This window comes from Lagopus leucura, unplaced genomic scaffold, assembly GCF_019238085.1.
Source record: "Lagopus leucura isolate 7727_CA_CO unplaced genomic scaffold, USGS_WTPT01 Super-Scaffold_100014, whole genome shotgun sequence".
NCBI lineage: Eukaryota > Metazoa > Chordata > Aves > Galliformes > Phasianidae > Lagopus > Lagopus leucura.
The window spans coordinates 13,344,301-13,405,067 of record NW_024962268.1 but is presented as its reverse complement, the minus strand read 5'-3'; the positions used below and the strand labels follow the sequence as shown (position 1 = coordinate 13,405,067).

General features: G+C 42.4%; 3 protein-coding genes and 1 long non-coding RNA gene across 16 annotated transcripts in view; 2 read left to right on the top strand and 2 right to left on the bottom strand.

The window, feature by feature from the left end:
* Positions 1–2,036, bottom strand: part of LOC122182200 — a 3,591-nt gene extending 1,555 nt beyond the window's left edge. The window contains exons 1-2 of the long non-coding RNA XR_006179749.1: positions 1,934–2,036; positions 725–935 (exon numbers count right to left, since the gene is read on the bottom strand). This is a non-coding gene — a long non-coding RNA (uncharacterized LOC122182200). The remainder of the gene's footprint in view (positions 1–724; positions 936–1,933) is intronic.
* Positions 2,037–6,068: 4,032 nt separating this feature from the next.
* On the top strand, positions 6,069–21,540 carry ZNF131 (zinc finger protein 131). Of its 6 annotated transcripts, none has more exons than XM_042875430.1 (9): positions 6,086–6,171; positions 8,781–8,790; positions 8,862–8,970; positions 9,625–9,763; positions 12,337–12,438; positions 13,232–13,376; positions 15,516–16,204; positions 19,323–19,453; positions 20,477–21,540. In XM_042875430.1, the coding sequence occupies exons 4-9, from the start codon at positions 9,640–9,642 to the stop codon at positions 21,146–21,148; spliced, it is 1,863 nt and encodes a 620-aa protein (XP_042731364.1). In that variant the 5' UTR covers positions 6,086–6,171; positions 8,781–8,790; positions 8,862–8,970; positions 9,625–9,639; the 3' UTR covers positions 21,149–21,540. The 6 variants fall into 6 exon arrangements, with proteins under 6 accessions (XP_042731365.1, XP_042731364.1, XP_042731363.1 ...); XM_042875433.1 differs by having other exon boundaries at positions 6,087–6,171; positions 8,781–8,970; positions 15,516–15,879; positions 15,982–16,204; XM_042875432.1 differs by having other exon boundaries at positions 6,087–6,171; positions 8,781–8,970; positions 15,516–15,882; positions 15,982–16,204.
* A 19,216-nt stretch (positions 21,541–40,756) lies between these two features.
* On the top strand, positions 40,757–49,974 carry NIM1K (NIM1 serine/threonine protein kinase). Of its 5 annotated transcripts, XM_042875479.1 has the most exons (5): positions 41,817–41,903; positions 43,722–43,821; positions 45,878–45,962; positions 46,721–46,989; positions 48,989–49,974. In XM_042875479.1, the coding sequence occupies exons 3-5, from the start codon at positions 45,893–45,895 to the stop codon at positions 49,736–49,738; spliced, it is 1,089 nt and encodes a 362-aa protein (XP_042731413.1). In that variant the 5' UTR covers positions 41,817–41,903; positions 43,722–43,821; positions 45,878–45,892; the 3' UTR covers positions 49,739–49,974. The 5 variants fall into 5 exon arrangements, with proteins under 5 accessions (XP_042731411.1, XP_042731410.1, XP_042731412.1 ...); XM_042875477.1 differs by lacking the exons at positions 43,722–43,821; positions 45,878–45,962 and adding an exon at positions 40,757–41,109 and having other exon boundaries at positions 41,341–41,903; XM_042875476.1 differs by lacking the exons at positions 43,722–43,821; positions 45,878–45,962 and adding an exon at positions 40,757–41,153 and having other exon boundaries at positions 41,341–41,903.
* HMGCS1 (3-hydroxy-3-methylglutaryl-CoA synthase 1) lies at positions 49,972–60,499 on the bottom strand. 4 transcript variants are annotated; one of them, XM_042875473.1, is made up of 11 exons: positions 59,107–59,172; positions 57,585–58,042; positions 57,111–57,236; positions 56,433–56,597; positions 55,614–55,782; positions 55,304–55,474; positions 54,506–54,612; positions 54,050–54,175; positions 53,564–53,727; positions 53,014–53,137; positions 49,972–51,320 (listed from the first exon to the last, which is right to left on the bottom strand). In XM_042875473.1, the coding sequence occupies exons 1-10, from the start codon at positions 59,145–59,147 to the stop codon at positions 53,045–53,047; spliced, it is 1,620 nt and encodes a 539-aa protein (XP_042731407.1). In that variant the 5' UTR covers positions 59,148–59,172; the 3' UTR covers positions 49,972–51,320; positions 53,014–53,044. The 4 variants fall into 4 exon arrangements, with proteins under 4 accessions (XP_042731407.1, XP_042731408.1, XP_042731409.1 ...); XM_042875474.1 differs by having other exon boundaries at positions 53,031–53,137; XM_042875475.1 differs by lacking the exon at positions 59,107–59,172 and adding an exon at positions 60,395–60,499 and having other exon boundaries at positions 51,073–53,137.
* Positions 60,500–60,767: the final 268 nt, after the last annotated feature.

Here is a 60,767-nt window from a genome sequence, read left to right as displayed (position 1 = left end):
CTTTTCTTTTCTTTTCTTTTCTTTTCTTTTCTTTTCTTTTCTTTTCTTTTCTTTTTTGTCTGTCTGTCTCCTGGCATCAAGAATGGTTCAAGAATACTACTCATATACCCTTAATATTATGTTCTAATTATTACTTATCATATCAGACATTTATCAGACTCATTTGTTATCTTATAGGGTCTGGAGTTAGGAAGGTGACATTATCCCCAGCAGAGTCCTGAGCCAGTGACTCGTGATGGAACAGCTAAACAGCTCCCATACCCATCTTTGACCAACAGAGTTCTATCCAGACATCTAAATTGTAAACTACATTCCTCCGAACTTTTGCTTGTCAGCAAAAAAAAAAGAAGAAAACAAATTTGTGCTGATCTTGCATGAGTCTTTGCCAGATTTCCTGTACAAACTCACAAAGAGGAAGCAAAATCTGAAAGTGAGATGAGAAAAAGCTTGGAGCCTTCTAAAATTCATGGCCAAAAAGCTGAAGAATGTTCTCTCCACTACTGCTACCAGGCATTCAGAAAGACAGGCGAACCAGAAAGCTAAATGCCTGAGTGATCCCATGACTGCAATAATAGTAATAATTAACAATAAGTAATTGCCAATTGTATTGCCCTTTTCATTGCAGAGTTTGTGATGACTTGCTTGTAAATGTTTTGAGTTAATGATAACATTTCTATTGACTGTTTAACACAGACATGTGCTTGAGTTAAGAGAAAAGACTTACAGAATTTGTAACTAAAAGATCCTGCAGGATTTCAGACATCTAGTTCCCTAGAAATCTCATGCTGGGATTCAATCTCCATCTTTCAGGCAAGTCGTTGATCTCTTGACAGCTCAGGCACCTGTCTGAGGCTTGCAGTGTGGATCACACATGAGGAGAGGCTGGGTGCTCTTTCAGCAGCACATGTGCTTTGGTGAAGGCTCCATCTACGTGTCTGCAAAGGGAGTAGTACTTAAACCACTGTAATCAACACAGTTAAAGTGTGCTATGTGTTGCAATGGTCTTGCATGCACGGATGGAAGGCTGTGCCAGGAAAAAAAACAGTTATTGAAGGAAGAAACATTCCCTAAATGCTGAGAATAATTATGTCCAGGTTGTCTGCTTTCTCACTTTATAGTGATCTCGGTGTTACTTGTATTACATGTGGGATGTTTCCCCCAGATTTTTCCAGATTTTGAACTGTATTTTCATCTATGGTTAACATTTTATGAACATATTGGTCAGATGTTCTCTCTCTTCAGCAGTAATATATTCCATAATTGTGCAGTTTTATAGGAAGATTACATGGTCTTAAAGTAGAAGTAATCTCAAATTATATGAATTGATAGTGAAATAGGTAAATACTCCCACCACTTTAGCTTCTATGCTTTCCAGACTGTATATTTCCAGGAATTATGAAAAAGACTAGAAAAATCATCAGGTTTCATGTTTTAATGCACAAGGTTCATTGTGGCTTACTAAAAGAAAAAAAAAATTGCAAATCAGATTATAGAAGCTTTTTTGTGAAAATCTTTATATCTGAAGATGTAATATATATACAATATATATGACAAATGTGTGCATTTTATTTCTACTCATGATGCACATTGCATACCCATATAAAAATTAGAGGTTTTCCAGCCAAATACTGGCCTAACCAGTGTCTGCTGTATTTTTATGCTGTGATAACAGCAAAAAATGTGATGTTGACTGTTACTTAAACACTAAGACACTATGCAGTCTTGTAAGGAGTGATTCTCATAATTCTCCAGAACTCAAGTCACTGTGGTTTTTAAAGCTGATAAACACACAGTTTCTTAAAACTTCTTCCCAAAATTCAAAATAATGTAAAAGAAAATATTTGGTTAAAAAAATTCAAAACCTCTTTCCTATGGGGTTCAAACTACAGTGATCTCCCTAACTTCACTAGTCAGCTGGTTTTTGCAAACTTACAAAAACATGAACTTGAACACAGTAGACCAGACTTGGCATGGAGGTTTTAAAGCAGCAGGGAGTACTGAGTGGACATAAATGCACATCCGATGCTGACAGCACACTTCCTCTGAAAACAAGAAGATAACAAAGGAACAAGATGATATATTCATGTCACAGTTGTATAGTCCAAGGATTTTTAGTATCAGTTTACGATTTATCATGTTACAGTTTTTAAGTATTGTATTACATATTTATTGCTATCATTGTAACTTCAGTTAACTCCTTACATTTTCCCTTCTTTCTCGAGATTGTAATGGAGTGAAGAGAACCAAGAGAAGAGCTCTTTATCGTGCTATCGGAGGCAAAGCCCATATTTATCTTCCTTTACAAAATATAAAGCCACAGGTTTTATTTCATTATGCATACCTGTCAAAGGTATCTACAGAAATGTTATTCTCTTGCATAACAGTATACGTCTGGCTTGCTGTAGGCAGGACAGCAGAGCCTTTTCATGCACGGACTAACTCACTGTACAATGGACACACACTAAAGCAAAGATTTCTTCCAGATGATTGCTATTGTTACAGGAATAAGCAGTTATTTCATAAGACTTTTGTATATGTGAGGCCAGAAAAAAGCCACACCACAGCTCTCTCTCCCCAGGTGAATCACTCGTCCATGATTTCAGACTATGTGGTGGGATATCAGTGTGTACGAGTACACTACACAGCTTTCAAAACCACCTGGGGAGAAAGATATGTGGGGGATAGCTTTAAACTACAGGATTTGATGGTGCCTTTTGGCTTGCATTTATAATCTGATTAACCTCCTTCAAAAATAATTATTTACTGAATCGTGCCATCAGCACATATTCTGAATCTGCAGTTTATTAATTCCTTCATTTCTTCAGACAAGGGAGTTTTTTAGTTAAACAAAGGAACTCTATGATTTGCACTTTTCCCTTAAAGAAAGAAAAAAAATGATTCAAATTTTCCCATAATTAATTTAGTGTCCATTTTTCTCTGTTTGATGCTTTACAGGTCTCCCTAGGGAAAGCTGCCAACGCTCCTGAATTGGCTGAATGTTCTCTGCCTTCTTCAGCACTGCAATAAAAAGCACAGAGCAGGAGGGTCGGAACCATTCCTAAACTCAGCCAAATATTGTGAAGAAGGCTGATCAGGTCATCTTAATGAACACAGATCTTTCCTGAGTGTCACTGAGGTGCTTCTAGAAAAAAATTAAAAAAAAAAAAGCACAGAGAATTTTTACATGTAGAAATGGCTAATATGGATTGAATAGAGATAGGGATAAAGATCACTTTCATGTTTGCTTGACATGTTTTTCCTCATCTAAGTAAAATATACTCTAAATGAGATTATTTTGTGTTTAAATCTTGTCTTGTCACCCAGCACCAGAGGACAGGCAGGCTCTTGGCAGAATGAGAACTGGCCACACGGTTGTGGTTAGAAACAGAGATTTGCTATTAAGTAAGAATTAACAATGTCTGCAGTTTATTATCTACATTTTTTGCACTTACTGTTTATGGTTGCATAGGATTTCTAGAATTCTCATTACAACGGCATTTTGGTCACCTGGCTAAACCCTCTGCAGATCAGGTTAAATTTTTACCAGTCATAACTTAGACTGAGGCTCCACGTAAAAGAACACAAGTCACTCATTCAGTCCTGAGAGGAAGAAGATCGTGGAGATGTCACTGGCAACAGGAGTTACCATCCAACAGCTTTTCCATTCTAAGTCCCCCTTAGGTATTGTTGCTGCCTGATTAACAGACAGCTAACAGCAGCACCCTGTGCTGTTGAGCTTCCTTATTGCAGGACAGGTGTCATCATCCACTGGAATCTCAGCACCTGGGCAGGGGGTACATTTACACCCACTCACACATTAAGGATATTCACCCCATTGTTGGTTAGGGCACCCACACTGACAGAGGTCAGGAGCAGGGGGCACTGGTCACAAAGCTAAATTATATTGGTCTGTAGCATAACACTCCAAAATCCTAAAGGATTATCTGCAATGAAAGAGGAGAACCCGAACAGTTACAGCTCAGTAAGTCCAGTTTTATATTTTAACAGGTATTAGTACAAATTACAAACTGTTCTTTTAACATAAACAGGAAAAAGAAAGAAGAAAAAAAACAGATTAATGAAAAATAAGAAAAGTGCAAACCACGTCCTTGTTAGGATAAGTAGAATGTATTTGTTCTGGAAAGAAAAAAAAAAAAAATCATAGTATTTTGGTCCTACACTGGTAACTTCAGTAATATTTCTATTTCAACCACAAGCTGCTGGAGGTACAGTACTGCCACCAAAAATAGGTTTAAAATGCTTTAAAGTGAAAATCTGAATGCAGGAGATATATCTGATATAATCACAGAATCACAGAATCACTCAGGTTGGAAAAGACCTTAAATATCAATGAGTTCAATGACAGCCTAACCATACTGCTTTAACAACCCTCTGCTAAATCATGTCCCTGAGCACCACATCCAAACGGTTTTTAAACACATCCAGGGATGGTGACTCAACCACCTCTCTGAGGAGTCTATACCAGTGCTTAACAACCCTTTCTGTAAAGAAGTGTTTCCTGACATCCAACCTAAACTTACCCTGGTGCAACTTGAGGCCATTTCCCCTCGTCAGCTGTCACCAGTAATAGACCAACCCCGCTCTCGCTGTAAGTTCCTTTCAGGTATTTGAAGAGAGCAATAAGGTCTCCCCTCAGCTTCCTTTTCCCCAGACTGAACAGCCCCAGTTCCTTCAGTCTCTCCTCGTAGGGCATGTTCTCCAAGCCCTTCACAAGCCTTGTTGCTCTTCTTTGGACCTGCTCCAGCACCTCCATGTCCTTCCTGTACTGAGCTGCCCCAAACTGAACACAGTACTTGAGGTGAGGCCTCACCAATGCCGAGTACAAGGGCAAGATGACTTCCCTAGTCCTGCTCACCACACCATTCCTGATACAAGCCAGGATGCCATTGGCCTTCTTGGCCATGTGGGCACACTGCTGGCTCATATTCCGCCGAACACACCTGAAAAGACAAGCTGTGGCTTTCTGATATAATGAAATTTCTTCTAGATCTAGACAATGGTCTGAACAGGCCAACTGAGAATGTATATATAATGACATTTGCAAAGCTAGTAGTTATTAACGCAAGGAAATAAAAGGGGCATACATTCAACCTCAATGTTTTTTTACTTTACAAGCAATCCATATTGATAAAGCTGACACAGTGCAGATGCCTGGGACTTCACATACTAAAAAAGGCTGTCTTGAACTAGTTGGCTGCTGCTGACGCTTTATTTGAGAGCAGCATTTCTATGCTGAGTGCTGCGGTAACTTCTGGTGGAGGACAAATACTTTAAAGCAAATCATGTAGATTTGGCACTAGGGAGAAGTGCTGGAGACGTCAGTAAAACAAGTCTGTCCTGTGGGCAAGCTTGTCCGAGCACGCAGCTACCGCAGCTCTGACAGACCCAAATGCAGTAGGAAGGCCGAACACTTGCATCTGCTCTGAGGAGCAACGTTGTTACGCTACTGCGCGCAGACGAACGCGCTGCCTGCGGCTCCGTGGCAGCAGAGCCAACCCCGCTGCTACTGCGTCCTGAGGAGCACGCCGGGCCCATTGCGGGACACCCGTGCGGTGGACCTCCCCCGGTGTCACAGTGACCGCCGGAGCTGGTCCGGGTGCGAAGCGGCAGGGCGGGCGGACGCCACAGCGGGTGGCACTTCGCCGGCGCCGTCATGTGCGGCGGCGGAGGTGAGGGTCAGCGGGATGCAAGGAAAGGCTCTTCGCCAGCAGCGTTTGGCACAGAACAGCCGCCCGGGGCAAGCAGTTTGTACAACACGCTCGGACCGGTTTCGGGCGGTGCCGTGTGGCACCGGGCGCGGACAGTGCCGGGTCCGTGCAGCTCGGACCGCCCGCGCCTCCGTCCCCGCCGTTCATACATGCGCGCGCGAGCGCGAGCCCTGGCGGCCAGGCCGCAGCACGCCGCGACGCCCCAGGACAGCACGGCACGGATCGCACTACAGCTCCCGGCACGCCCCAGGTCGCCCCGCTCCCACCGCCCCCACCCGCCGCCCGCGCCGCTGTGCGAAAGGTGACGCAGCTCTCACTTCCGCCGCGCGGGGTAGGCCGGGAATGCGAGTCGCGATTGGCCGGCGCCCGCCCCGCTTTGCAGCGTGCCGGGCAGCAGGAAGCGAGAACAGCGCGAGCGCGGTGAAGCGGAGGGCTCCTGGCGGTGAGTACCGGGAGGAACCTTCATCTCGTCCCGCGGGGCGCGCGCGGCGCCAGGCCGCGGCCCGTCCGCGATCCGAAAAAAGATCGATATTAATGCGCGCTTTGATGACGTAATAAGGACTAACGAGGCGGCGGCGCCGCCGGGCGCGCCGCTCGGCCCGACACTAGCTCGGGCCCCACCTTGGGCGCGCCCGCGGGACGCTCACGCGATTCGCGGCCGCCCGCGACGGTCCCGGGGCGCCCGTGCCCCGCGGGCCCTCGGCCCCGGCTAGGCCTTCCGGCTTCTCCCGCCCCGGGGACTAGGCGGGCGCTGATTGGCTCTCCCTTGAGAGGCGGGCCTTGCCGCCGCACTAATATTGGCGGAGAGTCGCGATGACTGGCAGCTGCTCCCGCCAATAGGAGGGCGTTGGATGTGGTCCCGGAGCGCGGGTTGCGGCCGGGGGGCGGTGTTGGCTGCTGCTGAGGGGCGGGCCGCGGCCTGCGGCGCATCCATGCTTGAGGCGGGGCGCGCGCTGCCCGGCGCCATTGTTGCTGCTGCCGAGGGTTTGGGCCGAGTGGGCTGAGGGCGGCGTGCCCACCGCGCCTAAGTAACGGCTTCGCTGAGGCAGATCTGTAGGGGCAGATCTGCGCGTTGTCACACCCCGTTCCACAAGCAGTTTCACAAACAAATAAGAAATACAGCGTGTGGCTGAGCTCCCCGGAAGAGCTAGGGATGAAAACAAGCGGTCGGGTTTCCAGCGCTGGAATGAGGGCCCATATGTAACCCCTGCGGTGCTTCTTGCCTTCCTGCTCTGGAGCAGTGATAGTATAAAGGCCTTTTTTTTTTTTTCTTTTTTTTTTTTTTTTCCCCTGCAATATTACTGAGCTTTGCACTGACACAGGGCTGTGAGTTACCCGTAAACTGTGCAGTCCTGTGAGCTCTCCTTTTTTTTTTTTTCTTTTTAAGTCTTCTGACAGAGACTGAAGCTTTGAAAAGAAAGTCCTCAGTCAGTTTGATAGGGAGCTGTTGATTATTATTTTGAGGTCAGTTTTAGGTGTTTCTTTTTTTTAACATACCCTTATGAACGTGCAATTTAATTCCAAATTACATTTGGGTGGATGGAAATTGTAGTATTTGAGAGCCAGAAGTTGGCTGGCTTTCCTTATAGGATACTGTTTTGTGTCCAGTTCTGGGCTCTGCTGCTCAAAAAAGAGATCTCATAGAAGGAGTCCAACGGAAGGCTGTGAAGATGATATAGGAGCTTGAGCATCTGTATGAGGAAAGGCTGAGTGACCTGGGTCTGTTCAGTCTGGGGAAGAGTAGGCTGAGAAGGGTTCTGATTAATGTTTGTAAATATCCACAGGGAGGTGGGACGCAAAGGATTGAGGCCGGTCCCTTCTCCATGCTATGTAGCTGTAGGACAAAGAGTAATGGCCTAAAACTTGAACACAGAAAGTCTCATACTAACGTGCAAAAGAACTTATCTGCGGTAAGGATGATGAAGCTCTGAAACAGGCTGCCCAGAGAGGTTGTAGAGTCTCCTATGAAAGTACTCAAGACCTGGCTGGACACCTACCGATGTGACATACTGTAGGGTACCTGCTTCAGCAGTGGGACTGGACTCAATGATTTCTTGAGGTCCCTTCCAACCCCTGTGACATTGTGATGTTTTTAACTTCACATCATCTATCAATGTATGATTTAAAAAAAAAAAAAAAAGCAGGAAGAATTAAGCAGTGAAGTAAACAGCTGACAACTTCCCACATGACACCTGATGTGGAAACCCAGATGACTGCAGCAGTCTGTCTGAAGCTCATTGGAATAGATGAATGAAGGCAGCAGCATCCATTCCTTTCCTCACTGCCTCCCACAGGCTGATCTCCTTCTCCCCTTTAAGAGTCTGATATGCATTTCAGAGCCTGCTCAGCAAAGCACTGGTAGCAGGCAGAACCGGACTTCTCTTAGCAATTGTTTTTGTCCCTTTTCCTCTTCCGCCTTCTCCAAGGGACAGTCTCTCTGAGATGCAAGGAAGAGCATATTTTGTGATTAAAATACAAATTTGACATTTTCCTTTCTTTGATATGTTAGTAGTAAGAAAATAGCTTTTGCTTTCATGGTTATTAGGTAATTCTTTTCTCTCTTTTTCTATCAACGCCCTTATACTGGTATGTGTGTTTGTTGAAAGCAAAACAGAACTTTTGTAGCCACACGAGGGAGCTGGAATGCATGCTGGCAGCAGCACAGGTGCAGTGAGTACACACAGGACAGTTTTTCACTCTGGGCTTTCCAGTTCCAATCACACACAAAAAAAAAAATCTGTACTGGGAGAGACAGAGCACCTCTCATATAGTTTCTTTTAGCATCCTGAAAGCAGCTGTTTCTTTGCTCACTAAAGAATTCCATTTCTATCTTTAGTAATACCTACTACTCTGCTTTCTTCCTTTGGTCTATACTGAGTGTAGCAGTATAGAAAAGGGTATTTCTTGAATTCCTTTGAGTCTCCTTCAAGCATACTCACTGTCTTCTCTCAAAAGCCACATGTTGTTCAAAGTGAGTTACACTGTGAAAACAAACTGAAGTTTCTGTGCTAATGTGACTTTGAAATGTCTTTTTTTTTTTTTTTTTTGAAGCATTCTCAACGTGAGGACCATATGAGTGTGGGCACTGAAGATGAATGCTGCTGCATAAATCTCAAATCATTTTTTCTGCAGTTTATGAAATGCTTTCTTTGCAGTGCTTGGACTCTCCGAAGTTTCTTTTGCATAAGCAACAGAGGTGCATCTGAGTGTCTCCACAGGCAGTTCTGCTAACCCTCCTCAGGTCTGGGAACCTTCCTTCCACCCCCAGATACAGTTATTGTGTCAGCAAGGGAGGAAGCACTATAGGATTACATCCTCTTTCAATAAGTTGGCAACAAATATTTCACGCAGCAGGGGAGAAGCTGTGCTAATGAGAGCCTTCTTGTTTCTTGAATGTAGCAACTCTTTAAATCCCTGGCAACTCGGACATTCTTAGAAGTTGAGAAGTGCAGTTTTAGCACTTTCATAAACAAAGTAAACATATTGTATTCACTAGATATAGAATGTACCTTAGGTAAGGAATTGTTAGCAACTGTTCTTACACCTAACAAATGGATAGAATTGCAAGAAATAAAGATCCTGTCACTGTAGTGCTGAGTTGTTGTTAAGTAGTTAGCTTTAGATGTGTTGTATCCCTACATTATTTGCTTTGAGAGAGATGAGTCCTCACTGAATTGGAGAATAAAGAAATGCAGTTTGACTTCTGTTTGATATATATAAATAAGACCTAAATTAATATTTCCTACCTGCTAGTTAAAATGTGTGAAACCTGTTGTCATGGCAGTTTGTTGTATCTCTTGGCTTTGGTCCCTGAAAAGTGCCACTTGGTTCATGTCTGTAAGCAGCACTGACTGAGTGGCAAGGTATTCTTACTCTGCTAATGTGTATTCCACAGGCTAGTCCTTCTGCCATGGAAGCTGAGGAAAAAATGGAATGCATCCAGGAATTTCCAGAACACTATAAAGTTATTTTGGATAGACTGAATGAACAACGTGAGCAGGACCAGTTCACAGACATCACTCTAATTGTGGATGGTATGTATGGGCATGTGGACCAGTTGGCATACAAAGAACTCTGATAGCTGCTGTGATGCTCTTGTGGTTTGTCATGGGTCAGCTGTCAAACTGGGCTGCTAAGAAATTCTTGCTGTTTGTAATGGGCTGCAAGTTGCTTGCAGATTTTCTTTTAAAGTCGTAGGGTGAACAGAGTCTCCAGCAGTCATTAGTAATTGTGCTTCTGCTTTTCCAAATGAGTGACTGAATATTTTTAGATAGAATCCCACTTTGTAACTGCTGTACTGTATTTAATGTTATTTAAGTGTTTTCTAAAATATCCTAAAAATATTTTTCTCTAGCTTAAGCTGAGTGTTTGCATGCAGAGAACTTGTACAAATACAGTTTAAAAACAGCTTGAAGTAAGATTGCTTCCTTGCTTCTATAGTATTTGCATACTGCTTTTAATATGTAGCTAAAATAAGGTAGAAGAACTCACTTTCCATTTTTTGTGTGTCCTAGAGACGTAAGTATTAGTCTAAAGAGAAGATGGAGATGTAAGTGCTTATTAGCCCATCAGAAATGGTGGTGTCTAATAGATAGCCTGAGATTCTTTTTACACTAAACATTTCTTATAATAGGTGAGCACTTCAAGGAAGAAAGCCAGTATCCACCAGGACAGCCTCAGCTAAAGAAATACTGCCTGATCCTTGGAAGGGTAGCCATAGCTCACTTGAAGGAAAAGGGTCATATAAAACCTGTCTTAGAAAATAAAAAGCAAATGAAGAGAAGATTACTCTTCTGCAGTTGCCACAGTTTCACTGCCAGCTCTTGAACAAAACTTAGCAAAAATGTTTGTGTGTGTCCTAGTATTATAAAAGTCCTGTATATTGGGCTCAAAACTGTTTTCTTATACATATGTACAGTTCTAATTTATAGTGGATTTCTTATCTCTATCCCATTAAGCATTATAAGTGTTTGTGCCTGTGCCATCGTGATACAGCGATGGGAAGTACACAGCCTGGAAAACAGAGCAGAACTCCTGTACTTCAGCTGTGCTGACACTAGTTGAAGTGGTGATAAAATTAGATCAGTGCGTAAGAGTGGTAAAAAAGCACAGCAAACTTGTATAAAGTCTGAGAGCTGAGCCCAAGACACACATGAAAAAAGTTTTCACAGGGGATTTGCCTTAAATATTTGAAAAGAGAAACTCTGGAGTAAAAAAGTACTCCAGATGATTGAATTGCAGAACTTTAGCAAAGCCAGCCCTGTGACATCAGCAAGCACGTGCATGAAATAAGAGAGGCCAACTGCAGTAGTATCCCATGTTACAAGGAGACACATTAAATCATAGAACCATAGAATCTTTTGAGTTGGAAGGGACCCTTAAAGGTCATCTAGCCCCACTCCCCTGCAATAAACAGGGTCATCCACAGCTAGATCAGGTTGCTCCGAGCCCCATGCAGGCTGACCCTGAATATCTCCAAGGACTTGGCTTCCACCTCTCTGGCAACATGTTCCAGTGCCTCGTCACCCTTATTGTAATAACATTCTTCCTCATATCCAATCTAAATCTCCCTTCTTTTTGTATCCATTATCTCTTGTCCTGTCACAGCAGACCTTGCTAATGGGTCTGCACCCTTCCTACATAATAGCCCCTCTTTAGATACTGAAAAGCCACTCTCAGGACTCCCTGGAGCCTTCTCTGCTCCAGGCTGAACAGCCCCAGCTCTCTCAGCCAATCCTCATGGCAGAGGTGTTTTATCTCTTGGATCATTTTTGTGGCCCTCCTCTGGATGCGCTCTCAGGTCCACATATCTCCTGTACTGAGAATTCTGCATCTGGACACAGCACTCCAGGTGAGGAATCATCAATGTAGAGCAGAGAGGCAGGATCACTGTCCTCAACCTGCTGACCACACTTCTTTTGATGCAGACCAGGATACGGTTGGCTTCTGGGCTGCAAGGGCGCATTGCTGGCTCATGTCCAACTTCCCATGTACTGGAACCCCAAGATCCTTTTTAGCAGGGCTGTGTTCCATTCCCCAGCTTGTACTTGTGGTGGAGGTTGCCATGACCCAGGTGCAAGACCTTGCACTTAGATTTACTGAACATCATGAGGCTCACTTAGGCACACTGCTCAGCCTGTCTAGGTCCCTCTGGATAGCATCCCGTTTGTCAGGCATATTACTGCACCCCGTAGCTTGGTGTCGTCAGCAAACTTACTGGGAATGTACTCAGTTTCCCTATTGACGAAGATATTTAAAAGCATCGGTCCCAATACTGACCTCTGAGGAGCACTACTTGTCACTGATCTCCATCCAGACATTGAGCCACTGACCAGCACTCTCTGGTAGTGCCAGCCATCTCTGCTGCAGCTAGTTCTTTGTTTATTGAACGCTCCACCCATCAAATCCATATCTTTGCAACTTCATGAGAAGAATGTTAAGGGTGACTATGTCAAAAACCTTCCCTTGTCTGCTGATGCAGATGGCTGTATGTTGCTAGGGCAGATTTGTAAAATAGGTTTTACACCTGCTTTCTTTTGTTCATCTGCACTTACTCTGCAGTATAAGTTAGGAAGGTGTTATCTTATATTTTTGTCTCTCTTGGCAGGCCACCATTTCAAAGCTCATAAGGCTGTTCTTGCTGCCTGTAGCCAGTTCTTCTACAGATTCTTCCAAGATTTCACTCAGGAGCCCTTGGTGGAGATTGAAGGTAACCTGATTCGTGTAGATAAAAGCTTTCAGCATTGTGTACTGGAGCTGGTAATTAATGTAGTATCCTTAATAAAGGTGACGTGCATGCCTGATGATATCACTTAATTTTTAACATCTCAGCTCATGAGTTATTCTGAAGTAGATGTTGCCACTGGAAGAAGCTTCCCTTGAAATACAATTATGAAAATAATGAACAGTCACAAATTAAATATTTTGGAAGGGAGAGTGAGAGATTATGAGTTGTTGAATTTTTTTTTTCCAATATGCACCTAATGAGATCTCAGTCCTTGTAATTTTTTAGGACTAGCAGTCTGACCTTTTCCTTGATAAAAGCCATTCTGTTCATGCAGAAAAGGCTCCCGATGATGGCTAGTGGCAGATGCCACAGCTGGTGTGCAAAAACAGGACAAACTTGGGGCAATACTTCCTTTTTAGATGGGGAGTGATTTCATGGAGCTGTCACTATATTTCTAGTAACTTGTTGATCGGAAGTCTTCTGAAATCGAGGTTATATTTTTCTATATAAGTGTATACATTTAATTGCTCTGTATAAAGAGCTCTTTGTTCACATCATTTTTCCTATACTCTTACCTTTGTCATGGCACTATTCTGTAGTTGTTTCAAATTTCCACGTTTCTGTACCAGACTTGTTATTCCAACATGAGCCTTTTAAGGGTGTCAGCTTAAGAAACTGACATCATAAATATTGTGAGCAAAATTCTGAGCAGGCAAGCATGCAAGATTCATGAGATAGAGGCTTTGGTAATTTGTTTTTCTTTTTTTCTCAACAGGTGTAAGCAACATGGCATTTCGTCACCTAATAGAATTCACCTATACAGCAAAACTAATGGTCCAAGGTGAGGAAGAAGCAAATGATGTTTGGAAAGCAGCTGAATATCTACAGATGTTAGAAGCAATCAAAGCTCTTGAAATCAGGTAAATATGTAAGCCTCTTTCTCTTACAAACACTGAAATGTAGTCTTAAGAATCTTCCTACTAGAGCCATCTGCTAGTATTTTGAAGTGCTGTTCCTTATGAGGGAACCTTCTAATCTTGTGTGGAGCCCCGCCCTCTTCTATTACAACAATTGGGTCAGAATTGTGTTGTATATCTAGCTTTGCTTAGTCTGCCCACGTCACTGCATGGTACCATGTATCATTCTCTCACAGATTTCTGGATAATTCTCAGGCTGGTGATTTCCTCACACAACCTGGCCACTTCCTCTGAAAGTTCATCGAGCTGGGCACACTTGCAGCCATGACATTTCCTTCCCTCAGGCTCTAGAAGGACTCTGGATTGTGGAGTTTGCCACAACTGGAAGTCTGTGCAGCTCTGTCTTTCCTTAGAGCTCTGTCTGGGTCCATGCGTCAGCCCAGAGAAGCTGTGGCCCTCCAGCCTGTGCTTCTGCCTGAGCTCAACCACTGTGGCAGGTGGTCACCACGTTTGTTTCAACGGAGCGCAGCTGCCTGCTGCTCTCAGAAGAGACAGAGAGCGGGCTGCCTGCTGGGCTGTGGCCACACTTCCTGCGTGAACTGCCATGCAAACTGCTTTGCCCTGTTTGTCAGGTCTGGTAGCCATGCTTCTTACTGCTTGTCCTTGGGTCTCCTCAATTTCAGGGTCCCCCTTCTCACACCATGATCCCCTGCTCTACTGCAGAGCACACCTGTACTGGAGCTGACTGCCTCAGAAAATGAAGTCCAGGATACATTTGGCCTTCTGGGCTGCAAGTGCACACTGCTGGGTCATGTCCAGCTTTTTGTCCACCAAGTCCTCCTCTGGAGGGCTGCTCGCTATGAGTTCTTGGTTCATGATCCTGGAGCTCCTGCAGTAATATGCAAAAAAAAACTTGTCTTCTCCTACCTAGGCTTCAGAAATCCATGATAGATTGTAAGTTTATGTGTTCTGTATTCCTTTATTCGAATATTACAGGTATAATTTGATAAGCTGTATCCTGCATTAAGTCATTAGCCATGTGTTTCTGACACATGACATGCAGAGATACTGGAGGAATCCTTATCTATTACTAGAAAAACTAAAAGCTATAGGGACTGAATTTCATGAAAGGATTCATCAGACTGCAAAGGAAGGTAAAAATGTTGGATTAATCTTATCAGTCTGATTTGAGATAATATCTGACTATTTTCAGATCTGAAAATCTGGAAGTAAAGCTTCTGTACCCTGGGTAATCTTCAAAGCCAGCCTTGGAAACAGTCTCACTCAGCTCTGCCTGAGGTTGGCATGGGATAGTGTCCCTGACGTCTTGGAGAAAGAATGCTGTGTGTGTGAGATGCAGGGACGAGGGGTACAGATCTGGGCGGTTTGTTTAAACCTAGAAAATTAAATAGAATATTCTTTCCGCATCTCCATTTTTTTCCCTCTTCTGTTACCTTGTGTTCTTTCCTGAAGTGCAAGATTTTACAGTAATCATTGTGTGGAGTCACAGTTTTAGTGTTTTCTAATTTTAAAGTGCCACAAGCAGTAGCATACTCTCCAGAGCTTTAAACATTGATAACACAGAAAGCACTTGAATCTTATTTCTGAGTAGAATAAAGTACAAGATTTGACAAGTTTCTCTGATAACTTATGCCATTATGCTAACTGGTCTTTCTTACTGATGTGTTTTGTAGCTTTCAAGCAGAGCTCTGTAAAACACTATAGTAACCTTATGTAAAAGGCTCCACAACACTAACCTTCTATTTTGCAGCTCTGAGGAATACAGAATAAGCAGAAAATTGTTATAGCTGTTATATGGTCATTCACCGTTCAGCTTCATTGAGAAGCACCTAGAAAGTGTTTAATGCAGAAGCTTGGTGTCAGGCAGGAACTTTTATGTAAGCGCTCATAGAATCACAAGGTTGGAAAGGACCTCCAAGATGATCCATTCCAACCATCTTCCCATTACCATGCTACCACAAGCACTCAACCATATCTCGCAGCTCCTCATTCAGGCACCACGTGAACACTGCCAGGGACGGTGACTCCACCACCTCCCTGGGCAGCCATTCCAGTGCCTGACCACTCTCTGAGAGAAAAAGTTTTGTGGATCTTAACCGTGTTTACACATCTGTTTTACAGAAACAAAGAAAATTCATCAGCCTTAGAATCAAATCAAACAGAAGGTAAAACTAAACCGAAAAAGAGGAAGATAGCTGAAACATCTAATGTTATCACAGAATCGCTGCCATCTGCAGAATCAGAGCCTGTTGAAATTGAAGTTGAGATTGCTGAGGGAGCAATTGAAGTGGAAGAAGACAGCATTGAGACACTTGAGGAAGTAGCTTCTGCAGAGCAGTCTATAAAGTACATACAGACAACGGGTACATCCGATGAATCTGCTTTGGCTCTTCTGGCAGATATCACTAGCAAGTATCGTCAGGGAGAGCGAAAATGCCAGATCCAAGAAAAAGTTGACAATGCAGCTGATCCTTCATGCAAACAGGTAGAAGGTATTGAAATTGTGGAACTTCAACTGTCACACATGAACAATTTATTCCACTGTGAGAAATGTAACCGTTCATTTAAATTGTTTTACCATTTTAAGGAACACATGAAAACACACTCTACTGAGAGTTACAAGTGTGACATATGCAATAAAAGGTACCTACGAGAGAATGCTCTGAAACAGCACCTCACCTGTTACCACCTTGATGAAGGTGGTGCCCCCAAGAAGCAAAGACCTGGCAAAAAAATACACATATGCCAGTACTGTGATAAACAGTTTGACCACTTTGGGCATTTTAAAGAGCACCTCCGGAAACACACAGGTAAGAGCATGTACTTGTGGCTTCAGCTGTGGCACTTTGGGTTTTTGCATATTTTGAGGAAGCAGAGAATATGATGAAGAGAGCATGTGAGTGCTAGAAATACTGGGCTTCTAGGTAACACTAATCGAAGAATTGTAGAATTTATGATTCTGTGCTGATGGTTTTTTCCCACTGATATAAACTGAGAAATTGAGATTTTTTTTATTATTAAAAATACACACCTAAAGCAGAAAGACTTAATGAAGCTCCTCAAGTGCATTAAAAACTGTTATTCATGATTTTGTGAGGCATGTTTTCTTCTTTAGAAGTACTAAACTGAGTAGCTATTTCTATTTTTACAATTCTACTGATATGTTCTGCTCAAACAGTATATGAGCTTTGAGCGTATCAGTGAAATATCCTCCCATTGCAGTATTGTCCTCACTCTTGTCATCTGCAAGTAGATTTTATTTGTTAATTAACAGCAAAACATTTCTACTGACTGCGGTAGACTTCTGCTATTGTAAAGTCTGTCTTTTGGAAATCTGAATAGTGTTTTCTCCCTGCAGGATGACTCATGCTTCTTTCTTCCCTATACCGTGAGAGATTAACATGCTCCATCTTCATCCCATTGAACTATCTGTCTGAATGGATATTAAGCATTATGTAGATAACTTTTTGAGTGTGAGCTATCTGACCTTCCAGATGATTTTGTTTAATATGTCAGTAAGAATTTGATGGAGGGCAGCAGCTCTATTTCCTCACAGTTTGTTGTTATAGCCTTTTAATTGGAATTTCTTTGAATTTGTGTATGGGACACCTGAATCTTATCTATGACACTATATTTAGTCTATTCTATTCCCTTCTATTCCCCTCTATTTCTATTTGAAATTTGCTTTTGTAGAAAGTCCTTGGAAAATCCTTATTATCTATAAAGTAGGGAGTGTTTCTTCACTATGACTGAACTTACTGCAGGCTGTATGACAGGTATTTTCAGACAAAAGTTTGTGGCAGATTAACAGTAAGTTAGGTATCTCTTTCATGTGGTAGCTGATGTGGCAGGATTTTGGGACAAAGCAATTCAGCAGAGAATTCAGCAGAGAACTCAAGCAATACAGAGAACTATCGATATTTATTGGTACACTATAATATAGAATTTAATTGCTTCTAATTTAACGTTTTGGAAGCATTGCCCTTTAAATCACACCTTATTATACTACTTAACTGTGGTCTCCTAAGGTTAGTGGGAAGAATCTCACTGACCCAGAGGCATGTATAGAATTTGTTGAATGCTATGTAAAATGAAGTGTTCAGGGAGAAAATGTCTTGTAATCTATCTCATCCTGCTGCTTTTTGAATTGCAGCACCAGCAATAACATTAAGGTAGCAGATGCAGAAAAAATAGACTGTTTATTAATTTTGGTAGTTCTTTTTAATGTTCTTTACTGTTTTTTGTCTCAGTAAAAGAAAGTAGAAAAGACAGCCACAGTGCTTCGTGATTCTCTCCAACACATATGTACACTGCCTGAAGGATTTTCTTTAAAAAAAGCTTTTATGGAATTTATGAAGTGAAGATGGAAGTGGAGGAGTTGCACATGCTGTTCCACCATCCCTCTGGGTTGTGGTGCTGACTCACACTGTGCAGTCACTCACCTTCTTTTGGCCCTTGGATATTGGCACTGTTATCATTGAGTTGTCACTCTTGGGTGCATTTGTCAGAATGCGTTGGAAATTACTACAGAATTTTAGTAGTAGAATAAGTCTGCTCCTGCTGGGCAGTGGCTTGCCACAAGGAACTGTTTGAATGTGGCCAGATCGCAGACCAAGTGTAATTCTGTGCTGGGAGTTCTGTGCTGTTCTGTCATCTTGGCTTATCCGTGTGTAGCTGCAAGAGCACAGTCTGTGATTTTTGATGTGGCAGACTGATGGCATTTCAGCATGCTCGGCATTACCTATGCAGTACACTCTGAAAACATTGCCTTTTGTAATGGATATGGGAAAATTCACACCTTTTAACTTTTTCTGTGGCCCCAGCTGTGTGAGCTAGAATTATTGGCTACTTGTGGATTTCTGTTGAAAAGCTACATAGGCATTTCTGTGTATCTTTATTTCCAAAGATACAGATTCCAAAGATACAGATTTATTGGCTTTCCATCGCAGTCAGTGTTGACTGTCTTCCTGAAACTGCAGGCTTTTAAACTTTATTTAGCTAACTTAGATATTTGCATTGTTCACTGAAATGCTACAGCCTCGTTAACTAGTTTTTTTCTGTAGTTACCTTGATGCCATCTTAATTGTCAGACATTGAGAAGAAACATACTGTTCCTAATTTTTAATGCTTTCATTTCCTTGAACTTCACATTGTGTTTGTGCATGATGAAATTAGTAAGCAGACAGCACTTGTTCTTTGTTACTACTTGATGACAGTCATAGTGATATGCTGCGTTTGATGGAAAAGAGCAAACTGGACCTGTTTTCAGCTTTCCCTGCTGCTTTTAGCTGGCTTCACGGTGGAAAACACGCCTGGTTATTGATACCAAGTTGGAAACAAAGTAACCAAAGAGAAAGGAATTTTTTTTATCTTGCTTGTTCCCCTATATGTCCCCCTCTGATTTCTGTTGTCCTTTTTTTTCCTTTTTTTTTTTTTTTAATGCTGATACATTGTTACTTCATGACTAATCTCTGTAGGCTCCAGCATGAGCTGTGACTGTTCTCGAAAATAAAACTGTTTTTTCTTTTTTTATAATTCCTTTAGTATGTCGCTTTGTATAATTTCTAACATTAAGTCTTCACCTGTAAGTATTGGTAAAAAGACAGAAATAGCTGCTATTTCATTAAGATATTTTGACAGAAAAGCAGTCTTTCATACAGACCTAAAATATGCTTCAAATAGCACCAGCAATTATGTTGGGTTGTCTTTTTCTAGATGAGACTCACAATTTTACATTAGGCTTTTGCCCTTTTATTTACATGAGTAAAATTTACATGGAATGTCTTTCTCTTGTTCTTTAGAATAGTCCAGCTGGCCAAGTCTTTATGGCATATTTATCAACTTCTGCGAAAGTGAGTGGAGAAAGGAAAGCTGACAGAAGACTGGTTGTTTTTATGCACTTATAAATCCTTGTGTCTGTATTTATAGGTGAAAAACCATTTGAATGTCCAAACTGCCATGAACGTTTTGCTAGGAATAGCACGCTCAAATGTCACTTGACGGCCTGTCAGTCTGGAGCTGGAGCTAAAAAGGGAAGGAAGAAGCTATATGAGTGTCAGGTGGGTAATGAGGGTTGCAGAGTATGAGGCTGGACACCTCCAACCTGTACTGGGAGTGTGGGCATACTAAGCAGGGAAGGCAAGGGGAGTAGGCTTATGTGAACAAGGACTGCTTTTATTGCAATAAATGTAAGAATCAGTTCAACCACAACATGCAGATAAATTCTGATATCTACATAGTTCCATTCATATTATTTTTGTGTTATTTCTGCAACCTTTTCAGGGTTCTTCATACACTGAACTAGCCCTTTTCTGGTTGTGTGCATGCTTCACTGAAGTCCAAAATACAAAGTACTATCTGATTTCCTATTTTATTATTCTTCTGTTTGATACTCAGTGTATTGACTTTATCTGTAAAGTCATTCCATCTTACGATGACAATCCATAGTGTCTTATAAGCAAATATAAATGCTGTAGATTGATATACTCATTTCTGCAATGTCTTTTTGTATCATTTTCAGGCTACTCATCTCTGTGCCACCTGAAGGGAAGGAAGTGTGCTCAAAATAATGTGTCTGCAGTCTAAACAATACTTATAGCTAGGCAGGACTAACATGGATATAGTTTTAAGAGATTTTCATCTACAGAGATATTTTTTTGAAATGACAAAAATCAGGAGTTTAATCTAGCTACTTAAATTTCACAATGCTGTGATCAGAATTAGCTAGAAGTCCTGTATCTAGAACTTCCCTTATAAGACTTCCTGCCCGTAATTCTAGCACCAGACACTTAGTGGGACATGCTTCTTTATCTAAATTTCACATAGAGTTGAAATAAGCAAAATTTCAAGTGCTGTACTGACTGATAAATTTGGTAGCAGGTCAAAATGACACACTTTTTCTTAATAATAGCTACTCTGTTGATCTGAAGCTAACTTCTCAGCTTTTACCTTTGACATGTGTTGAAGTTTTTTTAATCTATGTCTCAGGAAGCTACACTGCGTGAAGCCATGGACTGAAGTAGGCATTATACTCTGCCATATTCCTGTTGGCATCGTTATACTCACTGTGTCTTTTGTTTCAGGTTTGTAACAGCGTGTTTAACAGCTGGGATCAGTTTAAAGATCACTTGGTAATCCACACTGGCGACAAACCCAACCACTGCACCTTATGTGATTTGTGGTTTATGCAAGGCAGTGAGCTGAGAAGGCATCTAAAAGACACACATAATATTTCAGAACGACTAGTGACAGAAGAGGTTCTTCCAGTGGAAGCTATGGAAGGTGAACCAGTAACATCAATGACTATAATAGAACAAGTGGAGCAAGTTCATGTCCTGCCAGTAATTCAGGTACAAGTGGATCCTGCTCAGGTAACTGTGGAACAGATGCACCAGGATCTCATACAGGACAATCAAGTGAAAGGCACACAGATGGATGAACTGCAAGAACAGGTGCAAATTAGTTACCTGGAAGTGGAGCACATTCAAACTGAACAAGGTGCTGAAGTTCACGTGGAGCAGTTGCATGTTGAGCATGTTAATCAAATACAGATGGAAGAAGTACAGGCAGAACTTACAGATGGCACTGACTTTGAACAAGTAGAATATGAGAGAGTTGACCAAGGAGATCCAGGAGAAAAGAAACCTATTTGTATAGGTGATGCAGGTAAGGAAGTTCATGAACAGGCTGAAGACTTAAAAACTCAACAGTTAGTGGATATAAAGAATGAAGAGGTGGACAACCAGGACAATTAACCACACTGTGCAGGCTTAGGATTAAAATACCAAATTTTTTTTTTTGTTAACTTTTACATTGATTTTTGAACTGTCAGTGGTCGTCTTTCAAATATGCTGTCCTTTGGAAGCTGGACAAGTGGACCAAAGTTAGCTTTCTTCACGTACAAATGAATTTCTGTCATACATTAAAAATAACTGTCATTCACGTGATAGAACAGAAACTACCACAGAAATGGGCAGCTTTGCAAGAATTTTAATAATGAATAGCTTGTATTACTGTTATACCATTGCTGGTTATATGTAAGAATAACTTCTTTTCTTCTTGGCGTAGAAACAAACTGTTGTTATAGATTTGCAGGGTGTCTGTGACAGAATAATTAGTAAAATCTGGTGGCTTCTCATATAAACAATCCATTGGGTATCCGTGAATTTTCTGGGCAGACTGCGTGCCATCCACCTGCAGTGCTGTATCTAGCAGCAGTCCCTGCGTTTCTTTATATCAAGCTGGAACTTCTGAACTTTCATTCTGGGCAAAAACCATTTTTGCTGGAGATCTCGGAGCACAAAAATTCTGTGCCTTTTCAACACTGACTGGTGGAATTCCCACAAAGCTCCTGAAGTGTTCAGGAACCTAGTTCAGTAAAAGGCAATGTAGGTAATGTTATAGTGCTTTATATTTTTGCTTGAAATTGTCATCTACTGATTTTTTTGCGTTAAACTTACTATGAGGAGTGTTGGGGGAAGAACCAAATAACATGGGGATAATAGAACACTCTAAAAGGGACACATTAAAACAGGAAGAGCTCTTTACAGACTGTGTTAAACATGAGCTGGAGGAAATCTACCGGTAGACTTTTATAAATACTCATTTTTGAAAGTGAATATGTTTAAACAAATACAGAGAAGACTCGTCTATATGGTATCGGATTCTTGGTTGCTTGTTTTTTTCAAAATGAAGTTCTGACACTTGACACAAAGACATTGTGCTAAAAATAAAAAGCCATAGGTATGAGTGCTAAACTGGGGATCGAAAAGAAGAAGTATAAGCATTTTACTTAATATTACACAATAAAACAATACCAACCATGAAATGTTGCACTATTTATCTCATCTGCTAAAGCAGGAACAGTGGAGTGACTGGCAATTACGGTGTCAGATCTCAGTATTAACAATCAATCCCTTTATTGTAATGGGCTCTTAATTTAATATTAAAAGTTATGTTTGTTTAGAAAGTACTTGTCTAGATCTGTGTTCAGCTGTGTTAAGGACTCCTAATGCTCAATTACTGCCTTGAGAGTAGAGTTCTATGCTTCTGAAGAACTTTCTTTGCAAAGTGAAGAGCTTTCGAAGGAAGTTCCCTAATGCACTTAGTAATCCTGTAGCTCTTAGTTAAAATCAAGCTTTTCAATTCTGTCTTCTCCAAAGGCAGGATTATTTCCTGAAATTTGTGCTTTTATTTAGTGTCATTCAGAATGATTGTTGTGTTTTATCTTATCCATTGAGAAACTGTTGCAAAAACAAACATGGATCTCAATTAAAATTCCCAACAATTTGATTAACGTAACTTGCTTTTCTGTCTTGGCTTGTGGAGTAAACAGCTGAATTCATGCAAAATAACACTGATCAGAATGAAGCAGTACTGTCTGGAAAAGAGGGAATGAACAGAAACGCATGAGGTGTGGCTGGATTTTACAGTGTGAATGTGAAAACAGGCTGGGGTTAGGAGTAGAATTCTGGATTTATTTACAATATCCACTAAAAGCCAAAACTACCTGTGAAAGTAGGACAGGGAGAGGAAAAGGACAGATGGATAGTTTGAGAGCTGCTGAATTGTTTAGACACCATGAGAAAGGATTAGCTGCTGTTTTGGAGAGCAGTTTTCCCAAGCTGAAGAAAATTTAATCGGCAGGTTCGTGGGGGTAAAGTCTGATGTCATTTCTGTGGAGAACAGTCACCGGAGCAGCGTTTTACAGCCTCAGCCCTGGTTTGCCTGCCTGAGCGGAACTTCCAGACAGCTAATTGTGCAGGATATGGAACTGAGATTCTGGTTTTTCTTATTATGCCAAATTTTTGATATTGCATTTATAAAAAAAAATGTTTTGTTTTGTTTTTTCTCTGAGGAAGCGGTTTGTACCACCGCGGGCTGAACCGGCAGGCTCCGCTACGGCTCCCCGGCGTCGCGAGAGGCGTCCCGTGCCCCTCCGCGGCTGCCTCACAGCGAGCGGCGGGCGGGAGGCGGGCAAATGGCGGGCGCCTGACGGGAGGAAATGGCGGCGGTACCCGGCGCGGGCGCGCGGTGCCCGGGGTCGGCGGTCGGGGCTGTGGGCTCTCGGGACGGCCACGCAGCGTCCCCGGCGCGGGGGCAGCCCTGTGAGGACGCACCGCCACCGCGCCCCTCGCTGGTGCCCGGCTTCCGCGGTACAGCCGCGCGTTGCCCGCACCCGGCGGGGAGCGGAGCTGCCGGACGAGCCGTGGTGCGCCGGCGCTCATCGCACCTGCAGCCGCGGTGCTCTCTGTCCAAGAAATCCCCCGTTGTGTTGAACGTCAGCGCGTTGCCTGGAAGATGTGATGTGCGGCAGCGTGCGCCGGGTGCGGGTACTGGCCTGTTCGCAGTGCGTCTGCTCGTATGGTGGCAGAGCGGCTGGCCCGGTGATGCCCGTGACGGCTGGTTGCTGTGAAACTTACACCTCCTGCTTACTTCCGTGGGAGTTTACCACAGATACAAAGAGCACAACAGTGCTGTTTGATAGGGCAAATTCTCAGCTACATAACACTGTTTTTTAAACAGTCATCACCAGGAGCTGTGCGTTTTCACCAGCTGTGAACAAGAGCTGCATGGCATGCTCGAAACAGCCTGCAGCAGCAGAGCTGACCCGCTGAAATGCACCACACGCCACCTCACTGTGCTCACATCCACCGTTTGGTCTCCATGAGCATTCAGCGAGTGTCAGTGCACGTCAGGGTGCTGTTCTTTCCACAGTGGCACACCTTTGCTCCATGCACACCTCTGTGTGAGATGCCATTTTGCCAGCGCCCTTCTGTTGCTGTCTGCAACGTGACAACAAAACGTAAGGGGATAGTGGTGGGAAGGCCCAGCCTCTACAGCCGTACCAGCAACATCTGCCTCTAGTGGCGTGGGCCGACATTATGAAATGGGGCATTACTTTCGGAGCAGCCTTTGTGGTTTTGGGACTACCCCCACTACGGGTGTGGGCTGGTGCTGAAGCTGGCTCCCGAGGAATAGATTTGCTGACATTATATGGCTGTGTGCCTGGATTGCCCCTTCCACAGCTGACATAAATATGCTTGTTTTCAGGGAGAGAAGATATGTGTGTATAAAAAAGAAAACAATAAAAGCAAATATCATTCTATCAAAATGGTTCCATGTATCTTTATTCCTACTACATCTCTGCTAATAACAACCTTTTTTCTGTATATTTTGCCACTTAAAATTTTTTTTTCTTTGCCCTGTGTAATGTTTTCTCAGACCTAAAGCAATTCCACAGGGAGAGTAATCCCACTGCTGTCAGTTAGAATAGTTTTGTTCCATTTACCTTTCCTGGTCATTAAATGTTATCATCCATCCTCAAGTGTTTTTAATTCATCTGATATCTCTTTTCTAACCTGCAGTATCATGTGTGCCCCAAATAATCCTACATGTGCTGACTTTTGCCCTTCTTACAATTACCATTGAGATTACTGCTTTAAAAATTGCAGCTTTTGATATATATCAATAAACGTTCTCCACTTACGAAGTCATTTGCATTGTCCTGTGAAAATACTCAGTTACACTATAAACTCACACAGCAGATCTCTAACCAGGTCTCGCATTACTGCAAGTAAACATAATTTATTATAATACTTTTTTGACTGTTCTGTTTTGCAAGCAATTAATTGGCATTGGAAAAGAGGGTGGGGTGGGGTGGGGTAAATAACGAAAGTGAGCAGATGAATTTGGACCATGCAGAGAAGCAATGGATTATCTCCCTATGGTTGGAGGGAAACGCAGCTCTCACATGGGCAGCACTGGCCTCTAGTCTAATTCCAAAGCGCCCAGAGCTGGGAGTGCTGGCTGCTCTCTCAGCTGTGCTGTGAGATGGGCAGGAGTTGCACACCTGGGCTCTTCTGTTATGTTTAGGAAAGCTTTACATCCACAGGTAGTGCCCTGTTCCTCTAGGACTGTTGGCAAATGTTAATCAGAGCAGCCTCTGACTGCTCCTTAAAATAGGTAAATGGCTTTTATTTTCCATTTTCTACCCACTGTGCTTTATTATAATTGCACAGAGTGATTCTGCAAGCAGGCAGCAGTAAGACTGGAAGTACTGTTTAGCTCCTTGCTTTCTTTCCTGCAGCATGAAACCAAAAACCTTTCTCACTGTAGCAGGAAAAACAAGTTACTGAGAAGATAACTTTGAATAGGTCAGTGTGTCTCTTGATAGTCTTAAAATATGAGAGGAGTCTACATAATGTAGGAAGCATGGGATAACACTCACTTTATTGCATCTATAACATAAGCACTTATTCGTATACTCCACGCCCTTGGAAATGAATAGAACAACACTGAGTTTTTTGAGAAATTTCAGATAACATCCAAGGATGTTTCAGTGCTTCCAGAATTTGTTCATGACCTGACAAAATATCTTTTGAGGATAGTTGCGAGTTAGTATTCTAAACTGTAGAGAGTTAGAGATTACACCAGTGGGGATCTCTGCAATAAAATAACTGTACGTATGTCTGCCCTGGTGACAAATCTTGTTAATGTTCATGGAAACAGATCTGCTCAGGGAGGATCAGTAGGATACATTTTCTGTTAGTTGTCATGACAACCATAAATCCGTGCAGCTGTACAGCAGCATGCTAATCCATCAAGTTTAATCCAGTTTCCAAATTAGATCATCACTACTGAGCTGCAAGATAGATAACAGCTGGTACCCATGGTCTTCATTCTGTTCTATCAAAATGGCCAGAGTCAAAGCAATGCACATGCAGTCTTGTAGGAAAGGTGCAGCTTTACTACATGGAACAATTTGATGCTGCAACAGGAGTGTCTGAGTTGACTCATTGTCCTAAGCCTGAGATTGTCAAATGTTTATAAAGAATATTTGTTCTCTGTCTTAAGTCAAGATGTCACCTGTGTTTTAGAGATTGGATCGAAAGTCTTTAGTCCCTCGTTAAGATAAACTAGTTATTACACTGCGCAATAAGTGCTGATGCTATCATGATTTCTGTGTTGCAGAATAAAGTATTTACTTTGAAGGAAATGAGAAAACTTGAGTATTCCCTGCAAAGCAAGAAGAAAATGCTTGGAAACTGATCTGGCATTGAAGAGTTCAGAGTTACTCCTAGTTTGTATTGATCCTCAGTTACATTGGCCTCATTTGTTATTCTGAAATTACTGCATTATTAGTTCCAGAGTTTTTGCAGCAGTTCACTGCGATATATTTGTGGACTCCTGTCAATGTCTGTGTAAGCTACCACGAAGCCAGGTAACAGGCACAGCTCATGTGCACACAGTGGCTTGGGATAGACACTGCATTTATATAAAATGGCAGGTCTCTCCTTGACAATAGGTCCATGTGTAGTGCTGTTTTTTGTATCATTAAAAAAATGTTGGTATTTCCTGCGTTTGGCAGGCAGTTATTGTCCTGGTTCTTGTCCTATCACTACACTCCCCAAAACAGAATACCTCTTCATCTTTTCTGCAGCCCCATTAACTGGAAGGCCACAGTGAGGTCTTCTCTGACCTCCTCTTCCCCAGGCTGAAAAGCCCAGCTCCCTCAGCCTTCCTTCATTGGTCAGGTGCTCTGATCATGTTCATGGCCCTTCTCAGGACCCGCTCCAACAGCTCCACATCTTTCTTGTGCTGGATGCCCCAGACCTGGACGCGGTACTGTAGGTGAGGCCACATGAGGGCAGAATAGAGGCGTACAATCGCCTCCCTCACCCTTCTTCTCACCATGTCTTCTGATACAGCTCAGGATACAGTTGGCCTTTAAGGCTGCAAGCACACATTGCTAGCTCATGTCCAGCTTTTTGTCCCTCAGAGCCCCCAAGTCCTTCTCCACAGCACTGGTCTCAATCCATTCTCTACACACCCTATATTCATGTCTGGGATTGTTCTGACCTCAGTGCAGCACCTCAATAGATGCAATTCTCAAATCTGTCTAGGACCCTCTGGAGGACATCCCTTCAACTGCACAGCTGAGCCTGGTGTCATCAGCAAACTTGCTGATGTGCACTCAGCCCCACTCTCTGTGCCGCTGACAGTAATGCTAAATATTGCCAGACCCAATATCAGATCCTGAGGAGCACCGCTTGTCTCCAGTCTCCACCTGGGTGGATGATACAGCTTTAAGGGTGAACAACTTTCTGTTTGACTCGTTGGGATCTTGTTTATGTATGGGTCCACTGCGCGGCTACACAACCACATTAAACACAAACACTGCAAACTTCTGTCACTGTGTTTATCGTGTTCTGCTGCTAGGGAGGAGCCAAATTCCCCAAGGGCTCCCTTTATCCATGCTGCTGTGGTGAGGGTACAGCTGTGGTACAGCTGCACTCTTGGCCTTCAGGCCTTTGCAATCATATTTATCACTGAAATAGTATTTAAGCATGTCACCTAAAGGCCAAGGAGGATGCATGGAGTTTTCCTTAGACCAGGGATGTTCATGACATCTTGAAAAATGCTCAGATTTTAGCAGGATCACATTTAAAAACAAACAAACAAAAAAAAAAATCGAAGGAAAGCATTTCAGAAGTAGTGTTAATGTAAAGGGTCCGCCCTTCTGCTGTATACAAATGACTGATTTTTATCTTAATTTGAAGTGTAATTGATTAGCTCCATTTGGAAGAAGAGGTTTCTCTTGACAACAGTTCAGTTGTAATCAACTTCTTGCATCAGTAATTATTTTTTTTTTTAAGTATTATTTTATTTAAAAACCTTCTTGCTTGTTCTTTCTTGTTCCCCATCCCCTTATTCTCCTCTATCCGTGTCATCTTTCGGCTACTCAGTGCCACTGGAAGCAGGTAATGTCATGCTAAGTGGAAAGAAGAGGTGCAAGTTTCCACCAGAATCAGAGTGGTGGAGCAGCAGCATGAGCTGGGTTTGGCCTGGTTCCCAAGTGCAGATTGTATCATCCTCTTTAGTGCTCTTGCTCTCCAGTGACCCAGGATTTGATGACCTCCTGAGGATGTGTTTGGCAGGAAAAAAAAGGAAATCTCTGAAGTCAGGGGATACCCAGAATATCTCTTTACGTCTCACATGAAACTGCAGTCACTGAGTGATACCATATTGAATATATGTCAGAATATAAATTGGAATTACCAAAACTTTATGATCTCTGTGGTCAGAGAAACACATGGGAACTGAGAACTGAGGTGTCATTTGTAACGATTGTCTCACTGCGCAGAGCCTCAGCCCCCCCCCCCCCCCCCCCCCACCCCCACAACTCCCCCATGAGCCTGATTCTGAGAAACACATTTCTGACTTTTCTTTATGGGAGACAGTGATAGACTGGCACATCTGTCCCATAAAAAAGTGCTATGGGGATTGTACTGCAATCAGTGAGTGACAACACACCCTATCCCACACACACTAAAAGAACTCCCTTTAATTAGTCTTAAAATTTTTCAAGGTGTGCCTAGCTGTGTGGTTACAGTATCCTCCTATGCCACAAAACTCCTGAGCATGAGATCCCCCTCGAGGGTTTAGAACAAGGTTTCACATTCACGAGGTTCAGTCTGAGTGATGCTCCAGTGACAAAGCTGCTTCATAGAAGATCTGATCAGGTTTCTGTCAGTTTTGTTTTATTTAAAAAAGAATGGAAGTAGGTTTTGTCCAGATGTGGGATAACATCTTTAAAGAAACTGGATTATTTTTATCAGCTCCTTGTAACAGACATCTCAGGCAATGTGGGATATCTGTAAAGAATGGGCTGTCTGGAGACATGGCCTTTTGAAAAACGTTGCTATCAATGAGAGCTGAAAGTAGAGCAAATACATCACTAACCTGCCTTGAGCACAGGCTGTCTTGACAAATGTGTTGTTTCAGAAATTGGTTCCATCAGAGAAAAATCCATCTTGGCAGTGTCCTTGTTTTGTTTTCTTGTTGGCTCCTTTCCCTCTTGCTCAATCTAAGCTGAGAACTATGTCAATAAAGGTATTTGCTTGGCTGTTTGAATACTTGAAATGAATTCAGAAATGCTGTGCTGCCCACTGAAGCAGCAGTGTTTAACTGGAAAGCTCTGTGACTGTTGGCTTCGCAGAGTCATGTGTGAAGTGGGAGCAGCTCTCTCTGACATCCTCTCCATCCTTCGTCCTCTTCAGGCCAGTGAGCAGCTGGCACTGATCCTGCCAGTGGTGGAAAGCCGGGTGTCAGCAGCTGTGGTCAGAGCCTGTGTGGGAAGGGGAATGTCAGCAGGCCCTGGCTCTCATGCGGCTTTCCTGAACTTGTGGGCTTGCACACTCATGGCTGCCAGTGTCAGCATGACAGGTATGTCACAAAGTGTGGTACGATTTGGGCCAGAGGGTGTCGGATGGAAACACTGCATTCAAAGCTGTGGAAGAGGGAAAAGTGAGCCAGAACCCCTGGCGCCCCACACTTGTGGCTGGCCTGTATAGCTTTGTTTCACTGTTGCCCATTTCTGCAGTGGGGAACGTGCATTTCTCTAATGTGTTTGTCCACACAGTGGAAGAGGCTTTCTTCTGTCTTTTTTCTGTTACCATTCAGGACACAATTAGAGACAAGTTCAGTTATTTGCAAATGTAAGGAGAAATGCTGAGAAAATCAGTACTAGTTTTGCAGAAAGAACTCTGTGACTGCATCTGTGCTTGGTGGCAGTCTGTCTGGTTGTGTGACTGGCAGTCTGTCAGCACCCATCCACACAGAATGGTGCTGCAGAAGAGCCTGGTTTCTGGCTGCTGCAATGTGAAAATGACAACCAATTCCTTGTTCATATCAAAGTCTTTTTCTATGAGCTTTAGTGGGTAAATACTGACACAGTGATCAGATGCAACATTAGTCCTGCAGAAATTTGATCCTCCACAAGTCCTATATGAAGATTCCCTGAGTTAGTCAGCTTTTGCACTGGAAGCTCATTTTTAACACTGCTCTCTGCTGTCCTCTCAGCAGCAAATAAAACATAAACTGTGCATGGGATTTCAGTGCTTTGAACGTGAGATGTGTGCCAAAGCCTCCTGAATTTTAAATCTGATATGAACTCTCAATTCTGTTTATATTTCATGGCACGTTTTTTCTCTGCTGCTGTGGCTTTCTTTTGTGTAAAGCATTATGTTGTGCTAATTCGGGGACTGGCAAATGTGTTTCATTATAGAATACATATGGACATGCTCAAAATAAATGTATATTTAATATGAATCTTGATATGCGAACACCTGGTGACATTGTTTGAGGAAGAATGAAAACATGCCTCTATTTACATTATTTTCCTGTCTTCCTTCAGTTGGTATTTCATAAGCAAAAAGAAAAAAATCTAAGCCACTCTAAAATGATCATTGAAAGAAAACTGCTGGAACTTAAATACTCGTATAGGCTGAAGGAAAAGAGCTCAGCTTTATTTGACCATGTTAGAAGTCCCAGTACAGATGTTTTGAGTCTGTTTTAATAGTGCTACAGAACTTCCAATTATAGAATCACAGAATCAGTAAGGTTGGAAAAGACCTCCAGGTTCGTCCAGTCCAGCTGTCCACCTACAACCAATACTGCCCACTAAACCGTGTCCCTAAGTAGCACATCTGCACATCTCTTGAACACCTCCAGGGTTGGTGACTATGTATTTAATGGTGTTTGGAAAATATATATGCATCTAAGTCTGTAGCACATCCAACCAAAATTCTGAAGCTCTCTGTGCAGAATACAGGAGGACAAGATGTGGGCTTGGTGCTGGCTCTGAGACCAGAGCAGATTTTCAGTACGGTGGTCCCTTCTGGTGTCCAGTACTGCCATGGTGATGGTGATAAATGGCCATGTCTTTGCCTTTTACCTTAATGGCGCTGCTGGTTTGAAGAATTTATGACAAAAAATGAACAAAGTTCTTTCTAGAACCAGTAAATAGCAGTGAGAAATGTTTGCTCATGCCTGGCCTGTGACTGAGTGGTTATGAGAATAATCTGTTTGCCATTCTGTTGAGCTCTGTGTTGTCACCAGATTAAGTGGTGTGATTAGCTGGGTTTAAGGGCTAATTTTATGAGACGATGCAAGAGGTGTGCGTTTTCTTTTCTCTGCACTAGTGTTGTGGCACTGAGAAATACTGCTGCCTTGAAGAAACAGAAAAGTAAATATTGTTGATGAGGGTTCAGTCCAAGACCAAACTTTGCGGCAGACAGAATATTTTGTTGATGTTTACACTAGCAAGCAAAGAAAAAGAAAAGCAGTTATGGCTGAAAACAGAGTTGACTATTGACATGTCATATGCTGTCAAGCACATTAGCTTTGTGTTTTGTCTACCTTAAGCAGCCCACTGGACAAGTGCTCCCAATATATCCCTTCAAGAGTCAATAGGTGATGTGTAATCCAAATCCAGGAGTTTCTTCTTCCTGAAGGGTTTTGGACTCTTAATGTTTGATCCATTTATAACCTTGGATCTGGAAACCAGCTCACAGTCCTGTGTTGGCTGAAAATACAGCTCTCTGTTATTGCAAAGTATAGTTAAGATTTTAAATTCAGGGTTTTTTTTTGTTCAGTATGTATTCCTGTGAATATATAATTCCATGCATATATATATATCACTTAAACAACATTTTCATTCCTAAGTGTCTTGACAAAACTCATGATAGAGAAATCTGATAGACTTCATTTATTTCCTAGTTTAATTAAAATGATAAAAGAAAAAAAAAATCTGTTCTGCTCCATCAGTCAGCACTGTTGAAGTAGCAGACTCCTGTAATAGCTTGAATTTGTGTATTTTCTTTCATCTTTTTTCAAAAATTCTAGTAGCTAGTTCCCTGCTTTTTTTTCTGTTGTTTTTCTCCCTTTACAATGCAAAACAAAACCAGAGGGTTTATGTCCCCTTTCATTGGGTTGCACTCAGGCAGCTGCCTTTTCGTGTCTATGAACCCATTCTATGTAGGTCTTCATTTTGACAAAAATAACAGCAATCTGTGTCACAACATAGGTATGCAACTAATCTCAATAAGATTACGTAATCAAATTAAATATAACCAAGTTCATTAACATTAATGTTATTTAATTCAAGTCAGAAAAGTTTTGTCTGTTAAATGAAGTGTGCAATGTCACGCAGTCTTGGGGATTTGAAATGTAGAAACTTTTTCATGTGGCTCTGACGGGTTCAATGGAAAGCTGTGGATTGCTAGGACATCTGAGGAGGTCCTCTTCTGCCTCTTCCCAGATGGAGAGGCCTGCCCTGAGGCCCCAGCTTCTCTCCCACTCCCCCAGCAGGACAGGGCAGGTACCTCAAGGTGTGGGTACACACTCCTCTGCATGCACTGCTGGTTTATGTAATGTTGCTTCAAGAGACAAAATAGACAATATAGACTTTTCAGAACTCAAAAAACTAGACAAGCTTAAAAGCAGAACCAAAACAAAAGAGCTTATTTTAGTGTGTGCATGTATGCATGTCTAGGCATTTAGTTGCAACACGGAAACCGAGGCTGCAAAATAATAAAATCTGGAGTTGTGTTCCATCCAAGGGGGTTGGAACTAGATGGTCTTTGAGATCCTTTCCAATCCAATCCCTTACCTAAGATTCTTCATGTGCATCTTGGCAGCTGCAGCTGAGACAGCAGTTCACTTGGAGGTGGCTGCTCTCGAGCTTTGCTGACTGGATTGAGAATGGTTTTCTAGATCCAGTTTAAAAACAACCACCCTGATTTCAATTTCATTTTCACTTCTGTACAAGAGGATCTCTAACGGGCAGTGTTTTATTTTTGATGCTTAGAGGTTAGTAGCTAAGACCTGAAACAAGATCAAACCACATACTGCTAAGCTTCTTGCTGAGTCTCCAATGCTTTGAATCAGAGAATCATAGAATCACCAAGGTTGGAAAAGACCTCCAAGATTATCCAGTCCCACAGTCCACCTACCACCAACATTTCCCCACTAAACCATGTCCCTCAGTACAACAAATGCAAATGTTTCTTGAACTCCTCCAGGGAAGGTGACTCCACCACCTTCCCGGGCAGCCCGTTCCAGTGCCTGACCACTCTCTCAGACAATAGATTTTTCCTAACATCCAACCTGGATCTCCTCTGGCTCAGCTTGAGACCATTGCCTCCAGTCCTATTGCTAGCTACAGGGGAGAAGAGGCCAACACCCAACTTGCCATGACCTCCCTTCAGGTAGTTATAGAGAGCAATAAAGTCTCCCCTGAGCCTCCTCTTCTCCAGACTAAACAATCCCAGCTCCCTCAGCTGCTCCTTATAAGACTTGTGCTGCAGACCCCTCACCATCTTCATTTCCTTTCTCTGGATACACTCCAGAAATGTCCTTCTTGTAGTTAAGGGCCCAAAACTGAAAGCTGAGCACAATATTCACTGGTGTGGCCTCACCAGGGCAGAGTACAATTATGCATTAAGCAGTTTACAGGAGCTAGCTGGAGCTTGTGTGTATCAAAGTTCTGAAAATTTTGAATCTAATCGTTAATGATTCAAAAAGTACAAATATGCATCTTCCATGATAGATTTCTCTTATCTCCAAATCTGCTAAGTGTTCTCAGTCCTACCGTTACTTTGAGACATTTAAAACTGCCAGTGACAGAGTAGTTGTGAAGATACTCTCAGGTTCCTCAGTACTGATAAAACAGCAGATAATCTTTGTGACAGAGACCTGCTTCTCCTCAGTGCTCTGTGTGAGTACTGCATGTGTACATCTACACCTTCCTGCAGTCAGGCTCAGTAGTGCAATGGCCTACTAATGCCAACTTAGTCACATGCCCTGACTATCTCAGACACTACTCCAAAATGTGGAATTGTCAGCAAAGAATTTCTATCTGTCCAAATAGTTCCATGGAACATATCTTCTGCCCAGTCATTTATAATGTACCCTCTGAACGCTTAATCTTCTGCTCAGTATTGTTGAGAAGTGGGCACATCTTGAAGCAAGTAAGATTGATTACTTTAGAAGAGGCAGCCAGAGTTATTTGTATTTAAAGAGGCCATCTGATATGTGCAGAGGACATCATGGAAGACATCTATGGTAGGTAACACAACATAGAGCATTACCGGTTTTCCTCCATATGGAAGCACATTCTATGTTTCTCCTTCTGCAACTTGCTGTAGTGCAACTCTATTTCAGGCTGTCTGCTTAGCAGTGTCTATCTGCTTGAATATGCCATAATTTTATTGAAATAAATAAAGGCTGATTTCCACAGTAATCTGAGTGACACTCAAATAATTGGCTTGTGTTGCTATCCTTTTCTTCTTCCAAATATATATTTTTTCACTGAAAGCTTATGAGTCAAATTCATTTTTAATGATGTAATTGGGTTAGATGCAAATCTTGCCCTGCATTTTATAAGCCGAATAAAGACTTTTGTTGCATCAGTTGCCACAGAGAGCATGTTTAATTGAAGCTGTTTTTCTCTTGGAAGAACATTTCCATGACCAATCAACCAATTTGCATCGCACATCAGGGAAGGAAGTAAAAGAGACTGACCAACTTTAGTTTTATTTCAAAGTACAGTCAGATTTCAAATTAGTTCTTCCCATGTGTTTCAAAGACCTGGGAAATCAATGGGTTCTACACATGCATTGCTTTTTGTCTTTGCTTTTTATGCAAGTTTATTGACAACTCAAAGATTAATTAATTCTGTCTCTGGCTTTTATCATGCAGTGCTTCAAAAGGACAAAAGAGATTTTCCCCCATGCTTTATTTTCTACTTCACAAGTCTTATTGAATTAGCTCAGTGCAGTTCGTATGACGCCAATTGCTGTGCATGTGCTTTCTGATCAGTGTGGCACAGGCAGCCGGTGGGCTTTGGGCTTGGTGCAGTCAGTGGCTGGGACCAGGGGACACCTGTGGGCTCTCTGCCTCGCCACCAGCTGTGAGAACTCTTTCTGGCCCATGACGGTAATGCATGGAAGATGGAAAGGTGAGTGTGCACCACCCGGTACTGCAGCACCCCATGATGGAGCCCTGCTGCCACTGCGATGCAGACACAGCATAGGCATGGATGCAGTCCTGCAGGGCCCACCTGATGGCAGCGGCTCAGTGGCTCACAGCCAGCCACCCTGTGGCACTGCTGCACAGCCAGTGGCAGTAGGGGTCATGGTGAGATCTTCTGGGAGGGTCTGTAAGCAGGCTGGTCAGTAGGATCCTTGAGAGAGATAGGTTTCTGCCAAGGAGACATCTGTTTTTCTTTCAGGGTTCATCCCAGGAGTGTGGAGCAAACCCAAAAGATGAGGTTTTCAGTCTTTCTAATGAGCTCAGGGGGCATCCGACCAGCACAGTGTGCCTACAGGGTGAGAGGCCATGGGGGAGACAGGGGAAGCTCCTCTGAAGGAGAGAGGCCACGGAGCACGCAGGGCCTTTGGGCATCTCTGCCTGCAGGACAGGATGTGTGTATGGAATAGACTTATGGTATAACAACAGATGTTGGTGTTGTTCTGAAACATTTCATTTCATAAAATCAAGCCTCATGGGAATTGAAAAGATATGCTTGCTCATCACCACAACTGGTGTATCTCAGTATCTCAACTGGTACATCCTGTATCTCAGTCAGAAACAGAGCCAGGATTCCTTTCTCAGAAATTCTTTGCTTACTGCAGTGCTGGCCATCCTTGACAAACACATTCCCACACGCGCTGTGTTTTCCTCTGTGGGGCTGAGAGCCCCTCTGAGCAGGGCCAGTACACCATGATCCTTTCATAGCAGTGCTCATTAGTAACAAGGACCAGAGAGACTCTGTTCTACTGCTCAGGTTGCACTGCACAATGCCTTTTTGATTCTGGGTGGTCTGAATCCCCCAAGGGCCTCCAGCTCTGCATGAGGTCATGCTGAGGCAGCTGCCTATGTCTTGGATGTGCGGCAGTGTTGGTCTGAGTCCTGTGTTTGGAAATGATAACTGAAGACACTGATAAAATTGTAAAGTGTTTTCAAATTTTGTTCTGCCAATGAGCTTCTGTGTCCAAGGAATTATCACCTGGGTGTACTTTTTCTGTCCCTTTTTTGTTTTTTGTCCTTTTTTGCTGCTTGGACAAAAGCGTTTTGCAGTGTTTGTAGCTGGTACAGTAGTGCCAGATCAGAGCACAGCAGTATCGACCGAGTTGGGTTTCACCACTCTGTCTTTTTGCAGAAATACCAAGTAATGCATAAGGGCTGGCACTCAGCATCCCCCAACCCCAAGCACCCTGCTTTAGGTATGCAGGGCTCAGGTTTGTTAATTTCCTAAGTGCAAAGTGCACCATCTTCTTGTCTTTGTAACAATTAAGGTGAAAAAAATTAGTGGGGTAGAGTTGATGTGTTCCTGGGGGTACTTTCTCAATTTTTCCTTCTGGCAGCAGGATTTCTAATTTGCTTGGTTTGGTGTCACCATGTTGAAGAGGACTTTGTTGTGGCAAAGGAGTTGGTGCAGTCCCACTTTTTGTTACCTTTTCCTGCATGCTTTCTTGGTTCTGTGGCCACTGCGCTGTGTTTTGCTGGGAAGAACACTGAAGGTGTTAGTGTTCCGTTTCATTTGTCAGTATGCAACGGTAAAAATAATAATCCACACTCTAACTCATTGTTAATTTTTCTTTCCCTTTCCCATCTTGGAGGTAGTCTTGTATCTGTGTTGTATCTGAGATGAGCACAGAGGGCAGCAGGTTGTGGCCAGTGTGCAGTGCACTTTGCAGCAGTGGCTCTGGCGGCTCTGTGCTGTGTGCTGTGTGCCGTGTGCCGTGTGCTGTGTGCTGTGTGCCAGCCCTGGGAGCTGCTGGAACTTCTCCACACTGTTGGAGGGTCTGCTTCAATGTAGTCGTTTGGTCCTTGGTATGTTTGTGTCTTCTCACAGCCTAGAACATGCTAAATGAGGGAAGGAACTCACTGCAATTCACGCTGCAGTCATCATCTTAAAATACTCTGGTATAGATATCACATGAAGTAAAAAAGTGAGTAGAGCTGCACATTCTGCTGCAAAGGACGTATCATCTCCCATTTCAACATAAGCTGCTCTTATTTCAGCCTGTTGCAACACATGTACAGTGTACTTTATATTTTTATAAGTGTTTACAGAATTATTTTATATTGCCTTACCCAGGGCTGCTGTGCATGTTAATCTGCCAAGCTGGTAAACCAGCAGAGCCTTAGGCAGGTGTGTTCAGAAGGTTGAAAAATAAGCTGCCCTGGTCTGGTTTTGATTGAACAGTAAGTGGCAAACTGAGTGCTGTGCTCAGGAGGAGCAGTAGTAATTCTGGGATGTACTGAAACTGATGGCATGTGAGCCCAGGCAGAAAAAGCCAGTTGTTTCTGGAGGCTCTTCACCATCAGCACTGAGCATTGTTGGTATTTCTTCTCACCTGGGAGCTGGGAATGTACAAATTGGAGTTCAGTCTGTAACTGTGCTGTATTGCATGTTCTGAAGCTCTGCTCTCTGGCACTCACAGAAATAACACTGAGAGTGCTGCTTATTCAAATTAAAAAAAAAAAAGTGCTTTGGTCAAGCCTTGAACAAACTTTGATTTCCTTTGGCCACAACAGCCACGCACTGACCAAACATTACTTAGCAAAAGCACAGAACTGGACCATGGCATTCCTTGTGCAAACGAACATGCTGTCTGGCCGCACAGGAGGCCTGTTATGTGGTGTTGGGTCTGTAATACAGCTCTTGATTGTCCTACTGGGCTCTCCCTCTTTTATGAAGGGTCTTCAAAACATAAGAATGTATTGGATTGCTGGTATTTTCTTGACATAACTTTCAAAGCTCTAATACAGAGGGATCAATATTTTCATATCATTGACTTAAAAAAAACCCTGCTACTTTAAATCTTGTTCAGTTCCAGAGTTGGCTTGCATCACATGTAGCAGGATAGAGACAAGCTGCTCTTCAGGAGAAGTCAAGCAAACCGAGCTAATTCCCTGCCTTAAGGAAGCATCTCACTCCCTTCAGAGCTCACAGTGGTGGGGCTGAAAAGGGAGCCCTGCTGAATTTACTGCAATATTCAGTGTCATCTGTATACAAAGAACAGACTGATACTCTGAGGATTTGAGCAGCAGGAGACTATACCATGCGACTTCTTTCACATTCATTCAAACAGGAACTGCAGCAGTTTATGTCTGCAAACAGAAATTTTCTTGCTTCTCTAAGGGACAGGCTTAGAAAAAGAGAACAGGCTGCAAAGAACTGTGCTGGAAGCTGTGTTCTAACTGCTCTTACTTTTTAGTGTTTTACCACAGGTCCTTGAGACCAGGTCACTTCCATTTACCTGCCAGGCAGGGACTTCAGGAACCAAAGTCTACATATCCAGTCATCGCCTTTCTGTTGTTTGTTTCCTTCTTTTACCTTTTGTTACAAATTTCCTCAGGTTTACGATGCAGGGTTTAAAGTGAGCCTTCAGCGAGAGCCTGAGGGCATTTAGCACTTCCTAGAATAGGACTAGAACATCAGTACCTGGAAATACATGAACAGCAAGGTCAAACAAGAGCAGTGGTGGGCTGGGACGTATCTTAAATGTCTTATGTCTGTTCACTCTGTCTTGTATTTCTTCTTGTTGTGTTTATTTATTTAGTAATTTTGCATGATTATTTTGTTATAGAAAGTAATAATTTGGCCAAAACATTCTCCTGAGTTTTTTTTATATCAATAGTCAGCCATACTGGAAACAAATAGATACATATGGATATTGTCTCCATCATATTTGGATGAATCCTGATTTGATATTTTCTTCCTTCTCGCTTGGAATTAGTGCTTTTACAGACAGTGCTCTTTTAGATGCTATCAGGGTGGATTTTACTGATTTAGGTTACAGGAAGGAACTTAGGCCAGAAATAGATGGTATGTTTTCTGCTAAGAATACTGAAATAGCTCATCTTAAAAGATGGGGGAAACCTAGCCAGTTGGCCACAGACCAGCAGATTGCCAGGCTGACAAGTCGCGGGAAGCTTGGCTGGCAGATTAATGGTTTAAAATCTAATGCTCTAAAAGGAGAAGTTGGGTCTCAGTAAGCACTTGGCAGGAGCAGAATCGGGAAGAGCTGTGTGCTAATGCCCTAATGCAGTTTTGCCTTTGACCCTACAGCATGTTTGCAAGGCCCTGGCATTGCCATGTGGTGTTTCTGTCACTGTGGTATTGAACCACAGCCTTCTGTTTGCCTTTACCAAAAGTAATCATCACCTATCAACTGTATAGGTCTGTTTGATAGAAATCCTTCTTGAGACTTCAACCATTTAATTGCAAGGTCCTGGTTTTTTTTTTGCACGAAAGTGGTCTTTAGTTGTGTGGCTTTAATGCTGAACAGGCTGACAACTGTGAGACCCAGCTACCCCAAGTGCCCTTTTCCAGCTGTTCTCAGTATTCCAGTCATTGTAGTACTCACTAGACTAGAGATTTCCAAAGCCTTGCTCTGACAGCATTGTCCGCCATTAAAACTGTGCAACATAGTTGATGTTCATGTTAACATTTTTTTTATTACCTAAAACATTCTTAAAATCACTAAGTGAGACAGGTTAAACTAGAAAACAACTATGGGCCAGAATTCATGCAGTCCTGCAAGAAATTGTTCTTTCCACAAATGGAGGAGAGCAAATACAGAATGGGAGTTTAGGTTTATGTGGATCTTGCTTGTTTGTTTACCTTGTATTTTTGCTGAGGATACTCCACATCCTAAGTATTTCTTCCCTGGTATCAAAAAATGGAGACAGAGGCAGCATGCAGTGCTCCTCAGGATAGGCTGACGGGCAGATCCCACAGGCTTTGCTCCGTTTCCACTCAGTCTTTCCTTCATTTACAGTATCAGGCTTTAGCCAGGGATGGTTGCAAACATGCAGTGTTTGTCAGGGGGCTGACTCTTACATCCACAGAACACAATGAAACATATTTGAATACTCTGTCTTAAAGTTTGGGCAGTGTTTACAAGTTGTTTACTTTCCACTTCTTTTCATTCATTGTTTCTCGTGATTTGACAGCATTCCAGATCCAAGATTGATTTGGTTATATCATACAGTTTTCTATCAGACACAAGAATGGCCTCTTCCTGTGCAGCTGTGTGATAGCAGAGCTCAAACAGGAATAAAATCTCCGTAAGGGAGTAAGAGGAGTTCAAAGGCACATTACAGAACAGGCACTTGCTGCCTGGCTGCAGTTGCAGCAGTGCCGGGGCTGAAGGCATGGCCCATGGGGCAGCCCAGTGAGCAGAGCAGAGGGGATGGTGACCATGCAGCATGTGCTCTGAGCAGATAGAGCAGCTGTGGTGCCCTCAGGCTCTCCTCTTCCTCTTAGTGGGGTTGCTGGAGTTTAGAGGCCACTGTCACACAATGTACTGTTTTAATGATAAGTCATCTTATCATACTCGTACTCAGAGTAAGGACTTCTTTCCACATGCTGCCAAACAAATTGAGTTAAACTGGTAAAATGATGCCCGGTGTGCTGTCTCTAAGTGAAGTGCTTGGCTGTTACATAATGGTTTTAATGACTTTCTTCATCTGTCTGCTTAGGCACACCACGCGTCTGGCAAAAATTTGAGAAGGCTCAAGGCGTTAAAGAAAGCTCATCTAAATAAAGGCGGGTTAAAGTGACATTGCAGTTACTTAATCCTGCATTGTCCTGCCATGTGACTTCAGTGATACGGAGGCGCTGCGTTTCTTTTGGCTGGTGCACAGATCATGCTTTTCCTGTCATCTTCCAGGATCAGTTGCTTTGTTAAAGCAGCAATGGGAAGGAAACGGAGGGGCAACAGACTATTTACAGCAAGGCTTCGAGGCGGTCACTTCCAAGGTACAGTGACAAGCTCCCAGGCTGAGGAATGAATCAGAGAAAAACCCTGTGTTCAGCTTTTGGACTGGTACCAGAATCAGGACCCACGTTCTTAAGGTCAGCTACTCAAAATGAACTGGAAACATCTGAATTTATGCAGAGTAGGTAATCAGCTACTTATCTGATTTTTTCCTATCAAGCCAGTTTTCAAAGCAGCTAGCTAGACCCTGAAAATTTGTGTCAAATATTCTGCATTTGTTTCAAATGTACTACATAAAATGTGAGCAACGCACTGTTTTTCTGCATAAAGTCTGCTGTTTGAACTGCAGAGCTTCTTTTACCTTGCAGATGAGCATCCTGACACACTAAATCTGTCAGTGAGAAATGGACAAAAATAGAACCAAATTCCATCTCCAAATTTGGACAGAACTGCAATGTGTAGATACAACTTTTGAGGTGAATTCCAAACTGGTATGTGGACTTCTTCACTAAGCTGTTTTGTTGCTGTTTGCACGGTGTCTGTTACGTGCTGGATTGCATATTAGCAGAGGAATATTTCACTTCATTAAACTCCTTGTTGGGACATTTTGTTCAATGGAGCTGTGATTACCTACAGACTATGACAACAGGATTTGTGAATGGAAGAGGTCTTGGAAAGCATCGCTATGCCAGGTGGAATCGTGAGGACAGTGGAGAAGACTATGGGCGTGAGGAGTGCTGTGGAGGAGATGAAGAGGGCAGGCAGCAGAGGCTGACCCCATTTGAGAAACTAATGCAGGATATGTCCCACAATGAAAAAGTGGTGAAAGAATTAACCCTGGGAAAGAGAATTGGCTTCTACCGAGTCAGAGGAGAAATAGGAAGTGGGAATTTCTCGCAAGTGAAACTTGGAATTCATTCTCTTACCAGAGGTAGGCACTGCTGTGTGGGTCACCTGGTTTCTGATCGCCCTAGTTCTGTGTACACATAAACTGACCTCTTTGGTAAGAAAAATGCTGCCGAAACCTTCAATACACATACCAGGTGTATGTGCCTTTTTCCTTGTGTGAACCTGTAAGCAAGTACAAAGATAAATGCTTAGGTTAGAGGTAGCCTTCAGCCGTGACAAGCAGCCAGAAACACTTCATTTGGGTGGCACATCTCACCCTGCAGCTCATGACTCCCCACACTTTGAAAGACAGTGCCACAAACAGTCCACCTGCTGTCTCCCATGCCCAGCGCAGAGGCTGCAGGCTTGCGGGTGCTAAACTTCCAGGGCAGCCTAGCTTGGCATGGACCTGCCACAGCTGGAGGGAGCAAGGCTTCCTTTGCTTAATGGCTAATTTTAGTAATTTTGGTGAGAAATTTGATGATGTGTTATGCAGGTGGTTCATTAAGGTAAAAAGCTGGGACAGGGAATACAAGTATAGGCTGAGCAGATGCAGGAAAACAAGCGTTGGTACAGCCAAATCTGGGTAGAGGGTAAGTACAGAAACACACTGCATATACTGCTTGTATGGAGAGCTAGAAAAGCTAGATAACTGCAGCAAACACTTTGGTTACAGGTGTAACTATGAACTTGCTTTCATCTACCCTGTTTCTTCTGCTGTCTTTGACCAAAACAAAAACTGCTTGATCTCCCCTGGGGATAGCTACTTTTCCACGTGCCTTTGTACATTACCATCTTCAGTTTTTCTCTCATCTTTCTTTTATAATTCAATCAATTCTCATTCCTTTCACCATCTAAAAGGCGGGAAGACTAGGTTCTCCCCCAAACTTTCATTCTTTACTATCTGCTGCTATTTTTGCTGACCACCTCCTTCAGCCCAGACTGCAGAGATCTGAAAGTTCATGATAAGCCCAGTTACAGTTTTTACATTGGGAAGTGAAGAATTGGTGGTATTGTCTGTTCTTCTGTTTCTGCGCTGTTTGGTTTTTTTTTTTCCCCCAAAACTGAAGTCTGTCTTAGCCTATGGGTTTGTCTATCTGGGTTCGTTTTTTCTGCTTCCTTGCTTCAGGAAACCCTGTTCTCCTTGGCCTACAGCAAGTTGTTTCTTTTTCTGCTGAGTGATATTTTTCCTTTCACAGAGAACTGTCTTCTGTTTATAATTGGCAGAAATGCTGCTCCCATATTGGGAACAAGAGGAATGCTGATGGGAAGATAAATTTGAGCCAGATGAGCTTTTACCTGTTGAATTTCCCTAGGAGACAGGTTGCTTTAGCATTTGCACAGAGCTGACTGATTGAACACTTTTGGACTTCAGCAAGTACAGTAAATTTGAACAAATTAAATATAAAAACAGGCTTTTTTTTTTTTCCTTGAAAAGCTTCTTTTTCACCAAAAATCTCTAAAATTATTTTTTTGTCATTGGGGATTAAAATTTTCATTGGGTAATTTTCTGATGCTAATTTTGCAACTGTCACGAAGAAGGAAGGCTGAGGGGAAAGCACTGTCTTACTTGTTTCTGCTTGTGACTTTGTCTGGCATCATAAAGTATGCATTTGGGATGGAGGAGAGGAACAAGTGTGGGTGCACTTCCCCTACATACGCATGCACACATACACATACCCTTCCAAAGAGGAGTCTCCTTCCAGTGTATGTTCACTGCTGTGTTGTTAATGAACTGATGTACCTGCACAGAGCTAATAAGTCTCCTCTTGGCAGAGGTGCAGATAAAAAGGCCTTCCTTGGGGCAGGGGAAGGTACGTGTATATCTTGCATATATTCATCTCTTCAGTTGTTGTTGTAGGTTCTAAGCATTGTCTTTCTGCTGACATCTCACCCTACTTGAAGAAGGAAACAATTTCGTTCTTCACCATGACCAGTTCCTGTAACGATTCTGTAATCAGGTGTGTGCTGTTCTCTAGCCCTCGTGCTCTGTTGCAGCAGAACACCCAAAAATGGTTTGCAAGAAGCTGATAAGGGCAATAAAAACAGTAGTGTCAAAGTGGATGAAGAACCCTGCTTCTCTCACAAAGAGAACGTTGGTTGTTGAGCAGTTGCAGGAAAATCTTAGGTGGTGTGATGTGTACTGGGTTATTCAGATGCACTGCCCCAACTTGGTTTTGATTTTATTTCCTTTTGCCAATATAGCATATGCTACTTTTTCCTGAAATAATTTCTCAACCATTTATTAACTTTTCTTACTCACTATGACTTCAGATAGCATTTTTCAAACCTCAACATATGGTCAGTCAAAATCTTTTTCATAATTAAATTCAATATTTTGGTGAATAAATTTCTTGAAGAAAATGACCTATTTAGAACTGCTGCCATACAAGGGAAATACAGTGTTTAGAAACTAGGCTTTTTTTTTTTTTTTTTCTTTTCTGAAACAGTTTTGAAAGGAAACAAAGGCCTTTTCTTACACTGTAGGTCAGCTGGTTTTCTGTGTACTGCATGCACATACAACTGTAGAAATGCAAATTTTAATGAGCTTGGTCCTGATACGTGGTACTGTGTGAATAAGATCAGGCCTTTCAGTTCTAAACCCTTTTTGTGTGTTTGTTTGCTTTCCCTTTAAAATTTTATTGAGAAAGTAGGCATAGCAGAGGTATGGGAACAGATGAACTTTAAGGTCCCTTCCAGCCTAAGACATGCTGTGACTCTATTTCTCCTACAAGTTGCTTTTTTGTTGTTGTTGTTTTGCTTGTTTAAAGTCCAAATGCTCCCAGCTTTTATCAATCAAGACGTAACAATGCAATTACATAGCTAAGATTGCGAGAATTGTTTTCTCTGTAGCATCTAAACATCTAGCTGTGCAAATCTCCCCCAAGCTAGCACTCTTTATTCTTGGTTCAGGGGGTCAGTGTACTACCAACGTGACAAGGGTTTTACAGTCTTTCACCTCTAGGTCAGCAGTCAGAGCTCTGCCAGGATCTGCCACGTGCTGTTCCCATTAAACAGCTCATTCCCTTCTGATTCACCATGCCAGGTGTCTGTACTGTGCAGTAGGTGCAATCATAATCAACAGCCTCAGTAGGCAGCAAAAAGCAGGGAAGTCTGCTCTCTCCTCATTTCAGACTTTGTCTGAAAGCAGAAGCATGGAAGGGATAAGTCAGCAGCTCTCAGAATCTCACTTCCCCAGAGTATCTGCTGCACTGTAGTAGGGGAATCAACTCATGCATTTATATTACTAAGAAATGTAAATATACCAAACGTGGAGTTTTCTTCATCTGTACAGACATAAATGCATATATATCAATAACACTTCAGGAGTACTGAAACACAAAATTTGAGGAAAATAACTTCATAATAGTGTAAATGGAAGCACCTTGAAAGTTTTTCTACCAAATGTAAAATCATAATGGCCTTGTCATGCTTCCTTTAAAGTAACAGCTTTTATTTTTAGTAATTTAACTTTGTCTGCTAGAACATGAAGTTTTTCTTAGAAATAAAATGGTAAGAATGATGAATTGCTAGGACATCTGTGGAAGTATTTTTTTTTTCCCCAAGAATAAACAGTTGTTTTAACTGCCATGTTCCAGTTTAATTTTGCTGTCTTAGTAAGTTATACAAAGACACTCTAAGCCTATTTTAACCAGACTAATCCCTCCAATACCAGCTGTATTCAAGACAAATGCCATGACCTACCAGTTTTCATACAGAACCTTAAGAGCAATTCTCAATGAGCTTTTTGAGCTACCCTGTTGATACGGTGAAGCTATATATGTATACCAGCATTTCAAGGCCCTTAGCTTGAAAATATGCTACAGAAGCAAGCAGAACTTAACCACAGCTTTGCATTACCAGGACCGTATAAGACTGATCAGTTGTTTTACATGATCCCTGCAACTTATTCTATGTCGCTGTTTTATTTCCTTCCTTGGTATAAAATCTGTGGTGTGAATTCACGGCCCACTGTGGTGCAGACATAAAATTGTACTTTTCCTGTATTCCGTGCAGTACCAAGAGCCACTCATGCATGAACACGTTGGAAAAACTGGCACAGCTATCCTGAGAAAGACAAACCTCTGCAACACTGATTTTGGTAACTGAGAATTTGTGGGGATATGGGATAAGCCATTAGGCAACATTTCTGTAAGTCACATACATGTAAACACATCTGCTATAAGCTTGCAGGGTTATTTTCAAAGTCCTTACACTACCTCCATGTTAGTCCACCTGCTCTGGAATAAACTGCCTATATTCAAGCCTCCGTTAGTCTGTAAGCACCAGGCTGTTGCGTGCAACTAATTCACAGCACTGAGCTAACAACAAAGGCACAGACTTCCTTTAACAAACCTGAGCACACAATCAGGTTGAAAAGTGGGAAAGGTCTGCAGCTCAGGCTTAGGGGCCTTGCAGGAACAGTCTTATCCTCAGAATGGAGCACAGCCTCCAGATTTTGTAATGCTGAGACTCTCATTTGCCCATTTCCTTCTCAACAACAGAGAGCAGGAACACTAGCTTCCACTCAGACAGCCAGATTTCTGTTTTGAAAGCTATAATGCCCAAGTTAGATATCTAACATAGATAATTGTTGCCATCAGATGTATACTGACATGCTTGACAGCCTAGGAACATGTTACATGATTTGATTAGCACTTGTAATACTCTGCCAGCCCTTAGCTGTATCAGCAGTGAGGAGGATGCTGGAGACAGTAGGGTGTGAAAGATGACAAGGCTTAGTAGGCTTCTCTAGCTTATCTTATATTCATCATTGCAGTTACGTAACCATGCATTATACAGAAATAGTATTACTGTTTGTACTTACTGAATTAACATGGAAAAGTATTTTCTTTTCAGAGAAAGTAGCTATTAAGATTTTGGACAAGACAAAATTAGACCAGAAGACTCAACGTTTGCTATCTCGTGAAATATCAAGCATGGAAAAACTCCACCACCCAAATATCATCAGGCTGTATGAAGTGGTGGAGACACTCTCAAAACTGCACCTGGTAATGGAGTATGCAGGAGGAGGGGAACTCTTCACTAAAATCACTACAGAAGGAAAGCTAATAGAAACAGAATGCAAAATAATCTTCTCCCAGATTGTTTCTGCTGTGAAGCACATGGTAAGTTGCTCTTCCACGGGCATGTTTCTCCTCACTGCTTCAGCTGATTTTGAGGATGCATTTTGTTTTTCCAATTAGTAAGTTTACTGTTATCAGGATTTCAGGCACATATCTTTGAACAGTGAAACCAGCTTGAGAAATACCATCTTAAAGACACCTAAGAGTGCTTTCACATCCATCTCAACTTACTGCCTCTCTGTTGACATGTTTGGGGAGGAGACTGAATTGAGAGCATGTGGTGAATGGAACCGTCCATTCAGTAACAGTGTTCCTCCTGACTACTTGTTTTTGTATGGATCCGATAGTAAAGCTTCATTTCATCCCTCAGCTGTTTCAAAAGAGCATCACTCACTTTTCTGCTAGAAGAAAGCAGTCCCAAGAAGAGGCGTGTTGTGTATTGCAGACATCCAGCTCACTTACTAACGAATGTGGAAGACTAATTAAGTCTTAAGACAGTTAATTCCTGTTCCTTCTTAAGTGATGTCAACACTTAGCAAGTCACTTCCTCTTATCTAGCCCTTATAACTGCAACTAGACTTAGAATGATGCAATTCATAGAACCCAAAGCATTCTATAAAGGCAGAAATGAGTAATTAACCACTTCCAATACAACCTCCTCTGAGTCTCGCTTAGTAACCACAGCTGCTTACAACTACATTACAAAAGCCATGAGAAGTCCGCTCTGCGTTTGACTTAACACTAGTTAAAGTTGGCCCAGAGTGCCCTCCGGTGGCTCATACTCTCCCGCCGTGTAACGGGCTCCAGCTCCAACAGGCAGGAAGATGCAAGCAAGTGTATTTCCAGGTCAGACATCTAGAAATGCATTGCAAACAACGTGTATGAAAAACATGTTAAAGTATTTTGACAGAACAATCAGATGTCTATAAATGAATTAGCTTCAACATCTTTTCCACAGGACAAGTATTCAGGATCTACTGGATCTTAAAGATCACGTGCATTTCTTAACATTAAAACCAGACCTCCAATCTCATCAGCCTCTTTACTCATACACTCAGTCTCCTGCAAAAATATTTTATTTTTGCCAATCTATTAAAATCGGGCCACTTATATCCCATCTCACTGTTGTCAGTCCTCATGAGGACTAAAGATCCTTGCTTGTTATTGATGACAGGGTTTCTCTAGTGTCTCCATGTGCATCCTCTTACTTACAAGGGTAACAGCAGAGATGCTCAAACTCTTTCACTCTTCCTAGTCATTTCAAAAATGAAATTAAACCCTTATTTAATCAGTATAGTTAAATGTCTACTCAGCAGAGCACATCAGTACCTTCATTTCTGAGGTTAAAAAAAAAGGTACATGTTGCAGCATTTCACTTCAGATTTCTAAAAGTAGAAGACAATATTGAACATCCTGCAAAGACATAAAATATCACCAGGCACAGCTTTGTGCACACCTCTTCTCTTGCCAGTACTAGATATTAGGATATGGATCACAAACTAGGACAGTTGCTACAGTTCTCTTATCTGGTACCACATTCACTTAATGTTATCAATGAACTAGAAGATTTCAGTTCATAAGTCTGCATGTTCAGAACAAATGCAAAAACAGCTTTACATACTTAAAAAAATATTTCTGTTACATCGGTACAGAAATGTAGTCATTTCAAAAACTAGTGCTCTGAATCCTGAAAAAATACAAAATACTTATCACGGGAAGATACACAGTCATGTAGGATTATCCATAATGCCATCGCATCTGCTTAACACAAATACTAATTCCTAACTAATATTAATGAATACTAACAAGATGTTGCTATCCTTCAAAACATACATGTATATGTATATGCATTTCCGCTCCTCCTCAGTCATTTTCTTACCAGTAGAGAATTAAGATGGACTTGCAACCTTCGGTTTCATAGCAAAGCTTATTTCTTTGTTGGAGATAAATAATTCCCTTTCCTAGGTATAATTAATCAATAAAAGATAAAGAGTAGTCACTTAAGTACTTGCTAATACCCAGTGTTCTTCCTCTTCTATAGCATGAGAATAATATCATTCATCGGGACTTGAAAGCAGAAAATGTTTTCTACAGCAGTAACACCTGCGTTAAGGTGGGAGACTTCGGATTCAGCACAATCAGTAAAAGAGATGAAACTTTAAATACTTTCTGTGGCTCTCCTCCTTATGCTGCCCCTGAACTCTTCCGAGATGAAAACTATGTTGGCATTTATGTAGATATCTGGGCACTAGGAATATTGTTATACTTCATGATTACGGGGATCATGCCGTTTCGGGCAGATACGGTGGCCAAACTGAAGAAGTGCATTCTTGAAGGGACGTACAGCTTGCCTCCCTGCCTCTCGGAAGCTTGCCAGAAATTGATAAAAGGAGTCCTTCAGCCAGTACCAACAGAACGATATTCTGTCAAACTTATTATGAACAGTGAGTGGATGCAGGGGATACAGTACCCAAAACCTTTACAGCCTTTTAAACTGGATCCTAAGTATTTATCAGAGATCAACACACTCAAAGAGGAGGAAATAGAAGTGAAAAATGCTCTGAAAGATCTGGGAATCACAGAAGAACACATTCAAAATAACCGGGGAAGAGATGCACGCAGCTCAATAACAGGTGTCTACAGAATTGTTTTGCACAAAGTACAAAGGAAAAGGGCCCTTGAATGCGTCCCTATAATGTCCCATCCAGATCCCAAGGAACAAGACATAAAGAAAGGAATCAGCTCTTGTAACGGTGTAAAGCACACATCCAAGCTGTGTTCTATTTTGTAAACCACACTGCAAGCTTTATACTCAGCACACTTAACAAAGGGTTTTATTCACTTTTCACAGGTTTTGGTGTTGCATTTTTTCTAATTTTTAAATAAACCAAATTGCCTCATTTCCTTTGTATTTTTCAGCTCACATTTGAAGTGCTCAAATGCAGAGCCCTAATGTACTTGTTTGTCTCTTGCTCCAGAAACATGGTACAACTAGTGCAATAACTCAAGTAAAACAGAAAGAAATTATCAGTGGAAGTGATCTTTTAATAAAGATCAAATGGCATTGCATGTAACACACTTCGGAGATCTCTCAGTACAGCCACATAATGGGTAACTTCTTGACAAGTTTCACCTTAGCTTGACACAACTACACCACTGCAAACGGGACAGTTTTTGCAAAGAACTAAGTTCAAACAAAAAACTGACTGCAAATTCTTAAAAGCATCCTAAGCAAATTAAACTTGCTAAATTAAAAACAAAAACAACTCTAATTACATTTTAATTAAAGAAAGAACAGTGCTGCTGTTGACTACGGTTCTTGATTTGTCACAGTCCAAAGGCAAATTCAGATATGCTACTGTAGCCCTGCATGTATGGTTGCAGTTTTTAGCACCTAACTGGCTGGGTTACAAACCATTAATCTCCTGACAGCTTCCACAATTTGTATGATTCTCACAGTCTCTAAATGCTTAGAATAGAGCTGCACTCCAATAGAGAGACAGATGTAAGCATACTCTTAAACTCTGAAATTCTTGCTTTAGCAGTAGATAGCTGTAAGTAAATTGAGGGTTGCCAATACCAAAATCTAGTTACAAGCTGTATTAGCCTTCTGTCATACTATTTGGGCAAGAAGGCTAGTAGCAAAACTGATTTTTATATTCTTGACCACTAGAAGTTAAAAGTTGGATACCGTGACAATTCCAATTTTTCTGACTGTCACCAAGATGTTGCCATGTCCCACTCCATCTTTCAGGTAATTTATACTTTAATCAACCAGCCCAAATGCAGTAATGGAAAAGTGCAGTAGCTTTCCTCTGAACAGGCACAACTGAAATGCCTATGATAAGGCAGAGTCTGAATGATTTTAGTTAAGGTGAGTACATTACTGAAAGGTTTAGAGATACATCTAGTGCTCTCAAATATAAAAGCAGAATGCCTTGTGTATTACAGGGATTGATGTTTCGTTGACCTTAAAAGCAGTGAGTAATGTCAATAAGCAACAGGATGACTTTGAAAAACCACTTGTGGGAAACGAGGTTCAACTAGACTCAGCTATGCAAAAAGCAGGAACCAATCCCCTTTCACAGTTTTTGTGAGGAGATAAAACAATACTACCTTTCAAAATACAGTAATGAGATTAATTTTATTTCATAGGCTGTTAATGAATTTCTCCACTATAAACAGATGCCACCTGAAAACACTTAAGTTATCTTGAAACAAAGCCTTGAAGTAATGATTTTCCACAAGCCTCAGCAACTCTTTCTTTCCATTTTTTTTTGTAATGAAATATTAAAGAGAACGATCCAGGAGATCCACAAAGACTGTGAACCCAGAACTTCAAGTTTTCATAAGGCCAGTTTCCTCTTTCTTGCCTGTTAAAGAAAAATTGCATCCTGAAAACCCAACAAGTCAGCACTACTCCAGCATGTTTCAAATATCTCAAACTTTATTTTAATAATGGATCTGCCTCACAGTGAGGTCCCTGTGGTTAACTTTTTGTGCCAGTAGCAGCTCAATTCTTGGCTTGTCCACTGCCAGCAATGGACTTTTGTTCCATGGCATTTTTATTTTCTGGTGCCAGGACAAGTTTCATGAGGGCAAACTAAATCAAAATACTTGCAAACACTATTTTCATGCATCACTGCTCCATCACTTTCAGCAGAACAAACAGATTATTATCCATCGAATTATAAACATCAATTTTATCAAGGCTTGACTGTACAAATACAGCAAGTTACCAAACCCTAGTAAGTGACAGATATTACAAACACACTGTTACACAACAAAAGATTGTGATTTAAACAGATGAATATTTGTTGCTACTTTATGAGATGCGTAGCTCTGTAGAATTAGCAAAGAAATAAAGTTTAACAAAACTTCATTCTATACATTAGCTCAATTAAATATATATTACAAGCTTACAAGGCTCATGTCATAGTTTATTTCTAATCTGGGCTTTAAAAAGCTACCAGAATATAATCCCCATAAGTAATATGTATCTACTACTTGCAAGACGGATAGCTTCTAGCGTGCATGTTCAGAAAAAAAAGAAAGAAAAGACACCACTTCTACGACATCCCCAATGGAGAGAAGAACTTCAAAGTACAATGCCAAATTCAAAGTTAGAAACTGTCTCTTAGAAATGTATTATACAAAGAATAGCAAGAGGTCAGAGTTCCAAGTTTGGGTCATCCAAACCGATCTTTTTTTCAGATTACCAATTAAAGCAACTCTAATGATATCTAGGAGCTTTACTTTAAAAGTCTGCTTCCTTAAATGTTTCTGTGACAGTTTAATAATCCTGAAAAAGTGCCGTATCAGTCAGTTCAAGAAATTTCTTATGAAGAACAACTGTTTGTCTCCCTTGTAATTGCTCTTTCCCTGCAGGCTTCTATGATTTATAACGCAGGCATAGAACACACAAAATGGATGGTAGGTGGAATTACGAAGTAACTAACGTAGTCAGTTACAGAGTTTCTTAACGGCGAAACTATCAGCCTTGTGTTCTTGAACCAGTCATTCTGATGGAGGGAAAGTAATTTTTTTCCAGTAATGTTATTTGGTTCTATACCTTTTCCAAAGCAACGGTGTGAGGAGAGGTAGACTGGGATAAGAAAGGGAAGGTAATAAAGGGAAAGAGAAGTGCAGTATTCAGAAGACTGACTAGTTACTGTCAAGGCACTGAGAACCCTAACATTAAAAGCTCAGACTTTTGCAAGTACAAGTAGAAGTTAACAGTGGAGGTTTCAAGTCATTTAACATGGGAAAAGCAAGCAGAAGATTCATTCTTTTCTATGTACAAAGACCTTGTAATAGACTACTACTACTCAGCAATTAAAAAATTTGGACACATTAAGGAATCCACAAAGCCCCTAGCAAGTTGCTCTATCCCCAGTATATTAATGATTTTAGTGTTCTGAAAATACTATAAATATCAGCACGCAGTATTACGACAAATCCTTTCAAGGAGTTTAAACAGCTTTTTCATGCTCCAATTAAGTACTACTGTATAGTGAAACTCCAGTACTACTGTAATCTTTCCACTCTTTCATCCTACCCTCACACCTTTTTCCATTTCCCACCTCACAGAGGTATCTTAATGCTCCCCATTGGAAATGGCAACAGTAACGCCTTCAGATTCTGTTGTTGCAGGGATTCTTGGCACTTTCTTAGCAGGGCTTGGGATGTGCTAAGAGGAAGGGAAAAAAAGCATTAAATACAGGTTTCTAGTTCACATACATTCACACTTCATGGCTAGTCCAACTTCCGAAAAACATTCATGCTATGCTGGATGGCTTGGTCTTAAGTCATTCAAATCAGTCATGGCTCATGCAAAAGAACGTGTGAAAAGAGTCTGCTTCTTCTTGTTTCATTCTTGTGCAGTTTCATTCATTCATGTTAGGATGAAATTTGCTTTTTAAAATCCCATGCTTGATTTTTTTTTTTTTTTTTTTTTTTTTTTTACATTTCTGGTTTCTATGTTACATATTTTAACAAAGCATTTGAAAGAACTTTTAAAACCCCTTCCTCTTTTAACACATGTACACATGCCGTGACAAACATACAAACCGTTCAACCATTTATATCAAACTTTAAAAGAGCACTCAGTGTTCACCTCATGAACAATGCCTGGGTGGACAACTTCAACTCCTGCCTCCAGGGGTCCATCAACCATAACTGGGCGCCGCGCGTATGTTCTTCTGTGTTTCTCATCCACACGCACAAGATACCATGTTCCCTCAAAGAGATCTTCTACTGAACACTGTGGAATATAGTTGGCTGTAAACAAAGAAAAAAAAAGGCCAATGATGTCCTGTCAGCTGGTTCCTGTTGAGCGTTTTATGCAACAGCGGCCATCAGGTGCTGCAGTTTGAAGTAAAAAAAAGCAGGAAAACCAAGTCTGCATTTTCACTGCAGTCACATGTCACATCAGGCCAATAAATACAAACTACTAAAAATACCTTTACAAGGTATACAGGTGTAGAAAAAGTTGGATGTCTACTTCATTCTACACCCAAAACATTTAGTGATAGCCATGCAAATTTTGTAGTAAGTATTTTGCTGTAGGATTAGTAACGTTTTATATTTACAACGTTCTTACCCAAGTGATGTGTCTCCTGTCTAATCTTCATGTTTTCAGCAAAGACATCAGGTGCAATGCATTTTCTTGAGTCAAGTCTTGCTTTAAGATCAGAAAGGCTGGCAGTAATTTTGTCCAGTGCAGAACCTACAACATAAAATTATAATGTAGGGTAGCACCAGTGCTAAGCACAGCACATCAGCACTGCATGACTGTTCAGGACATTTTCCATTATAGAAGCTGAACTTCTAGTTAGTTACAAGTATTCCTAACAGCTTGAGCAAAACTCTTGTAGCATCTGAAAATGCAATCTATTTGCTTAAGGAGATACTTTAAAGGTGATCCTGCTCTAGGGAATACTTTATATGACTGTAATTAAGCACTGTTCAACAGGTTTACTTAAGCTGATGGATAATACAACAAAGCAAACAAAGGTAAGCTATGCAAAGGAGTTAATTTACATCTCCTTTTACTCACCAGGAGTGGCATCCTGTGTAACTCTGATGGAATACAGTGTAGCAGCAAAACCAGAGCCATAGGAGAACACACTAATTCTTTGTCCTGCAAGGTGCTCTGGAGAGTATCTGTAAATCAAACAACAGTTGGTTAAAGTGAGAGTAAGGCCAAGGTGCAAGTTTTAAAATAACCAGAAAGTGCAGCTGACTTAGAAAAAGCTGCCAGCAGATTGTATCTGCTACAATAACAATTCAGGGTCTTACACGAATGAAAGAGGATTTCAACACCATGATTTTCAAATCTGCCTAAGCAAAAAAGATCAAAGAAATGCTCTGCATATGATTATCTACGAAGCAGACGATTTTTGCAAGTGACAAATACCCTAAAAGGAACATTCACACCTTGGAACGGAAAGTAACAAAAAGAGAAAAGAGGATACAAGACTACCGGTTTAGAAAATAATGCTGCATGCAAACTAAGTTTTCAATATTTAAAAACAACAAAAAAGCCATAACATGGTGCTGGGTTGTTTGGAGCAGTGTAGGAAGAAAGGCTAGTAGAAGGTATGGCACATTAAAATTTGAGATACAGCTTTGAAAAGCAGTAAGCAGTGCTTTTGATCAGCTTCTGACACAGAAATTTTGACTATACTTGTCACTTGAACTAATTGTGTTTGTAGAATAATTTTGTAACAGTTTTTCTAATTAAGGCAACCTAATAGGTAAACATTTGCTACATGTACTTTTACAGAGGGTTTTCCAAAAGAAAAATGCTTACATACAGAAAGCTATGACTTTGATTTTACAATTTTATGCTTACTGGGCTAGAAGAGAAGCAAGGCAACCGTAGACTGAAGGCGTGTACATGTTTCCATTCTGATTGGACACAAGTAAAGAAGCTTTGGTTTTCTGATTGAAGAGCTCTGCACTAGCTTTCATAAAAGCTTTTTCCACATCCCTGTCAAAATATGTATCTTCAAGCTTTACATCCCTATTTGGAAAAAAAAAAAAAAAAAAAAAAAAAAAGTGGTCAGAAACCATTATTAAAACAAACAACAGGAAGGAAAAACCATCTCTGATGTCTACCAAGTTAATACCATCTGAATAAAGAAGACAGCAGCCATTCTCACCTGAAAGCTTCCAGACCACTGAAAACACCATTTGCTGTTTCTGCATTCTGGTCACTGAGAAAGTCATTCAGCAATAACCTTGCCACAGACTTCTGTACCAGTTTACAGTAGGGAGAATGAAAGATCATGAATCCAAAATCATTCAAGGTGAAACGTCTGTCTGTCCCCTCTGGAAGTGGCAGGAAACTTGTGTTAGAAATTATTTTTTGTATTCATCTATTAAAATAAAATAGTTGGATGGCATGATCCAGACATCTCTATGTCAACATACAAAATGCAGAAGTCTAACTCCTGCTGGCAGGTTCATTTAAAATGCTGCCAAAACTTCTGTTTAAAATTCTAATTCTTATAGATCTCATGCACCAACTAACATTTGCCCTGTTAGAAGAAACAGCTATATGATTTACAAAACTCAGAACTTCCACCAAGCATTTTGAAAGTAAGAAATACTCTGCTTCATCTATCTAATCCCAAACCTATGCTGCTTAGCATGGGTGAAGCAACTACTAAACACATTTGAATAAAAACAAAAAATATAATTACTTAATATTTATATATTAGCATCAGAAATGTTAAGAGGGCTGGGTAAAATAACATGCTCTTAAGCAAGTATTACAACAACAAAAGCCTGCAGAGACTATCTTTATTGACTACTAAGCCCTCAAACATATCAGAACAGAAATAACAATTTCTTAAGGATGAAAAGCATGCATTCCAACCACTGCAGAACACACAAATGGACTATACTAGTCAGACAGAATGCTAAGACTCGAAGACATTATCTACATAACTGCAGTAACATCTTAAGAGGCGACGTACCTTTTTGCCACTGGGCATGGATCTTGTTGCGATAAACACTATAGCAGCGATCTAATGCACTGAGGTAGCACTGTATAGACAGTTTGCCATCAACTACAGGATATTCAGAGACCATATCTGGTTTATAGAAGTCATAAGCATGCTGCATGTGGGTTCCACGCAATCCTGACGGAGAGAATTTAACAAAGCCAAAAGTTACTTCATTAACCTTTGAGTCAGTTTGAATACATACTTTAACATGGAAAGCAAGTAATATCTGGCCCTAAATAAATAGGTTTTCTTAGGACTTCAGGTCCTTCTAGGTAATATTTCAGAAACAGATTTCAGTTACCTGGTACTCAAGCACAGTACAATTTGAGCATAACAAAAAGGTAACAAATAATTTCTTTTTGAAAACAGGGCGCTCTGTTACTCAGCTCTAGCCCATTCTTTGTCAATTTTAATCGGAGAATCTCCAAATTAAAAAATGGACAGAAGCACCTTTAATAGGTTCTTGCTGCTTCTTACATTAGGACTTGGCCAAGTGAGCAAAACCAAGAGGAAACAAATGCAGTTTCTGATGTTAACGGAGGTTAATCCAACCTTCAAACACCCCAGGAAAAAAAAAAAAAAAATGGACAAGCTTTAGAATGAACCTGGTATCTGGTGGAAAAGTGTTTATTTTCTCACAGGACTAACCTCTCTCAAAAATTAGAGGAGCATTTGGACCAACTAGCATAGCAACAGCACCAGCTCCACCTGTTGGCCTGGCATTTCCAGTGGCATACACGGCAATGTCTCCAGCAACAACAAGTGCATAGCGTCCTGTAAAAACACAGAAATAACAAAGACAAATAGCCATGAATCCATATTTTAACATCCAACAGTGATTTTTCAGCCTTTGGTTACTGAGGGTAAGACTCCAGGATTAAGGGTCTCTTGAATCCCTTCCTCCCTTTCACTTTATTGGCAGGAAAAGTGAAGGAAAACTTAGAGGAAAAGATGATTATCTAGTGATTATCCATATTGTTATCTCTTGTACATAATTAACTAGTGGCAAACATCCAGAACATTTAAGACTCTGATAGTTTGCCCTCCGGGTTTTATATGGTTAAGCAGACTACTCAATGGTAGAGAATGATGCAACTCCTAAAGAAAATACCCTGAACTTACCATCCCAAGAACTGGACTCAATCCAATTAATAGCATTAAAAAGAGCAGCAGTGCCTCCATAGCACGCATTGGTTGTGTCAATTCCTTCTACATCTGTATTACCAGATTCTTCAAACAGCTGCATCAGGACAGTCTTCACCGATTTTGATTTATCAATTATTGTCTCCGTTCCAACTTCCAGTCTCCCAATGCAGTCATAGGATAGGCTGTTCCTCTCCATAAGCTTCTGAACCACAGTCAAACAGAGGGAATTGATATCCTCTCGGTCAGAGCAGAAGCCCATCTTTGACTGGCCTAACCCAATGGTGTATTTGCCTGCATCCACACCGTCATACTTCTCCAGCTCTGTCTGGTCAACATACTGAGAGGGAAAATAGATTTCCAGTGCAACAATACCCACATCTTTGGGCCAGCAGGATTCAGTGTTCACTGGAAGAGACCCGGGCATCGTGGCAGATCTATAAGCAAAGAACAAACAAACAGCTCATTTACTCATATACATCATCACCAACATATTTTATATGCTCTATCCTTCTGCAGGTTTACAGAAAAGATAAAGTTTCAGGGTAAAGTTTCAGGTATTCTGCAAATTTGTTTGCCAAAGGCAAACCTCAGAGATTTTTGGTCTGAATATACCATAAATGTCATTATAAATCGTATAACATTTTATGTTAATAAGTTGTTTTGTTTTTTTTTTTTTTATTTATTATTATTATTATTATTTTTATTTCAGCACCAGAGCTTGATGTACTTTGCCACTGCCATTTCATGGAGCAAAATACATGATGAAAGCATTTCAGAAACATCAGTCTACACACATGCTATTCTATTCCTGTACATAGCTCTCAGTTTTACACAAAAAAGCTACGCTGATTTTTTATTATTTATTATTTTTAAACGTTGCTGACCGAGAACGAGCACACGCAGGAGAGGTGAGCCTTGGAACGGGACAGAACGGTTCCGAACTGCCTTTATTTTCATGCAGAGCGATTCGTTTCGCTCACGCGCCAGGCAGCCGGGTTTTGCTTTTGTTTTCCCCAGCGCCGCTCGGCAGTCGGGGGGGCGCCGCAGCCACCGGGCCTGAGCGGCGCTGACCCGCGCAGCGCCGGGCTCCGCCACGTCCCCGTAACGCAACAGATGAGCGCGGCGACCGTCCCAGGGAGCTCACCGCGCTCCTTCCAGCGCCGTGCTCAGCCCGTACCGGAACGCGGCCCCTCCACCCAGAAACTACCGCACAAGACGCGCGCCGCGACCGCCGCAGGGAAAGCACCGAAGGCGCGCTCCGGCAGTGCAGTGGGGACGCGCCGCCCGGAACCGTTCGCAGCCCGTCCGTCCGGACGCGGCGTCCTCAAGGTTACCGGGACCCGGGCGAGGGCAGAGGCCGCCGCCGGGCGGAGGGAGCCGCGCCCGCCCGCTCCGCTCTTCCCGCGTTCGGGCCGGGCCGGGCCGTGCCCTGCCGCGCCGCGCCCCGCTCCCCCCAAGCCGAGCGCTCCCCGCGGAGCCGCACAGCCCCGGTACCTACACGCTGCGGAAGCCCATGGCCGGCTGCCAGCGCGGGCGCATGCGCGGCTCCCGCCAGCCGGAGATGTGCGCACGCGCGGAGCTCCGACCGCGCGCCCCCTCCGATGCGCCGGGAGCGCGCCACGCGGGCACGGCGCGGCACCTGGGAGCCGGACCGAGGGCGGGGCCGCCCTCGGCTTTCAGCCGCCTTCTCGGGAGCCTTCCGAACGTGCGCTGCTCGGGAGGAGCAGAGCAGATGTACGCTGCGTGCTGCGGCCGGAGCTGCGAGGGCGGTGCAACCCCACTCCGTGAGCGGAGCTCACGCGGAGCCTGGGGATGCTCGGTGGCCGCCCAGGACCGCTCGCTGCACGGAGCCTTCGGAAGGTTGGATTTATCGGGCTTGAACGTAGCCGGAAAGCCGAATGACTGCTGTCTCCACTGCCTGCTTCCAGCACCCACATCTGCGCAGGCAGTGGTGAGGAGCCGCGAACAAACCGACACCTCAGACATGAGGTCTGTGCCGCCTGAGTGAGGCCGTACTGAGCCGCGTCCCCAGAGCCAGCAGGAGCCTGTGTGCTTCTGTGCTCCCTTTCAGCTGGATGGGACCTTCTCAGATCGTTGCGTCCAGCTGCCTGACCAGCTCGGCGCTCACCCCAGGTCACAGCACACCACTGAGCACTGCCCAAATGCCTCTTGAGCTTGCCCTTTGCAGACACTGGAGACAAGCAACAGCATTTAATCCCGTATCGTTTCTGCAGTTCTCTCATCCAAAGGCTTTTTACAGAAGAAAAAAACCAGAGGCAAGTGGTGCTGTGTCCTCACAGCAGCTCACCAAACACACCCGACAGAGCAACAGCCAGGGCTACCGGCTGTACCGCAGTGTGAACGCCTGGCTTGTACGCTCGCTCTGGGAAGAAAAGGCGTTCTCAGTCTAAGATGAACAAGGAGTAATGAGGCTGGTGAATGAAGCTATAACTTTCTGCTGGGGTACCCAGATACAGAAACGCATCTTCCCACTGCAGTTAGTGGTTTTCGTTGTCTTTATTAGTAGTTTTTTTTCCCCTATAATTTAGCGTTAGCATTTCCTGACAGCTTTTTAAAAGGCAGGAAACGCTCGGCTGAAAGTTATAAAACTCAAAAGCAAGCCTGCTCCCCATCAGCCCCGTACCTGGCAGCCCTATCCTCTCCTCGCCCCCCCGCCCCGGGCTCTGCCCCAGACGCGCCGCAGCCGGCGTACAGCGCCCGCCCCGGCTACGCCGACCCCAGCCCGGCCCCGCTGAGGGACCGCCGCGCTGCCCAGCGGTTCTCACCTGCACAAGGCGATGGCTCCGGCTCCGCTATCGCTGGGCGCGCTCGCACACACACACCCACAAGAGGACAAGCAGACACAGGCAGCCGGCACGCGGCGCCTTTAAACTGCCCCGCCGTCCGGGCTCCCGCCCACGACCTGAGCGGCTGCTCCTTCGACCAATCACGGCTGCCGACGCATAGGTCCCGCCCTCCGGCCGCCAGGCGGCCGCAAGAGAAGGCGGGGGGAATGGTGTGAGAAAGTGACGCGGCGTGGCCAGAGGGCAGCACGCCAATGAGAACGCGGCAGAGGCAGCGGGCGCTCAATGGGAGCCGAGCGCAGCGCGCGGACAGCCAATGAGAGCGCGCTGCCGACCGCGGGTGAGAGTAGGACGG

Coding starts and splice junctions, on each gene's coding strand:
- ZNF131 (XM_042875431.1), top strand. CDS start 9,640: ATGGAAGCTGAGGAAAAAATGGAATGCATCCAGGAATTTCCAGAACAC. Junction 9,764..12,336: donor CATCACTCTAATTGTGGATG/GTATGTATGGGC, acceptor CTCTCTTGGCAG/GCCACCATTTCAAAGCTCAT. Junction 16,205..19,322: donor GCACCTCCGGAAACACACAG/GTAAGAGCATGT, acceptor CTGTATTTATAG/GTGAAAAACCATTTGAATGT.
- NIM1K (XM_042875477.1), top strand. CDS start 41,612: ATGACAACAGGATTTGTGAATGGAAGAGGTCTTGGAAAGCATCGCTAT. Junction 41,904..46,720: donor AATTCATTCTCTTACCAGAG/GTAGGCACTGCT, acceptor TTTTCTTTTCAG/AGAAAGTAGCTATTAAGATT. Junction 46,990..48,988: donor TTTCTGCTGTGAAGCACATG/GTAAGTTGCTCT, acceptor CCTCTTCTATAG/CATGAGAATAATATCATTCA.
- HMGCS1 (XM_042875473.1), bottom strand. CDS start 59,147: ATGCGCCCGCGCTGGCAGCCGGCCATGGGCTTCCGCAGCGT. Junction 55,475..55,613: donor AGTGGTCTGGAAGCTTTCAG/GTGAGAATGGCT, acceptor TTTTCCAAATAG/GGATGTAAAGCTTGAAGATA. Junction 53,138..53,563: donor ACCCAGGCATTGTTCATGAG/GTGAACACTGAG, acceptor CCTTCCTCTTAG/CACATCCCAAGCCCTGCTAA.